The sequence below is a fragment of the Peromyscus californicus genome, unplaced genomic scaffold, assembly GCF_007827085.1.
Source record: "Peromyscus californicus insignis strain IS unplaced genomic scaffold, ASM782708v3 Scaffold_9__1_contigs__length_137607984, whole genome shotgun sequence".
NCBI lineage: Eukaryota > Metazoa > Chordata > Mammalia > Rodentia > Cricetidae > Peromyscus > Peromyscus californicus.
Genome location: NW_026294617.1, coordinates 70,934,990 through 71,007,078, shown reverse-complemented (window position 1 = coordinate 71,007,078; position 72,089 = coordinate 70,934,990). Strand labels below are relative to the sequence as shown.

Here is a 72,089-nt window from a genome sequence, read left to right as displayed (position 1 = left end):
CCACCCCCATGCCAGACGACCTATGTGAAGTGTCCAGCCCCATGCCAGACGACCTGTGTCAAATGTCCAGCTCCCTGCCAGGCTCAGACGTATTATGTCCAGTATCCAGCTCCTAGCCAGACTTACTACACTCAGGCTGCTTCAAGTGGCTCAGGTTCTCAGGGCGGTGTCCCTGACCCATGCTCTGCTCCTTGTTCCATGAGTTACTGCTGTTTGGCTCCCCGGACCTTTGGGGTGAGTCCTCTGAGACGCTGGGTCCAGCGGCCCCAAGGATGGAACACAGGATCTTCTAGCTGCTGTGAGGATTCTGGGTGCTGCAGTTCTGGAGGTTGTGGAAGTTGCGGCTCTGGAGGCTGCGGCTCTGGAGGTTTCGGCTCTGGAGGCTGCGGAGGCTGTGGCTGTGGTTCTGGTGCTGCTGTTTGGGAATTATTCCCATGAGGTCCCGAGGTCCTGCATGCTGTGACAACGGGGATGATTGCTGTTGTTAAATACAAAAAGACAGCCCTGCTTCCAAAATTTACCTCCTGCTATGTCTTCTGACCCCACCCATCACCCTGCCTCTGTCAGTTTCCCTGGTCTTCCTTACTTTGCCCCTTTATCAAGGCATCCTGCCAGAGTTAGCATAACCCCAAAACTGTGGCATGAATAAAGTTCCGAATGCAAGCACAGTGGCTCCTGTTGACTTCTTTGTTTGGTGTTCATGCTTCTCGTTAGAGACCCTCATGCTCCTTTTCTTGCTCCTGATTTTCAGCTACTAGATAAAAAGCTCTAAAAGGACAGCACACGTAGATTAAGCTGGTGAACTCCCAGTCTGGGATCCACACACATTCTAGAACGCTGTGAATAGTTTCTTTGGGGTTAGGGAGTGAGTCTGTAGACTCTGGGTTTGAGGTCTGCTTCTTTCCTTTCTTCTGATTAATCTGCAGGGATTTGGCCACAGGCCCTCAAGGGGGCGTGGCTTTGGTCGTTGTTATGAAACCTTTGACTTTCTCTTCCTGATGCTGGAGGGCTTTCATAATCAAATCCTAGGAGCATCATAGGATAGTACTGCTACTGTGAAAGTAGTTTGATACTGGTGGGTTTTGTGTATTAACATTTTCTCATTTATTAGGGTTTTCTTCTTGAGGACAATGCGTTTAGGCCTTAAGCTGTAGGCAAGTTTTCCCCTGAAGTGGATAGCTGATGTTTAGGTCAGCCCTGACAGTAAGAAAGATCTCTAAGAGGAAGGAGAACTTTGACAAGCATCCTAGTTCTGACACTAGGTTCCCATTTTCATTAGCACTCAGTTATGGGGGATTTTGAATGACTTTTATGTCCAAAGACTCTAAAATGTATGCATGAAAAATAAATCAGTGATGAGTAGTCAAGGAGAGATATCTTAGTTGGTAAAATCTTCTCATGCAAAAGGAGTCCAATCCCCAGAACTCACATAAAAACAGTCTGGCATGTTGGCATGAATGCTGCATGGCAATCCAATAATGGAGAGGTCAGCCAGCTGAGTCTACTCAGTGAGTCCCAGGTCAGTAAATGAGAGACCCTTTGTAAAAAACAACAACAAACAAACCCAAGAAACAGACAAACTATAACAACAACCAAGGTTGACGCCACAACAAGGGACATCTGAGGCTGAATTCTGGCTTCCAAAGGTATCCACAAGCAAACTTGTTCAACATACACACAGACAAGCACATACAAAACACACCAAGGGTAACGTCTAGTCATAAGAACCACACAGGACTAGCATATAGGAGACAATATATTTGGTGAATGCACAAGAGATAGATTAGATAGATAGATAGATAGATAGATAGATAGATAGATAGATAGATAGACAGATAGGGAGAGAGAGAGAAATGGTGGGATATAGCTAGGAAGTTATTTCAGTATTTTTAGTGCCCTGTTGTCTTTGGATGCTTAACGACCCGAAGCTCCTTAAGTCATATAGAATCTCTCCATACAGTCTCAGCAAGCCTGCATTCCAGTTACCGGATGCTCCTCTCAGAGCCAGGAATAGTCTTGCCTAGGATCTTGTGTTCTTCATGCACCATCAAGTGGTACCTGCAACACTGGAAGATAGGGTACTGCTTGCTCTGCAGTTAATGATGTGATGCTTTTCTCTATTGGTTGTTTAACAATTATGTAACTAGCATAAGCAATATTTCTGATATTTTCCTTTTTCTTAATATTTTTAAATTTACATGAATGTATGTGTACCTGGGTGAGTTTATGTACAACATGTGTGTGTAGTGCCCACAGAAGCCAAAAGAAAAATTGGATCTCCAGGAACTGGAACTGCAGGCAGTTGTGAGCCACCATATGGGTGCAAAGAACTGAACCCCGGTCCTCTGCAAGAGCAGTAAGCACTCTTAACTGTTGAGCTATCTCTCAAATTCCCCTTTTCCGTTTCTTGTAGTAGGTAACAGGATTTTTTTCTATAGAACTTGCTGTCTTAAAAAAAGTCTCTGGAACTGGAGTTATGGATGGTTGTGAGCTGCTATTATGTGGTTGCTGGGAACCAAACCTGGGTCCTCTGCAAGAGGAGCAAGTGCTTTTAACCACTGAACCATGGCTTTGGCACCCTCTTTTCTGGTGTTTAGGCTTTACCCACATTTACATTACTATCTATCAATCTGTCCACCCATCTATACATTACAGACCAGGCTAGAATCCATATATGAAAGAGAATTTATAGATTTTTCTGAATTTGGCTCACCTCACTTAATATTGTACTTTCCAGATCCATCCATCCATTTTTCCCTTTAAATTCTGTGGATGTACCGTCTGAATGGAGTGAATGATAAATGTCACTGAGGGTACTGCATCTAAATGTATCCTGTTACTGTTGTCTTCTAATATTCCGTTGTATATCTAGTCAAGTTATCTAACTAGGTCCTTGCTATTGGCCTTTTCCGTAAGCTGTTCTGGCAGGCTTAGACCTTGTATGTAGCCTGGGCTGGCCTTGAACTTAAAGTGAGTGTTGTTTCTCCAGCCCCTCCTTCTTGAGTCCTGAAATCACAAGAGGGGGGCTATGGGTTCCTATATCTCACTTTAAAATCTCTTTCTGTCTCGTCCTCCTCCTTCATTAAAGCCTCTAAGATGTTCTCAAGTTTTACATTGAAATGTAACATACTTTCAGAAAAGTGCATGAATTACCCTTGATCCAAGAAAGTTTTTTTCAGTTTGAGAGTAAAGTCCCTAATCCCCATGAAGACACGAGATGGAATAGAACATAAATTCTTTCCATAACCCACATCTTCAGGAAAGCCCTGCTATGTGTTAGATGGACATATAGAAAAGAAAATGCAGGTTGTTTAGCCTTCCAAGGCACCTGAACTGAGTATTTAGGAGTTCTTCCCAGTGAACCCAACACTGGATCCCTGTTTTATACAGACTTCAGGAGACCAAACAGCCAGAAGCCAGAGCTTGCCTGCTTTCAGGAACACAGACATTCTGGAAAGACTATAGGCAAGACACATGCCATATTCATCAATACAGAGATGCTGAAATCTATTTTGACCCAGGTGATATTTCTATGTTTTTGGAGTTACAGCAGAGTGTGGGGGAGAAAGTGAACAATTCAATATTCTAATAAAGGAATGTGAATACTCATTTACAATGATCACCATGAAGGAGGGTTCCAAGTACTGTGTAATTTAACCTGGTCAGGAGGATGGGATGGGATGTCTCAGAGAAAGTATAGTTTTTCCAGGTGAGACAGGACTCCGCTGGGAGGGAAACTCCTCTCTACAGAGGTGAAGGCATATGTGGGGTTCTGTCCGAGGGGCCTCAGTACATTCAAGGGTCTGACTGACAAAAGAGGAGGACAGGTGGTCAGCAGGAGGGCCTTAGAGCACTGATAAGAACAGCCAGAGTCACCAGAGGGATCTAAGCAACTGCTCTGAGGATGCTAGGGCATAGGTGACGGCATTTGAGATTTTAACTTTATTTCTCCATACTGGAAGAAACTCATAATTGAGTACAAATAAACATATCATAAAGCAATTGCACAAAAACATTAGTTTATCTTGTTCTCTCCTAGACCCAAATGTAACTCTATCATTGTGTCTAGTTGGCACAACTATAAAGGGACAGGTTGGGGTAAGGGGCAATATTAGATGACGCTACGTTCTGGTAGGAGGACCTCTTTAGTTCAGGACTGTGACACTCTTGTTTCTAAAACTGGCAGGGTAGAAATGTAGCCTTCTAAATATTAGGTTTCCTGGAACTTTTAGGCTAATCATGTTGCTACCCTGCATTTGTAACTTAAATTGCCATATTCCATTTCTTATGTAAAATAACTCTGACTTCCTGACTGCTATTCCTGCTACAATATATTCTGGGAACTTAACAATAAGTAGTTTTGAGGGATTCACCAAACCCAGACCATAGAACCAAATCCCTGTGAGGTGGGAAGTGTCTCCTTGGACAGGCCATGCTGCTTCTGTGTGGAATCACATAAGTCACTTCATCACAGATTTCTGGAGTAGAAAAGTCATCTGAGTCGACTCCCAACTCCACTGCCTGGAGTAGGATAGTTTTTATACCCCCATCCCAGGATAATGATTCTATAAAAATCTCTAACAAGTAAAGCTAATGTAGATAGACAGATTCAAAGTTCCCCAAATCAATAAAAACATTATATATATATATATATATATATATATATATATATAATGTATTTATTTCTGAGTCTTACACACACACAAATCTATGGTCAATATTTTAAAGAATCCATAAGAAAAATCCCTCAAATCTGTTTATTCTTAACACCTAGGGGAAAAAGTAAAAAATAATGGTCATCAACAGATAACTGAGGGTCTTCTATATGTCAGTCATTGTGGTGGTCATTATGTGTGTGGCATTCTCTTCCCTGAGCACTGGGAGACTTGATCTAAACTCACTAGCTGTCTGAAGTGAGCAGCAGATGGCTCTTTGGTGAGGTCTACATTTGAATGAGGCCCTGTGACTCTAGGCAGGTAACATGACCTCTGTGTTCAGGGTGACCATGTAACAAAATCGCCTACAATAGCACCTAGAATATCTTAGGAACACAGTAGTTACAGCTTACCTCCCGGGACTTGAACCAATAAATATGGTGCCAGCTTAGAGAGTAAGAGGAGGACAGTCAGCTACAAAAGCATGAAAGCGTTAACACGTTTTGAAATCCTTTGTTATGCAGTAACATATTCGGTGAGAGAATGTTTTTGCTGTAAAGCTGAAGTTTTTGCTGTAAACAATGAAGCTGCATCATTTAACATTGATTGCAACAATCACTTTCCAGCCTCTTTCACTTCTGTTCTTATCCCAACTCTTCCACAAGTTCCTGTTGTAACACTGAATAAATCACATCCATGGACCTACGTTTCTTTTTCTGTAAAATGAGTGATTTTGGGGGAGACAGTCACTCAGGGCCTTTGCAGCTTGAATAGACTGGATTTTAATTCTCTGAATCTTTCTCAAAGATCACAGAGACTATTTTCTTAAGATACTGGAAACAGAACAGAGGTCTGGTTGGTAACTATAAGTATCACTTAAAGGGGAAGGAGCTGTCAAGTTAGTGCTTGGCAAGAAGGGGGAATTGGACCAGGTCATCAGACAGAAATTGGTAAGACTATCTCACCATCAGATGTCATTCCTGTGTCTCCACCCAGCTGATGGCAACTCATGACCTGATTTGCACATCTGCTTGGTGAGACAGATGGGTGTTGAGGTAGGCTGTGGCACAGGGGAAAAGAGGGGGTGGAATAGAATGTTCAGCGCCATGGGCCGAGAAGGGCAGGCAGTGAGTACACATGGGTAGGCAGTGTGTACACGTGCCAGCCTCGTGCCCTGCACACGCGCATCTGCAGGAGACCAATTCCTGTTACCCTACTAGCCTGAGCACTCTGAAGTGAGATCTAGATAGAGAATAGATCCTTATTTGCTTGAAATCACCAAACGCACACATTCAATGACACTCATTATATCCTTGTCAAATAAAATAGTGACTCTTCTTATTTATGTGTCTGTTCTGTGGGGAAGTTGACTCTGATGATCTCAGTGACACCATAAAAGACAGCTTCTGTGGCTTCCTCATACAGGGGGTGAGTGCTGTTGTGAGCCTGCCATGGCACCAAGCACTTCATCACATTCCTGGTCCGCAGCCACAGGACTGAGTGCTGTCTCCACTTCTTGCTCCTTCTTACTTTATTCCCTTCTTGATGATTTCATTACCTGATGCTGCAGAGTGTATCCGTTTCTTTATTGCTTTCCTTTCCTGTTGGGTCCTTGGTGCCTGTTTACCATCTGTGTACTCACACTTAGAACAGTGTCTCAAATGGAACACTCAAAACAAGCAGCACTGCTTACTGAAGAACGGACTTCACATGTTACTCAGGGAGCAGACGCAGTTACCTGGTGAGCTTCTTAAGGCTAAATAACTGGCCTGAAGTCACACCAATAGCTCAGAATTTAAGCCAGCTTTACTTCAGGGCCTTGGTTTTCATCACTGTCTGGCTGTGTACTCTGTTCCAGAAACCGGGGTCTCACATGGAGAACACTTATGCATAGCAGTGGGAATCTGCTTCCTATTAAATAATCAGCATCTTCGTTTTCAGCCTGTCTTCACACTGTGCCTTTTAGTTCTCCAGGGGAGAACTGCAAGTACTGGCAGCGATGCTAACGAAAAACTTCAAGGTAAATTCTGACTTCTACACATTCTGAATTAGAAAGCGACTTTAAATCCATTATCTGACTCAAATAGTAGCCACACACAACAGTAAATGAAATAATAACATCATCAATGCTTTGGGTTCACCGCAGAGGAAACTGGGAGTCTGAGATGGTAATTGCATTCAACCAGATCAGAGGATGGGCACGCGACCAGGCAGGATCCAGGGCAGGAGTAATAGACATGACTCACCCCGAGGTTCCTTCCTCTCCATGTCCTTCTCTCTTTCTCATCCCTCTGTTCTTTGTCTTCCTTCATTTTCATTTTCGTGTTTCAAAGGCTCTGCAGATTAGGCTCTTCTCTTCCAAGACGGATCCCTCAAAGGACAATAGAGTGTGCAGCACCAAGCACCGAGAAGGGCAGGCGTGACGTGAGTGACGTTCTTGGAGATACCTGTGCCCAGTCTCATGTTAGCTCCACGTGGAACTGCCAGAAGACCTGTGAGTAGGGAATCACACCCTGGAGATATACCAAGACCCTTCTAGAAGTCCTAGGCAAAGTTAGACATTATCTTGGTGTCTTGGGTGTTATCTCTGTTATTTGTTCCTGGACCTCTACCACTCAGTTCTCACACCTTTGGAAAGCAATTATAACACTCAAATGTGTAAAACACATATGCTGTGTGCTTCGAGCTGTGTGTGGGGAACATCGAGATAAAGAATGCATGGTTTCTGCCTCTGATGAGTTCAGTGTCTTGGTTAAGCTAGCACAGCAAACAGAAAAGATAAGATATTTAATATAGTAGATAAGACACTATAGGAACACAGAAGAAGGATGCTCAACTTAGATTGAAGAAAGGCTGTATGAAAAGCTTATCATGAAACTCAAGGCAGATATGAGCAGAACTTTAGCAAAAGATGGGTCTCTTACCTAAATAATGTAAATTTTGGAATTATTGAAAGTCTGGGGTGAAGGTGTACCCTTCAGATGTCATTGTTTCTAGGATCAGCAATGAAGTTCATAGGTAGCGGGTGAAGGGAGCACAGCCACAAGTCCATGAAGTTGGTTTCCCATGCCACCTGGTCTCAAACTGATAGCATTTTTTATTGTTATTGTCACATACTACACTTCCCCCCACACACACAACCTGCTGAATCCATTTTTGTTGTTTGTATGTATATGCAGCAAACGAACACCATCACAGGAAACCACAACTGGACATAATGCAGTGATTGATAAATTGTGAGGAATGCAGCTGCAAATGATACATCTGCTTTACATCTGCTGCATTTATGGCTCAAGGAACATTGAAGAACAGAGTCAGAGTATCAGTAAGCCTGCTGAGGAACAGTCCTTTCAGGAACTGGTTGCATAAACAAGTCCAGAACAGTGACTATATCAACAGATATTAATGGGAAAGGAAAAAGTTTCACGGGATCCCACTTCTAGACAAAGAACTACATGCAGATAATTACTGGAAGGAGAATTAGCTTCTCCCAAGGATGAGCCCCCTTACTGGTTGTCCAAAACAGAGCAAAAGAGCTTAATATTTAATTTTAGGCAAAATCACAAATTATATGCAGGTTTCAGATATACTTTATTCTGCATCACATAATTTATAGCCATGCATCCTTTTTTTCACATTCTCTAGTACCAAGGTGTTAAAAATGATGGAGAAAACAATATGAGAATTTCTACAAAAGATGAAAGAAAGTGAAGATATCACCAAGCATTGGAAAATATGCTGAGCTCCATTCAGCAAAAGCCAAGAAAGACAATTCTCTTTGGGAAACGCTGAAAGTTCCAGAAATGTGGCAGTGTGTATAACTTGAATATTATTATTGTTAGCCTTTGAGTGCTGTTTTAGAATAACATTGGCTAAACTCACTGAAAAAGGAGTGTGTGTGTATGTGTGTGTGTGTGTGTGTGTGTGTGTGTGTGTGTGTGTGTGTGTGTGTGTGTGTAAGATCTGGACAAAAAGTCATACAGAATTTTCCTGAGATTCAAGCTCTGCAGACTTGTCAAGGTCTTCATCACGGTACTAGGATTGGTAAAAGAGTTTCCTGGAAGAGACTGGCAAACCTTCTCCTCTGAGGGATGGGGGTGACTCCCTCCCATTTCATTCTCATGCCATTCCAACTGTCTATCCCCTTTCCATCACAGATCAGCAGGCCTGCTCTGTACCTGAGGCTCCCCGGACAGTGCCTCTTGTGCTATGCATGTATACATGGCTTATATAAATGTTTTTATATGTCTACAACCTGAGCTGAGATAAAGAGACCATCTGAAACCAGTGGGCACAGTTTGAAGGTAGGGAAAGTGCAGGCAGAAGGACCTGAGGCAATGAGTCAAGTGTCAGAGTGGAGGGAGTCAGAAAGTTCATGAACACTTCATGGTGAATCGGCGAACCTTCCCAAAGATAAGTCTTGGATATTTGTGTGTTCCCCTATCTATTTGATTTATGTCAGTAAAGGGCCTATCAGTCTTTGTTTATGAAAAATTGCCATGCCTAGCAAATAAGTCTTCCTCCACATAGATTTCAAAGGAAGAAATCTGCAGGAAAGAGGTTAGGTGTGCAATATTCTACTTCGTATAGCTTTGAAGTTAGAATGCCTCTGTTTAAGTTTCAGGATCTGTAGTTCCCATATTCAAAAGCTGAATAATCATAGTTATCATTTTATATATGTCACTGTAAGGGTTAGGTGAAACATAGCATGCAGAGTGTTAGAGAGACCTCTGAATTAATTACTGCTGTCTGGGTTGGAAAACATAAAGGCAAAAAGTTCACCCATCTATTGATCCAGATACAGATGGATGTGGAAGAAAAGCCTAGGACCTATCTCTTTCCTCTATCATATAGATCTCTATCCACCTCCCTCTAGGTCCAGCCTCTCTGTAAAGCAGGGTTCAATAGACCTGTGCTCTCCCCTATTATAAACCTGTATGAGCAAGCCAGGACATATTATTTACTTATTAACATTTTATTCCTCCCAGATGTCTGCTTATGAATGAATAAGTCTGTGGAAAATGAATTTGTATTCTTAATTGCTGGGTGGAGCCACATCTTCATTGAGAAACAGGTGCCTCCATGTGAACTGATAGTAAAATGCTCTGTGTCCCTCCCCACTTCCCTGCTTACTTGCATCTGATACAGATATTCGTGGCTGCAGATATCTTAAGAGAATCACATCTTCTTCCTGATTCAGAGTGAGGTGAAGAGAAGTCTGATGAAGAATGTTAGGTCTCATTGCACCAAGGAAAACAAAATTCTTTAGTTACGATGAGAAGTTCTGTCATAATTGTATTTTAATTTTTTTGTTAATTATGTGTTTGTGTGTTAGGGGTAGGTATGTGCATATGAGTGCAGGAGCCTCAGAAACAAGAGGCATCAAGTCCCTTGGAGCTGGACTTATAGCCAGTTGTGATTTACTCCATGTGGGAGCTGAGAACTCAACTACAGGTTTCTGGCAGAGCAGCAAGCACTCTTAACTGCGGAGCCATCTCTCCAGCCCCATAATTGTATTTTAAAATCATTTTTTGACAGAGTCTCATGCAGTATAAGATGACTGTGAACTTGATCTACAGATGATCTTCCTGCTTCCAGCTCCTGAGTGCTTCGATTGCAGGCAGGTGCTCCCACGACAGGTTTTATGCAGTGTTAGAGATTGAATCCAGTGTTTTAAAATTAAAATTAAAACATGCAACCACCATAAATATCAATCCCATCATAATTTCTATTAGTTATAAGTGTAAAACATGTTTTTTTTAAAGCCCATAAGAATAATTTTCTTCTCTAAATTCATACAACCCATAGAATCACTCATTCAATTCGAAACTCAGGTGTGGTCCATTTGTTTCATGTTAAGGTCACAAATATATATATATATATATATATATATGTCTCCGTCATACCACTTTATATCATAATCTCTTCACTATTTGGTATAATTGCTCTTTGAACTATGCAGAAACTTTTGCCATCTTATTTGCCCCTTTTTTACACACTTAGATATTCATATTTCTGCATACATCTTTGTACATTTTCACCGTGCAGTCTTTATCTACAGACAGTCACACCTTGGTTTCAAGAACAACCTTCTCTGTAATTATTACTTTCTGACTTGTGTTAAGTACTTGTTTGGACTTCTAGATGGAAAGTTTTGTAGATGCATCTTTGAAGATAAGGGTGTTTTCCAGTATCTCCCAATACTGCAAACATCTAATGTGATACTGTAACAGATGCTTTAGAATGAGTCATGCCTCACTCCCATTCTTTTGCTATCATCATAAATATCAGCCAATGGTCTTAATTGAAAGCACCACGAAAAGTAGGACAAAACAACACTCTTATTCACATCAGTTTCCCTCTGAGGTAAGGGAGTCTTGCTGGGCAGAATAGTACTTATTTAAATACCAAAGTATGGGAAATGATAACAATCAGCTGCAGAGTAGTAGCTCTTAGTAACTGTGGAAGCAGCTGCTACCTTGGAGTCCCAGTCACACTTGGGAACCTACACTCAGAGCTTTATCGACAGTGCCATGCTGTTTTTGCAGATGAACAGAATTATAACCACGTTTTTTGGAAAAACGACAAAACTTCATCTTAGGAAAATGTGTGACTTACATTTGCACAGCTTGTCTTGGGGGAAGCAGCAATGACAATTAAGTTTTCTTTATTCCAAAACTGGGAACTTCCCTAGGGCTCTGTTTCTTCCTATTCACATGATGTCTTCATTTATCATGGTATCTCTTTCCCTGCTCTCCCATTCTGTCACTGTTTCAGCTCAAACCTCCCGTCCCCCTATGTTCTCATCCCCCATCCCTTGCCTTCCATTACTCCCCTCACCCCCAATGAGGGGGTGATCTACTCATGTAGATCTCATCTATTTCTCCTTCGTTGGGCAATCCGTGCATCCTTCCTCGGGTCCTCCCTGCTAGCTAGAAAACTGTCCCTTTAAACTAGTATTCTGAAAACTGTCCCTTTAAACTAGTAAACCAGTACACCTTCTCTTCTTTTCATTCAGCTCTTCCCTTTAAAACAATTTTTATTTATTCTGTGAGAATTCCATACGTCCACATAATGTATTCTGATCATATCCACCTCCATTACTTCCTCGTACTTCTTCTAGATAAACCCCACATCCCCGTCCCAACTTCATGTTTTATTAGTTTACTGAATCCAATTAATTCCCAAGTGCACATGGGGATGGGGTTATTCACAGGATCCTGGTCAACCTACCAAGCCACCTCCCCTAGTAGCCACCAGCTGTCAATAGTCCCACAGATAGGAGTGGGAATTACATGCCCTTTCTCCACCTATGCTGGAATGTTAACCAACTTGATCTTGTATTTGCCATATGCAGGTAACTACAGTTGCCGGGAGCTTGTTAGTGTAATGGCCCTATCATGTCCAGAAGACACTGTCTTGAAGCAGTCCTCCACAAACTCCGACTCTTACCAGTTTTCATCCCCTCTTCTGCATGTTCCCTGAGCCTTGCAGGGCAAGATGTGATATAGATGTCCCATTTATGGTTGAACACTCCACAAACATGTGTTCTCTTCACTCTCTCCAGTTGCTAACCTTTTTATTAACTGCTGTCCACTACACAAAGACACTTATCTGATAACTGAGAGCTATACTAACCTATGGGTATACAGATATGCATTTGGAAAGCAATTTGATTCTATTTCATTTTAGCAAAGCAACAACACAATAATAAGTTCACTCCTGGGGCTACAGGTTCTTGGCCAAATTTGTAGTACAAAGCTCGAGTTTTTTTCCCATGGAGCAGGGGCCTAAATCCTATTAGAAAACAGTTGATTATCCCCATAACATTAACATCAACATCACTATTGTGTTTTGCTAAGGTGGTCATTATTATATTTCACAGGGTTAACAGAAAGTCATCATTTCCTTCTTTTCTTTTTTTTTTCTTTAAAAGTTCTTTTTCCATTCTACATACCAACCTCAGTTCCCCCTCCCTCCATTCCTCCCGCTCACCCTTATCTTCCCCCCACCTCACCCCCCCCTCATCCACTCCTGAGAGAGAGTAAGGTCTCCCATGGGGGGAGTCAACAAAGTCTGGCTCATCAGGTTGAGGCAGGACTAAGATCCTCCCCCATATCTAGGCTGAGCAAGGCATCTCTACATAGGGAGTGGGCTCCAAAAAGCAAGTTCATACACTAGGGATAAATCCTGGTCCCACTGCCAGTGATCCCACATACTACCCAAGCCACACAACTGTCACACACATTCAGAGGGCCTAGTTTGATCCCATGCAGGTTCCCCAACTGTCAGTCCAGAGTCAGTGAGCTCCAACTAGCTCAGGTCAGCTGTCTCTGTGGGTTTCCCCATCATGATCTTGACCTCTTTGCTCATAGAATCCCTCCTCCCTCTCTTCAACTGGACTCCAGGAGCTCTACTCCGTGCTTAGCTGTGGATCTCTGCATCTGCTTCCACCAGTTACTGGATGAAGGTTCTATGATGACAATTAGGGTAGTCATTGATCTGATTACGGGGGAAGGCCAGTTCAAGGACCCTCTTCACTACTGCTTGGAGTCTTAGCCGGGTTCACTGGGTTCCTGGGAGAGTCTCACTAACGCAACAGTGCTAATTCTTAAGAAGTTTCAGCTCACTCCTGAAGCAAAAGATGGATATTTGCTTCTTTCCTAGCCCCTCCTTATGACAGCTTCCCTGTGCTCTGTGAAACCAGGTCCATGGCTCTTTGAGCTTTAGCCTCTACATCTCATGGATTCCTTTGGATTCCGACGTTGCCAACCCAGTCTCATTCCTAGAGTGTTATGCATTCAGGTAATTAATCTCAAGAATTACTATCTGGTATTAGTAGAGGCAACACTCCACCTTTCTGGAATTCTGTCTTGCCTCAATGGATTCTGAACCCCAAAGTTTGCTGAGCTATTAGCTGAGTCTCTGTCTCAGTGGTGCGTGAACATCAGCCTTCCTCTTTCTTGATAGCTAATCCTCTTCCTAAGTTTGCTATGTCTAGCACTATACGATATATGTGGAATCCACGGGTGGCTAAAATATATCCTACTTTCAAATGGTTAGAAAGACTGTGAAACCACCGATAGGTAGAGGTGTAAGGAGGCAAACGAAAGATCTAGATCACATGACACACTTACTTGTGAACCATTGCTTGTATATTCATGATCTAAGACTGTGAGTTCCTCATGGCAATCATGTCATCTTTTTGTCATCAATATCTTGCAAAATGATGGGCCTAAGTAATAGAGATATTCCCTATTTACTGAATTAGTAAGTGAATGAATGCTTGCAAGTGGAATGGCTGGCCTGCATAGACTTGGTGAGCAGATACCTGAAGAGTCTCCAACTCAGAAGATTCCTCTTGAACTGCTCACAGAGAGATCCTAGAGTTCCAGAGTAGGGAGTACGAGAAGGGTCATCCTCATTCCAACCTGTGAAAGTGGCTGCTCTGCATACACAGGCTGTGCCTCACCTCTAGGAAGATCGAGGGCCTAGCATAAAAGGGCTCCGATGCCAGGCTCGCCAGTCCTCAGCCTTACCAGGTGCAGAACGTGCTCCTTCAGCTGAACAGGTGAGTGCTTAACAAGGAAGGCTGGGGAGGGAAGGGGGCAGAACTAACTGGAGGGGAGGAGGATAGAAGAAGACTGGGAACTTAAGGAGACCTCCTCCTGGTGTGTGTGGGGGATCAGGGTGAAGGGTTGGTTCTTCAGTCTCATCCTGACCTAGGCCTGGGACATCTCCTGACCTCTCTTGGTCTGACTGATACCTGGAGAAACAAGCACTGGGGCTGTAACTGTTTCAGTTTGGGACAGGAAAGCAAGCAGGAAAATGGCAACGGAAGAGCGCAACAAACCAGGAGAGTTGTGAGAGTTGGGTGTCTGGTGTCTGGGTCTTTAACATCTTCCCCTCCAATCCTCTTCAAGGAGATGTTCTTGGAGAAGAACAGGGTCTCACTGACATGTAAGAAAGAGAAGTCCATCACAGCGAGATTCCTGAGTGCCAAGGAGCTCAGTCTCAGAGCCTAGGGATCCTATATGGAATATGTATTAAGGACTATGTCAGAAGATGGTCGGAACCACTCACTGGTGGAAAGGAAATATGAGAGAGCTTTTTCTGAGCCAAATTTCACTTTGTGTCAGTTCCCCAATTAGAGTTATAGACCTTGTTCATGGAATAGCTTGTATTGGAATCGGCATCTAAGGGAAGGGGATGGTTATATCTACTTGACACCTGTGCTGATGGCTTTTATATTTCTCTTTAGGTTTACAGACATCCTCTAAAAAATGTCCTGCCAGCAAAGCCAACAGCAGTGCCAGCCCCCTCCCAAGTGTGCCCCCAAATGCCCTCCCAAGTGCCAGACACCAAAGTGTCCCCCCAAGTGTCCTCCCAAGTGCCCCCCTGTGTCTTCCTGCTGTAGCCTGGGTTCTGGGGGCTGCTGTGGCTCCAGCTCTGGGGGAGGCTGTGGCTCCAGTTCTGGGGGCTGCTGCAGCTCTGGGGGTGGTGGCTGCTGCCTGAGCCACCACAGGCCCCGCAGATCTCTCCGTCGCCATCGTCACAGCTCTGGATGCTGCAGCAGTGGCGGCAGCAGTGGATGCTGTGGCAGCAGTGGTGGCAGCAGTGGATGCTGTGGCAGCAGTGGTGGCAGCAGTGGCTGCTGTGGCAGCAGTGGTGGCAGCAGTGGATGCTGTGGCAGCAGTGGCAGTAGCCAGCAGTCTGGGGGCTGCTGCTGACCTGTGTCTCGAAGATTGCCGACCAGCAGTAAAAGAGGAGACCATGCTCAGAGGACCTGCTCCTGCCTGCTATTCATCTCATCTCTTCCTGTCTTTCGTGTTCTGGACTCTGAGATGATGAAATTTTATGTGAAGTTTCAAATTGTCCCCCCTAGCCAGCCCCCCTGCTGTGATTCAAAATAAAATCTTTCCTACCAATCTTCATTGGTCTCTTGCTTACTTTCCCCAGCATTCTCCCCAAGGGTAATTGTTGCAACTGGGGTTCAGTAGTGCCCTTTTGGGGATATAAGCCTGCTTCAGTAATGTGAGTGAAGCCATTATGCAAAGTGTGGTTGATGAGCCAAACCATTTTCAAACAGTAGGTAAAGCATAGTATCTTGGCTATAAGTTCCACATTAGCAAATATATCTTTTGATGTTGGTGTGCAGGTAATTAATAAAGGCTGTATGCAAAGGAAACATACCTATGGAAATTTATTTTACAGTAGTAGACTCCATTTGGTGTGGAGAAACAGGAGAGGGGAGGGGCTAGGCATGTAGCTAGAGGCAAGTTACTGTCAGGAACCCAAACTTTCATGTTTGTTTGCTTTTGTTTAAGGTTAAAATTTTTCAAATAAATGAGAAACAGATGGAAGAATCAACAAACTAGAAAATTTAAGAGACTGTATTAGTTACATTTTTGTTGCTTTGAAAAATACCTGAAAAAGTCAGTTAAGGAAGAAAGGGTACATTTGGCTCACAGTTTGTGGCTACAGTCCACCATGATGGGGAAGGGAACTTGAGGTGACTGTTCACACTGCACATGCTATAATGAAGCAAGAAAGAGGATGCTGGGTCTCAGCTCACCTTCTAATCATTCTTGCTGAGGACCCTAGACCATGTAATGACGTCACCCGTATTCAGGGTGGGTCATCCCTCTTCTGTTAAACAGTTAGACATATCCAGGGGTGTGCTTCCATGGTGATCCTAAATTCTAAGTTGACAATAAAGATTAAGCATCGCAGGCCACACTTCCATAGAGCAATGATAGAAGGTCTTGAGCTATAAGAACTGTTTGCTGCAGTTCTAGGTACCTAAGATCCTCCTTATCAGCTCAAAGAGTTTTCTCTGTATAAACTTTTAGTGATTTCAAATTATTTTCAGTAGTCCTTTAAATATATGATTTTGAAACTCTGTTAATTTTCTAAATCAGAAATTATGCTTCATAAGTTTAATTTGACCAGGTTCACACAGCAAGAGCATGGGCTGCTGTCCGTGTCTGCCTCCCCATGTGCTCATCTTCCCATTCTCTTCTCTCCCAGGCACTGCTCTTCCAACCTTCCGCAGCAGGGAAGTGCGTGTTGATGGCTATGCTATGAAGCTGTCATTAGTGATGCTTTGGTGACCCCTGAACCCAATGTAGGTTCCTCCTCGAATGCAATGACTTCACTTCGCTTTCAGAACTTCCTTATCCTGGAAAAGCAGGCTCTCATTTACATGCTTTTCTGTTGTCTGTGTCTCTCCACTCTAACGTACACTTCAAGGGTGAAGGGGGCTTGCTTTCTGGCCCACCGTGGCATCTCCTGCACCTAGAATGTGCTTGCTTTGTGTTGCAAACACAAATTCCAAGTTCACATTCGAGTCTACATCTTGTTCCTGAGTTTCTGATTGATAGTTATAAGATTATTAAGAGATCTCATCAGTCAGGGGTTCTATTTTAACAAAGTTCAAGTTTACAAAACGAGATTCAGCATCTGTCTCCACTCAATAGATCTCTCTCATCCAAGTGAGAGGCATCATTACCTTCCCACTGGAGAAAAGAAAAACATCAAATTGTTCTTCCTCTTGTAACCAGTGTTCACCAAATCCTACTGCTTCCACCTCTCTTGAATTTATCTGCTTTTCTCCTTGTTCTCATTTTTAATGAGTACCAACTTTGGTTTCTTAGCACTGCCTGCTGAACTTGTACTACACTTTTCTAGTCTGTTCTCTATAATGAAACCCTGATAATCTTTGTAATGAAAATCTGAATGCAGCTTTACAACTCTCAGTTGTCCAAGGTAATAACGTCTTTGCGTTCTTTTATTTTGACTCTTATCTGCTCCATGGGAACCCTGGGGTTTATTGCTCTTCCAGGAAACACTTAGATTACTACTGGTTCTTGCTCAGAGACTCAGGGGCCCCAATAGATGTAACTCTGAGAAGTTGGATGGTACAACCTTTAGAGACATAGTTTGAGTGTTATCTGCCTCTTTGTCAAAATGTCCCAGGACACAAGTCAGCAAGTTACTTCAGGAGACCTTTAGTTCTGCAGCCTACTGTCTGTTTGGCTCCCAGTGATGACACACCTCTTTTCCAAAGATATGACTCTAGCCATGCTATTACAATGCTGTATTCGCTTCCAGGGATGCCAGAGTAGGGGCTTCTTTCTGCCATCTCTGTTGCATGCTTTGTGCAATGAGAGTCTACAATGTCCCTAACCCAAATGACCCTCAAGCCACTGTTTAAGAATATTTTTATACCAAATAATTACTATACCCTTTTACACATGTTGTCTTGAGTTTTCGATTGTGTCACTGAAACATTTTCATCAGTGATGTGTATCAATCATAGAGCTATATGTTATTTAGTAAATGAGTGTATGACTTGAAGTAAGTTATTAATTCAACAGTGCTTTAATATTGCCCTTGCAAAGAGGAGAGAAAACCAATTGTCTATGTTCTAGGCTGTTGGGAAGATTGAGTCAATATGTATGAATGATTTTAACATCACATATATGGCAGCTTTATGCCAATTCCACAATTTTCTAACAACCACTGGTTTTTAGTAATTCAATTTAAATCTGACCCTACTCTCAGAGTTAGCATAGACCCCACAGGCTAAGGCTCAGACCTGCTACCTTTCTTCTTACTTCATCTTCCCACTGTAAAGTGGTTCCTGGTGTACTCATTCTTCTGCCTGGATGACTACAAACTTCCTCCGGAGTTCAGACACAATTCACAGAACTCAGGAAAGGGTTCACTCATGATGACGTGTTTGTTATTATTACAACTGTATAATAGTCTAATGGGAGAGATGCTGTGTTAGTCACCTTGTGTCATCATGACAAAATACTTGAGCTATTATAAGGAGGAAGGGTTTATTTTGGCTCAACCTTTTGGAAGTTTCAATCCATTCTTACTTGGGCTTGTATTAAGGCAGTACAGAATAAGAGATTGCATATGGAAGAAGCCCCCATTTCATGGTCAAAGTAATCGGTGAGAGCAAGATAAAAGGTTGGGGCCCAATATCCCTCTCAAGGAATGCTTCCAGGAATTTCCCTTCTTCTCTTTAAGTCTCACACCCTAAAGGTCCCACCACTTCCCCCAAAGAATCTCAGGGTAGGGACCAAGTCTTCAGGAATTCATCCTTTGGGATGAGACTTAGAAAAATTGTGGAAGGTGCATAAAATCATGTATAGAGGGAAGGGAGACAGAAATCTTTTTAGTCCTTTCCATGGAACTCACTCAATTCCCACAAGATTAATATATTTATGAACCTAGAAGCTGGTGAATGATATCCCTTCAGGCTTTTGATGTAGGTCAACTATCTTGGTGAGGCTGAAACTTCCAACTCTCTAATCATGTTCCAACTCCTGCTCCTAAAGGCATTTATACTTCTCATCATCTTTTAAGTATATACTCAGGCATGGTCTAAACTTAGACTCTAAAGGGACTTTCTGTGAATAACAAAGGGTACCCCAGACCTCAAGGAAAATCCAGGGATTTTGGAATTTTTGTGCCAAGGACCAGGGACAAAAATTAAAACAAAAAACCACTGGAATGAATTTATTCCATGGAGTATGGTTCTTTTGCCAATGCCATCGATGTCAAACTATATTCATCATTAATGAGAACAACATTACTGTGATCATGGTCACTCCCAACAATGACCTTCATACATTGAGCAAACCACCCTTAATTCAGTCCTTATTATCCCTTTTCTTTCTAAACACCTGAGATCCTTGCAATAAATTCCACAGTGCTGACACTCAGTTGGATACTACATTACATTCCAATGAAATTTTTGGTTCTATAATTGTTATATACTTGCCCTTCATAATTCTTTATAAAGCTAATTTTTCTTCTTGATTATTTACTATTTTCTTAAGCCCATTCATTAATTGATAGGTAAAATAATGACTTTTGTCTTTCTTTAATCTTAAAATCAGTTTCTCCAGAAACAGAGTTAATGTCTAAGAAGCTGAATGAAGAGGCTTGCTCCTTGGATCATTCTTAAATCTTCTCTGCTTGAACAATTCCTCTCTCATTTTCTTGTCTTAGGTGAATTCTGACCTTACTGTACTTTATCTTTTTTCTTTCATCATCTGATATCCATATACAAAAGCCAAGAATGCCAGCATGTATTTGATCCTGATGGTCTTGCTGGCTTCTTCCTTGCTCTCAGCATCTCATAGGTCCTTATGTTCCTTGTGGTTCCCAGTTATGTGTCCTGTCACAACACTAGTAGCACCCAAGACTTGTCTAATTGGGAAATCAAATAAATACTTACTGACGCTTGAATTCTTCAGCATAAGGAGTTTCCGTATATTTTACTTAGCAGAGTGCTCATTATAAGGTAGGACAATTTACTTTCTGATTAAGTTCTTTTCTTTCTAATTTCATATTTATCATTGAGGTATTTAGACATGCATTTTAACATTATCTGCCATTTTACCTTGTTTAAAAACTAAGTCCAACAGGATCTGTTAACTAAAGTGCATTTGTCAGTATCTCCTTCCATTTTCAGCCCCTACAACCCTTCATAATGCTGACTCTACCATCATCTGACAATGCCTTAGGCTGTCTTCTGGTCACTCCTTGAGTCTTTCTTCCTTGTCAATGACCTTAGCTTCACCCCTCTTCCTGACCTGCTTATTTCCCCTACTCTCTACCCAAATATGATTCCCTTAGGCCTCTGCTCCAAGCTAAGGTAACATTATGAGAACACCAAGATGAGATAACATCCAAAGATCATGCTGCATTGAACCTGTTGTGTGCCCTCCTTCAGGGAATTCCTAAATCTCAAATAACAGTGTCCTGAGACAAATGGCCTCACCTATTGGTCTAAAAAGTCCCAAATCATTCATGCTTTTATTCAATTAATTAATCAGTTCTTTAAGGCTACTAGAGTAAGAATTCCTGAAAGGAAGCTGTGTCTACAAAGGTTAACAGATTAAACTTCAAATTTCTCTGGAGAGTTTAGACAGTTGTAAGCCCCAGAGCTCCCACACAAACCATTGCTTATCCACCTCTGTGTCAGACCTAACACTCTGATTAACAGATAAAACCATTTGAAATTTATTAGCTTAAGGAAATCTATTCTCTACCAATCAAAGGGAGAAGAATATTGTCAGATGAAGTCTGAGGCCTCTCTGCCTGGCTGTAACCTACTTCTAGTATTTCCACCAGTATATTTAAAAAAATTCCTTGATTTATAGCTTTCTTTGTTCTGTTACTACAAAAATTCTGTGAAACTGCTTCCATATTGGAATATGGAAATTGAAACAACCTAAATCCATTTGTCTGGGCTGTGCGTGGTCACTCAAATTCTACTCCAGAAAAATCTAACTCTTATTCCCTCTGTGCTGAGAGCTGTGGGTTTTTTTTTATTTAAATTTTTATTTTGCAATACAATTCAGTTCTACATATCAGCCACGGATTCCCTTGTTCTCCCCCCTCCCGCCCCCTCACCTTCCTCCCAGCCCACCTCCCATTCCCACCTCCTCCAGGGCAAAGCCTCCCCTGTGGACTGAGATCAACCTGGTAGACTCAGTCCAGGTAGGTCCAGTCCCCTCCTCCCAGGCCGAGCCAAGCGATCCTGCATAGGGCATCCAGGCAGTGGGACTGGGTCCTGTGCTCATTGCATGAGTTGACTGTTTGAAACCTGGGTTTTTTGTTGTTGTTGTTGTTGTTGTTGTTTTTTTTTTGTGTGTGTGTGTGTGTCAACACCAGGTGAATAAAGATGAATGTCTTTCAGCAATGATTCTGCTCTAAACAGGTTTCCATTTGGAAAAACAGAAGAGAATACAAGTAGGAATGGCATTGTCCTGGTATAATGGCCTCTTAGGAGTTCACACCTAGGTTATGGTGCCTTGCTATAGCACTTAGCAGAATGTTTTACTGTGAATTGTTTACACATTATGTCCCCAAGGCAGCTTAGCTAATCTTCATGACAAAAGCAACTTGCAAAACCCAGGACCAAAATAGAGAATGCATATTTATTGAATTAGTGAATAAATGTATACATGATTGTGGAATGGCCGACTACAATAGACCTATGAACAGATATCTTGGCATCCCTGTCTTCTAGAATTTCTTTTGGCCTCAAGGGGCTTCCAGAAGGCCCAGTGCTGGGAACAGAGAAGAGTTGGCCTCATTCCAGCTGTGAAAGTGACATATACAGGCTGTGTCTCATTCCTGGGAAGACAACAGGCCCCAAATAAAGGGCTTCAGTGCTAGGCTCCTTGATCTTCAGGCATGTCACTTCTTATTGCTCCTGTTCCTCCATGGAGCCAAGTGAATATTTGACAAGGAAGAGGTGGACAGAATAGGATGTAGAAAGAGGAAGGCATAATTAGAGGCTGAGAGACGTGAAAGATGTTACACCTGAGAAGTCCTGGTTTTCAGAATCAGTCTTTGCTATTTGGCCATTAGAAAACTAATGTTCTAGGATATGACATACAACCACCACCTTGATATCAGAGATTAGAAAGTGAACAAACCATCTGTTCCCTTCCAATAGAAGGCTGGCTTTGAAGTCCATTTAGACAGAATATTCCAGTGTAGGCAACATGGAAGGGAAAGAAGAAAATATTAAGATTTATTTTGTTCCAAATTAATTGTAGAAGGTGGACCATCAGCCAGCTCTTTGGAGAGGGTACTTTTCTATGACGTACAGGAACAAGAGAACAAGACTCCATCCTTGGAGTGGTGAATTGATTTCTTTCCATTTCTCAAGTTGACTGAATTTTGTCCAGCATCTCCTGCCAACAGGATCATCAACAGCATTAGCATCTCTTCAAGTCCCCACAAAGTGTGATCTAAAGCACCCATACCAGTGCTCAGCCAAATGCCTACCCAAGCTCTATCTACTGTGTCTTCAGCTTTGAAACTCACAAAAGCTTCAGGGCCAGTAACTGCTGCCCGGGCTACCTTAGATCCTGTGTTCTCTCCGATATGTCTGGTCCAGAACCTTGACCAATGTTTGTGTGAACCATCGGGGCACTCCCTGATACTGCCATGGCTCTAAGGAGTGATGATGCCCTTTCTGCATGGAGAAGCAGTAGGAAGATGACAGTTTCCTCCTGCCTCCGAACTTTTCCTTCCCTTACATTCCCCCATCTAAGAATCTGGGAGCTGAAAAAAAATCCTTCTCAGAGGGCTCATCTCTATGTTACATATAAACTCTTCTGACCCCATAACCCTGCAACACCACTTGTGACCCCAGGCTCTAAATAACTGTGGCTCAATCTTGCCCCCACCACATGAACACATGCGCACACACACACACATGCAAACCCACACATTCCTCCTTCATATTCCTGACAGGCAGTACTAATCATTGTTCTGATGACATCTTGTCCTGACTCCATTTTGTGTTTACATAAACAGTTCAAGGCCCTCTACCCCACCTCCCAACAGCCACATCTGCCTTGGCAACACATTGAGATTTCCACGAACTTGACTGTGCTCCAGATGTATTAACCAAAATAATTAGTGTTTCTACAAACAATATAAACTAATATAACTGAGGGAGGCATAAGCAAAAAATAATTATGTCTAAGATATTTACTATATTCTGCCAGAAATGAATGTTTCCAAGTTACTCTGACCTTCATCTAACTTTGATGTAAATTATGCTCTTTGTGGTTTTTGCCTTTAAAATGCTGTACCCTGAGCTTCTGCACTAAGGGATTTTGAGGCATGAGCTGGCTCTTCTTCGCTGACTAACAAAGGATTCACACACTTTTAATAGTCTTAATCAGTGTGGTTGTCTGGATATTTCTCTAGTGGATTATTACAGTTCTTCTAGGCAATATGGCCCCATTTGGGTTCTGTACACTCTAGGAAGTAGACTGTGACTCCCCACAAGCCAAAGGCCTAGAGAAACTTAATGAACTCATCATTTAATCTGGAAAAATCAACCTTCTGCAAGCTTCAAGATTGGGGACCAGAAATGACACTGAGATTTATATCAATTGAATAAACAGTCAAGTATTATTACATGTTACTTTTATGTTCTGTGGAATGTAAGCAAGAACAGTAGAACTAACTGTGTTGAGAAATGGGGAGACTGATATACTATTCAGAAAGCTACCTGGATTGAGTATTTGCCATCTGGAACTTCAGCCTGTTACTCTTTCACTTACATCACATGTCACATTATCAGCCTCTGTGATTTCAGTTTCCAAATGATTTTGGCTCATTGGAAACTGTTTGAAAATTATTATTTTCTATTAGGTGAGGTCACGATGCAATAAGCATCTATAATGTTAAGTAATAATGATTTAATGATGCTAACCAGATAATTATATTCATTCAGGGCTGATTCATGGCTTGCCTCTTTGTATGCCTTTTCTGCAACCTATAGGATGGATATTATTTACCTTGTATATGTGATGAAACAAACCAGGGCTTGGAGACAGTAAAGGACTTGTTCTGCCACACAGTTAATTGGCGGGAGTCACAGAAGTAGTTCAGATGTCTGAGCAGGGAGGGCTTGTCACTTCCCTGGCACGTTTCAGCCTCCTACTATGGTTCTTTATTTCTTGAGATTAAATGAGAGGCTGCAGATTGTGCAGCATTAGCACAGGCCCACGGTAAGTTTAATTGATTGAGACAAATGGTCACCCATCTCCCTGGTTCTGCTCTCACTCCCCAAGCCATCCCTCCAGGGTAATCAGAGTCAGACCACATCTCACCGCTACTTAAAACAGTTGAGCACATTCTAAGGTCTTTACATCCACTCACAAAGCAGCCCCTTCCTCCTGTTCTGACATCACTAGATGATTTCAGTTCCATTAAAGTACTGCAATCCCCCAGGACATCTGCTGCTCTTCTGCAGAATTTCTCTTGTGCCTGCAAGTTCTTCTCATTCCTTTCAACCCCTGTAGGCTTTATGTCTCACATTTCCATGTCATAAGAGCCTTTTCTGGTCTCCCTACTCAGGTCAGCTCTTCTGTTTTCCCTGTGGACGCTGGTCTTGGAAACCTTCATTGCTTTGTAGATGAATTCCACCAAATACCAGTCAGGATCACTGGCTATTTAACTTCAGCCATTTTTATAGTATTTTTCTCCACTCAGTCAAATTATATGGAACACTAGAGCTGTATGTGCATGGTTTTATGTCTTTCCTCTGTCGTCAGATCACAGTACCATTCTTTTTACCTACCCAGAGTTGAATACATATTTGCTGGATGAATAAATGCATGGATGGATGAATGAATCAGCATAATTACCCTCATAGCTATCATTCTCCCTGTTTGTGTTGGCCTGGAAATATTTTTTTAACTGTTACAGCCCTATGGAACCACATATATGATGGAATTTAAAAAAATGGAAGAACAACAGAAAGTTGGGTGCATGCAGAGGTGGGAGTAGATCTGGGATTAGTTGAGGGATGAGAGATTATCAAAATATATCACATGAAGTTCTCAAAGAACTAATACAAATAGTATTAAAATAGTTGTAATTTATCTAAAATTTAAGTTCAGATGAACATCTGTATTTTCATTTGCTAGGAAACTCTACCTCAGGTACTAGCTTTTTCTGTGGCCTGGACAAACCCATTTCATGGTGGGAGGCTTATGGTCCCATCCTCTTCCTGGTAGTAAGTGTGAATGTTTTCCTCCATAGAGGAAGGTAAAATCTTTGGAGTCTTTGCCTCAGGATGCTGCAGCTTCTGGGTTCTTGCACTCCAGGCTTTTACTTTGTACTTGTGTCTCCAGAAGAAGTCATCATGCTTGCTGTTTACCTTTAAAAAATAAATACAAATCTGTAATTATTTAAAAGACAAAACCATTTCCCCTCCATTTACCTTTTCATTTTCCTTGTTAGAATATCAGATCCTCGAGGCAAATTCTTTGAGTTGGTGCTCTGAGTATTTGTTGAATGAAGAGATGGTGACCATTCTTAATCTAAGCCCAGAATTAAATGGTGGTTAGTTTGTACTTGTTGAGTGAACTGGACTTAAGAAGATCTGCCAGATAAACTAAGATCTTATCCATTATGTGAGATAATTGCTATTAGCTGTGAAGAAATTTTAAAAGTGACTATCTTCAGGATCACTGAACTGTTGCCTCAGATTATAGATTGGCTTCCAGTGAACATGTCAGATGCTTGGGGGAGATTCACTGGACTCAAGAGAGACTGAATCATAGAAAGGTGGAAGATGGGCATGTGCCTGAGAAGGTGGGTCTCAGGAAGTTTGTGCTATGTTTCAAGAATATGATTTAGGTTTCTCTAGGGCACATGGATATGATTATTTATTATCAATCTTTTTTTATCTGAGTATATGTATGTATACAACATATTTGCATATGTATTCATATATTTTGCATGTAAATATGTATATAATTGTTATTGATATTATAATTTATAGACCGTAAAATCAATCCATTTAAGATATAAAATTCAATGGCTTAGTGTTTTCACAGAACCATGTAATTATTACCACAATATAACTTTAGAGTATTTTAGTTGCTGTGTGGTGAAATACCCAGACAGTGGCCATCCGCAGTTAGGTTCCTTCAAGTCTGCCTTTCTATGGTACATAGCATGTGCTTTCTTGTGATTGACTAATTTCCCCTACCATCAGTGAAGTCCAGCTATGTTACAGAGTGCATAATCTCATTCCTTTTCGTCGTCCATTAATATTCCATTTTATGGGGAAACCACATGAGAACACCCATCCACCAGTTGACATCTATGTGGATTGTTCCTGCCTTTTGCATACTGCAAATTTTGCTGCTGTGACCCCTCCATATACAGGTCTGTGAGGGTACATGTGTTTTTGCTGAACTTAAGTGGGCTTTTCATTTTACTGGAAATGAAACTGATGGTTCATAGAATAACTCTCAGTTAATTATTTGGAGAACTGCTAAACTATTTTCTCAGTGACTATGCCATGAATATCCCACTGAACTTTATTGAAGGTTCCAATTTTTCTGTATCCCCCTAGCACCTGTTATTTTCTGCTTTATGATAGTCATGCCAGTGACTGTGAAATATGTCATTATGGCTTTGGTTTACATTTCCTAAAAGACTAACTATGCTGATTATCTTCCATGCATTTCTTGACCATTTGTATAGCTGCTTTGAAGAAACACTTGTTCAAATTCATTGCTCACATGTAAATTGCATTATTCTTTGTTAATGGGTTCTAAGAATTATTTATATATTCTAGCTGTAAGTTTCTTGTTCAGATATATAATTTACACATTTTAGCTGCAAAATTTATAGCATAAAAAATTCAGTTTTTGATTGTGCATTTAATTCAGTGGTATAGTACCTACTAGAATGTGGAAACCCTAAGTTTGATACCCCGGCACCACAATTCATAATATATAATATGTCATATATATGTATGTAATATGACATGCATATGACAACAAAACAGAAAATCTTTCCATGAAAATGTTTTCAGTTTTTATGAAGTCCACTTTTCCCATGTTTTACTTTTATTCTTTATGTTATTTGATATTATATCTGAGAAAGTAACACCCCACTCAATTCTACAGAGATTTGGCTCCATGTTTTCCTCTAAGAGTTTTTACAATATTGGCTTTAATATGCTATTAGAATGCTGGTCATCTAGTGAAAGAGCTAAACACAACAGCAAAGACACACAGCATTTGTTGGTCCCATGAAGAGAACACTTGGGGGTCCTGAAGTGGTCCACTCTATACTCCACCTAGGATGATGGTGAAAGCAGAACACCAATTGGTAAATATTTAGCACAAAAATTAGAAGTGAATGAAGAATGGGAGAGTGCTCTAGGTAGAGAAAGGTTTCTGAGGAATGACAGCAAATGATGCATCAGCCTACCATAGGACCCATGTGAAGACTTGCATATAGCTTCAGGCTTATTAGAAACAATACATCCTTCTTAATTGCTTTCTAGATTTGGGGGTATTGCTATCCTAGGATTGCTATTTGGTATCATTCACTGAAGCCAAGGATCTGAATGCACATGACTTGTGATGCTGTTTAGATTATATGGCAACTTGACATACCTAGAGTCACCTGAGAAGTGGGAACCTTAACTCAAGAATCATCTCTATCAGATTGACCTTTGGTCATACCTGTGAGGAATTGTTTTGATTGTTGATTGATTTTGGAGGCCCCACTGCGGGTGGTGCTATCCCTGAGCAGGTTTTCTTAGGTTATGTAAGAAAATTATTTAAGCACGAGTTAGCAAGAAAGGCAGCAAGCATCATTTTTCCATGGTTTCTGCCCCGACTTCCCTCAATGATGTATTGTGACCTGGAAGTGTAAAGCCAAATAAACCCTTTCCTCCCCTAAGTTTCTTTTGATCATGTGTTTATCACACAATGAAAATCCAACTAGGACACACACTAATTGTGATGATTGAGAATTTACTATTATTTAAAAATCATTTGATTCAAAGGGGAGTTCAGGGTTGCATATGGCCAAAGTACATGATCTACTTCTATGAAATTGTCTTTATGCAATCCATTATTATATATAATAAATGTATAACAATAAATTTTTATATTAAAAAGTAGTCGATTCAACCCTATATTAGGCTGAGAATATTACTGTTTTGTGAAAGGGATATAGCAAGGCAGTCACCTTTGCAATTAGTTTTTATTCTGCTAATAAAACATGTATATAACTCTATTTAGCTGTGGCAATATTATTAAATGTACAAAATAGAAAAGGTGTTAAATTGGAAGCATACTTTTAGTGTTCACACCCATATCATCCTTTTTTATGTGGTCTCTGATTATCAGTGTCAAACATCATCCCCTGTCTGTAGCCGTCCCTTCACATGTCCATTTGGTGTTCCCTGCTGCTTGCATTGCTGAGCGGGAAACAGAACCAAGAAGTTCTTCTGCTCTGTTAAGTACCATCTCTTTTTTGCATCATTATCCTAGCCCTTGGATGCTCATGTTTCTTCAGCTATTTAGTCATATGTCAGAACCCCGTAATGCTGTGTTTTTACCTTTGCCTCCACCTTAGTTGTTGTGTAGGTTTGGAACAGTTAGAGGTACACAATTGAGCTGATGAAAATGGACTTGGGTCAGAAGGCTCATTCGTACTCTTGTATCAGTCTAAATACCTGGAATTCTTCAAGGATGAATGTCAAAAGACTCGAGAATTTGTGTGAAAATATTGAAAGATAATGAAGGTGACTGATACAATCTCCATTTCCATGCAGAGGCCCAGTGCCCCGCACGATTACAGTGATGGACAAGAAGCTGAAACAGGAAGACCATGCAATGACATTACCATAAAAGAAGAATCTTTAATATGGAGACCCACACTGTTCAATGTGCAGAGAATAAGAGGTGGTCAAGTGCTCAGTTCCAAATGGGACAAGTATATCATATCCCCTCCCACCAAGGCTCAGAGATCTTCTTGGAAGAGGGGGCAGAAAGACTGTAAGAGCCATAGGGAGTAGCTGGCCTCAGGAAAAAATAAAAACAGTATTTGCCAGACACAACAGCACAGTTAGTTGCACACATGAACTCAGAGCAGTTGGGGCTATATGCACAAGATCAGCCAAAACTCCAGCGTGGATTTGGAGAGGCTCATGAAGTCACGCCCCATCTGAGATGCTATTAGCATTTGATAGCTGCTGATCTAGGAGAGCCAGCTTTCTTTAGAGATGTAGGTCCTGAGGGGTTTGCCTTCTCCAGTAAATGGTCCCACACCTGTGCACACACAGGCAGCACCAAGTGAAATCAGTCCGTATCAAAATTTCCTTTTTTAAAACAGAGAGAGAACATGAACTTGGGAAGGAAAAGTGTGTGTGTGTGTGTGGGGGGTGATAGGGAACAATCAGAAGGGAGGGAATGGGGGAAATTTGATCGAAACATATTATATCTTGTATGAATAACACATAAAATGCGTTTAAAGCACATGTCTTTGCAGCATGGAGCAAATCTACCTGGCTCTCAGGATCACTAAGTGGCCACTGAATCCTTTCAAGGATTGACAACCCAGAGTCCCAAAGGGTTGCAAGTCCCAAAAAGAGTCTAGAATGAAACAGAGAGAATCTCTATATATCTCTAGCTCAAGGAACAGATTTGCTTCTGGAGGCTTCTTGCCAGATAAATGTGGCAATGAACTCCTGTTCTGACATTCCCAAGCCTGGGATCTCAAAAATACTACTTTGTTTTTGAGCCTATGTTATCTCAGTTACAAAATAATGATCTGCACCACAAAGAGATTTTTTTTTTAAACCAGTTAATGACTTCTTCCTGGAAATAACCCTTGCTTTTTATTTATTTTTTATTTAAATATTTTTATTTTATAATTAATTTAATTTTACATATCAGCCAAGGGTTCCCCTGTCCTCCCTCCTCCCACCTCCCAGCCTTCCCCCGCAATCCACCCCCCAAAATCTATCTATTGATTGCATCCTCCATCTCTTAGGAACTATTGTTGTTTTCAGTATGGCCTTAATATATTATCATGTGGTGTTTCAGCATGTAATGAAACAAACTAGTCCATAAACTAATACAAGACATGTACACTAGACTTATGTGTATATGTGTTCATTTGAATACATCAAAATGAAATGGTTTAATGTACAAGGGGAAGTGCACCATATGCAATGTCATTGTGTCTGTTTCTTGGATACAAAGTTTTAAAAATCACAACCTGTTTCCTTGTGAAAACTTCAGTTGGTGTGGAAGACAGGAATGTAAATGATCAGAGCACGTGATAATCTCAATGACAGACGTGCTTCAAGTGCTGCCAGAGTGCCAGGTGAATCACGGCTATCGTGGTTCTAGAGTCAGAATCATTACCAAAGACTGCCATTAGAGCTGTCTCAAGCAATGAGCAATAGTTCACATGTAGAAAGAGATGAAAGGATGTTCCAGGAAGAAGAAAAGACACCCACAAAGGCCTGCCAATATGGAATATCAAGGCATGTGAGGAGGGTGAAAACTGCTTTACTTGTGTTTGTTTGTAGTTCTGTGGCATGGAAAGTGAGTGGGAGTTAGTGACGTCGAGAGGGACATGAGCTTAGAAAGGTAGATTAGAGCCAGCTCATGAAGGGGCTCATATTCCCTGCTAAGGAATTTGGATGTTTTTATAGTAGACAATGGAAAATAAACTAAACATAAGAAACTTTTATCTTATTACTTTAGGAAAATAACTCTTATGACTACTTCAAATAAAGCCTGGATGCAGAGAAAATAGTGAGACCATTGTACCACATAGGAGCACAAAATCTTGATGTGTGTGTGTGTGTGTGTGTGTGTGTGTGTGTGTGTGTGTGTGTGTGTACATGCTGCTATGTGTCAGCAGGCACCTGTGGAGGTTAAAAGTTGTTCTTGGGGTGCATTTTCCTGTTGCTTTTCCTTTTGATATAGGGCTTCTCACTGAACCCCAGGCTCATAGTTAGTTAGGCTGGCTGGCCAGTGAGTCCTCAGGGTCCTTCTGTATCTTCTCTTCAGCACTAGGGTTATGGACATGCAATACCACACCTGGCTTTTTATGTGCATGCTAGTCAGAAATCATGTCCTCATGCTTATGTGGCCAACATTGTACCCATTGAACCATCTCCCCTGTCCTGGAACCACTTAGTTTGAAGATGCTGCCAGATAAGGAATGCCCTTTGAAAGAATTCTAAACCTTGTTGGAAAAATATCTAATATGCTACATTTATCTTCAGACAATCGCAGCACTAATTCTAGTTCTTAACCATTGACAACTTGTATGTGTGTTGTACTTGGGTTTAGGTGTTTGTGTGAGTGTGTGTATGTGACAGAGGTCAACATAAGTATCTTCCACAATCACTCTATACCTACATATTTTTTTGAGAGAGGATCTCTCACTCACCCTGGAGCTCATCACTTAAACCAGGCTGTTTGTCTTACAAACCTCAGGAATATCCTGTCTTTGCCTTCCTACTGTTGAGATGAAAGAATCAAACAACAACGCTTAGCTTTTGATATGAGAATGTTGGGAATCAGAACTCTGATCTTATTGCTTGTGTGGGAAGCATGTTACAGAGTGAGCCATTCCCTGGCCTCAGCAATGGCAACTTCTAATTTCTAGGATATACATAGCAGGAGGAAGAATGTCAGGAGTTTAACATTTTTCTTTTAGTCAACGACTAGTGTATGAAACTGTATTATTGAAAACCATATGTCTAACTCTAAATTATAGCTTTCCCCACCACCATTTTCCCTCCACTTCTCACTGTAAGTTCCAAGAAGTCACAAAGCTTATAGTGTTCCTCTTGTTTATCAGCTCATTCTCTAGTGATCTGAGATATGCAAGCCAAGCCTAAGTTCTTGCCCAATCTTCTACTCATCCATCATGAATCTTTTAACAGATTCACCTTAAGTCAGTATACAGACAAACAGGAACACCAGAGCTGTATTTCTCTTCAAAATTACAGATTCCACAAAAAGTTGGTTGGAGGGGACAGATACTAGTATTCAACAGTTCACATCCTGGGGTATTCTCAGTTTTCCTTCTTTGCTATTTTCCAGGCTACTCATATGATTATCCAAGTTAAGGGAACCTTGGCCAAAGTATGTGATTAGAGAAATAACTCACAGCAGAAAGATCACTTGCCTTGTACTGGATCTACCTAGGATTTCATCTCTCCATGGCAGTCATTAGCATATGGAACCCAGAAAGATTTCCTCTGCCTGGGCTTTAGGGTCCTCATCTATAGAAGGGCAGGGTAGGACCTGGAAACTTTTGAAGATTTTGGTTGCTATGACATTCTGAAAGTCTATAATCCTACTGAAGTCTAGGTGCCCTTTGGAAAGAGTGATGGGAATGAGAGCAAAGACTCTGAAGTCCTAGTGAACTGGGCAGACTTCATCTTGGGAGGGACTTCAGAGACGTGATTGGCATGTGCACTGTAGGTCACTAAGAGCTTTTGTCCCAAGGAGGGCCTCTAAGGTGTTATCATTCCCATCATTTCATGAAGAAAATGAAGCACAGAGAATGAAATGACTGTAGTAAGTATTTTATGTTAATTTTCTTGTTTAATTCATTCACACAATAATCTTAAGACTTTTCATACTTACTCTTCTTTCCCACCCATTATTTATTTATGTGTACAAGGGGTGTCTATGTGAGTATTTATGGATATGTGTATGTGGGTGCTTAAGTCTAGACCTGCATGGGAAGGCCGGAAGATGTCAGGTGTATTCTTCCATTACTTATCACATGTTCTTCTAAGGCAAAGTCTCTTCTTAAACCTGGGTCTTCACAGCTGGACTAGGCTAGAAGCCAGCATGTCTGCCCCAGGGATCCTCCTGGCTTGGTTCCCCCCAAAGTTGGAGTTATGGGCTATTACAGGGGATGCCTGCAAGGTTGTTAGGTGACTGCTGGGATCTGAATGCTGGTCCTCAGGATTGCAGAGCAAGTGCTATTAACCACTGAACATCTCTCTAGCCCAATGGTTGCTTTCTTTTTAACCATAAAAAGAACATAAGCAAAATAATATAAGGAGATCTGTACTTTAGATTGCATTGCATATATAGAATGAAGAATGACAAAGCTTTGTAAAATAGGAAATTGTATGCCCTATTTATGGAAGGTAGCTAGCTGTTGTCAGGCTGATGAGAGGCAGGCTTCCTAAGACAGATTGAATTTTAAAAAGAAAACCTGGAGATCTAGAATCTTAATTAAAGTCTCTTTATTTATAAATATTAGTTACTACTTTTAACAAGATGCAGAGAAACATAGAAGATACCCAACTTGTGTTCATGTGGCTCAGGGGACCACCTTGTTTATCCTGTTCTGAACTGCGCTGTCTCCAAAGGCTACTCCATCACATTAAGTGGCTTACACTGCTTTGTAAGGCTGCTCTATAGCATCCTCCAAGCACCTGCTGTGCAGCAGCCTCTATCCTCAGCTTCAGACTGGGTTGGAGCAGATACCCATTGACCCAGCTACATCTGTTGCCTGTGGCATGCTTACTCTTGAGAGGGTGTTGGATATTTTGAAGATCATTCTTGATAAGATGGTTTCATATGAAAGAATTTGCTGTAGTCTCTATGACAACTGTAGAAAGGAGATTGAATTTTATACATTTTACAGAAGGGTAAATTAATATATAGTTCAGTTATTTAGGTCCCCAAGCTGTAAGTCATCAACAGGAGACACTAGATCCAGCTCTGACTCTACCTTTTTGTCATTCTAAAGTTGACTTGAGTTTAGACTTTAGACTTGATTGCTTTAAGTGAAGGGATGCTTCTGTTGTTTCCTCTATCTTGTGAGAATCTGAGGCAAGGAGAAGGTAAAGCATAGAATCATTTTCCAGGAGAGATGATACCTCCACATTTTCTCACCACCTTCACCATTGGGTCCTGCTGGGATGGAGAGAGAATTGACAGAGTAAAGGAGGAGGAAGAAAACAATAACCAGCTTCTTCATAGCCTGGAAGCTTTAGCACTAAGGCAAGACACTCCCAGCTCTGTAGGTGACTAGGTGGACAGCGCACGGGGAGGGAATTGGCTGGTGGAATGTTACCTTGGGCAGATGCCAACCAGCTGTCTCATGGTCTGAGCCAGACCCACGACTCTTTATATAAACACAGTCCTCTGCCCAGATGTCTTAGCCTGGATGACTTTGTGCCTGCTGAGGAGGGTGAGTCTGGAAGCTGGGTCCTGGGATTATGCTGGGGGTGATATTCAGGGGGTTCTCAGACTCAAAAGAATGAGGCATGACTAAAGGAGAAGCTGGGACTGAGGTACATCAGCCTGAGGAGAAAAACTGCATAAGAAGTATAAAACATGTAGAATTTATGAGGAGAGATGGGCTGTAAAGTGTATTTATCTTTGACAGCCCTGGTTTCTTCTCCAGGTACCATTTTCTTTTGTGAAGAAGATACCTTAGTTATTTATTTTGTGTGAGTAAAGACAAATGAGGATGGATCACCCTCTCCAGGGAACACAAACTTAGATGGCACAGCCATGTCTGAATGGAATGGCGGCCTGGCTCACTTGCTTCTCCCACTGAGTCCTTACATCATTTGCAGGACCCATCCACCACCGGGGAATGGCTCCCAGCACTTAGACACCTGCTACAAAAGGAAAATGTCTAGCTCTGTCTTCCAATGAAAGCATTTTTGGTATTTTGGGAGATTGTGAGAGGTGCTATGTTATATGATTCAATTGTCAAATTAGTCTTATGCTGTGCTGGTCACCAGGCTGCTGGAACACAGACAGGTGGCTCCGGGGAAACAAATGAGTGGGAGCTGATGTTTTTTCTTGTTAGCTAAGGGTAACATAGGAATGTATGCCTGAATGTTTTAGGTGTTGCTGTTATGACTTTGCTATGTAGATCCATAAGTCTGCCTCAATGTCCTTACACAAAGCCTTGAATGTGACAAAGGATCTGGCAGTCTCTGGGTTACCTCAGCTTAATTAACTCTATCTTGTATCTCAGAGGGTCTGAGGAGAAAATCTTTTTGAAGCCAGCAGGCTGTTACCCGCCAGATGACTAATAACAGCAACCTGCCTGGGCAAGTGCTCATGTTGATCCCAAGGCTAATGTGTTTTGTATATGAAGCATAAATGGATTTGCATACTTCTGTGAGGGTCTATTTAAATGAACTCACCTAAAAAAGATTGAATGCAAGGCAGCAAATATTAAACTCTGGGCCCGAGAGGTCTGGAATCTGCCCGAATCCTTGACTTTTCAGTGGACTCTGATGTAATGTGAACCTAGATGATGCCTGTGTTTTTGTTTTTATACATGTGTGGGGGAACCCAGGCTTCCATGGGTGTGGAAGCCTCATTTTGGGCTATGCATTGTAAGCAAGCTGTTACCTGTTCTGCCTGTAGGACTGTTTCCACCACCAGACTTTTTAAGTGTGGAGAATCTGCTTGTCATCAGCGCTCTCTGGTGGCGGAAATTGGTATGCCTACCTTTATATCCAGCTGTCCAGAATCCAGGGCAGGTCTCATAGACAATGGTGACTAGCACCGGCTCCAGCTAAGTCGGTATCAGTAAGGATTCTTGGATGAAGGTTGAGGCCATATGAAGACAAGCCAGAGAAGATGACAGACTCCTGGCTCTAGATCCTAGCTCCTCCCTCCCAACTCTCCAGCCTCTTGACCCTGGTTTCTCTACCCTCAGGTCTTGCTCACCCACCTGCATCAGGACCATGTGTGACCAGCAGCAGATCCAGTGTTGTGTGCCGGTACCCCAGTGCTGTGTCAAGGGTTCCGCCTTTGGTCCCTCACAGTTTCCCTATGCCAACAACCAGGTGCTGGTCCAAGCTCCATGTGAGATGCAAGTTCTGGAATATGCTGCACCATGTCCAGTTCAAGTTTCCCAGACTCCGTGCCAGTGCAGTACAACTGAAGTGAAGAGTCAGGCTCCATGCTCCACTAAGACCACCAAGGTTAAATGTCAGGCTCCATGCCAATCAAAGGCCACCCAGGTGAAATGCCAGTCTAAGACCACTGAGGTAAAGTGCCAGGCTCCCTGCCAGACTCAGGTTTCCTGTGTTCAGTGCCAGGCTCCATGCCAGTCTCAGGTTTCCTATGTGCAAGTACCACAACCTCTTCAGACCTACTATGTAGAATGTGCCCCCGTGTATTATACAGAAACTAGTTATGTGGAATATCCGGTTCCGACCTATGTGCCTGATCCAGCTCCTCGGCCTGTCCACACCTATGTAGAATGTCCCTCAGTGGGCCAGGGTCAGGGAAGTTTCTCCAGTCAGTGCCAGTATCAGGGCTCCTACGGTAGCTGCACCTCTCAATCACAGTCACGGGGTTCTTACAGCAACTGTGGTCCACAGCCTCAGTCTCAGGCTTCCAACAGTCGCTGTGTACCCCAATTCCAGTCCGGGCCCTCCTACACCAGCTGTGGCCCCCAGCGCCAGTCACAGGCTTCCTATGGTGGCTGTGCCTCCCAATTCCAGTCTCGAGCATCCTACAGCAACTGCTCCTCCCAGCGACGGTCTGGGGCTCCGTTTAGCACCTGTGCACCTCAATGCCAGGCCCAGGGCTCCTATGGCAGCTTCACATCACAGCAGCGTCGGTCTCAGAGCACCAGCCGATGCCTCCCTCCTCGTCAGCTGCAGCCTACTTATCGAAGCTGCTCTCCACCAAGGCGTTCTGAGCCCTATTACAGCAGCTGCCTGCCATCCCGATGTTCTTCAGGCTCCTACAACTATTGCACCCCACCCCGCCGCTCAGAGCCCATCTATGGTAGCCACTGTCCTCCTCGGGGCCGCCCTTCAGGTTGTTCTCAAAGATGTGGACCCAAGTGCAGGGTAGAGATTTCATCACCTTGCTGCCCCAGGCAGGTTCCCCCGCAGAGGTGTCCTGTCCAGATTCCTCCCATCAGAGGAAGATCCCAGAGCTGTGGCCGGCAACCCTCTTGGGGTGTCTCCTGCCCGGATCTGAGGCCACGTCCAGAATCACAGCCATTCCCAAGGTCTTGCGGGCCACAGCGTCGTGACTGGTCTCCAGCACCATCATGGCAGCGGTGCCCAGTTCCTGCACCACGTCCATGTCCAGAGCCACAGCGTCGTGACCAGTCTCCAGAACCAACATGGCAGCGGTGCCCAGTTCCTGCACCACGACCATGTCCACGTCCAGAGCCATGCCCAAGTCCAGAACCCCGCCCATGTCCTCCTCTGCGGCGATTTTCAGAACCGTGTTTGTATCCAGAACCATGCTCAGCTCCTCAACCAGCACCACGTCCAGTGCCACGCCCACGCCCGGTTCCCTGTGAGAATCCAGAACCACGTCCGTGCCCACAGCCCCGTCCATATCCAGAGCCAATGCCACATCCTGCACGCTGCTCCAGCCCAGAGCCTTGTGGGGAGCCCCTTCGCTGTCCCAGTCCCTGCTCAGGCCCTAATCCAGTTCCCCACCACCAAGAACTAGGTTGTCATGAATCTAACCCATGCCACCTGGATACTGAAGGCCCGAGCCCATACAGCTACAATCAGGGGCAAGAGAGTAACAGCAACTGTAGACCTGATGATGTTTTCCCAGGGCCACAGGATCTAGGTGGCTGTGGAGACCAAGGAAATACCCACGGTGGAGTAAAAGGTGGGGCTTATGCGGGAGCAAAGGGTGCTTATTTTTAAACAAAATGTAGCTCAAATGCCCCTGCTTCAGGTTCTTTAGAATATTTTCCTGTCTCATCTGGTTGACATCTCTCCACAGACATCGAGGTGCTCTCTGCTTCAAAGCTGTTATCCAAACTTCTTGTATGTCATCTCAGGTTCCACACCTGAGTCTCAGACATCATTCCAGCCTTATGTCTCACTCCTCCCGTGCACTCAGCTTTAATTCTAACCAGACCAGCTTGGCCACCAGGGCACTCCTTGGGTGTTCCTCCTGACATTCTCCAGATGCTCTTGCCTCAGCAGAGGCTCCCTTGGTTTGAACAATTTCTCACCTATTTCCCAGCATCCAAAATTGTACATGTCTTTCAATACCTCTTCCTTGAAGACTTTCGTTGTTGTTGTTGTTGTCTGCTCCCACCCATAAGAGCCTATTCTGACTTCCTAGAATTCATTGCCCATAACACCATCCATTTAGCAAGAGTTTGGCAGCACTCCTGAATTAATTTCTCTTTGCAGTTACTGCCTTTTCTGCCCAAATACATTGCAAACCTTCATCTAAGTAGGGTCAGTATATCCTTAAATCTCTGTGCCTATCTTAGGTCAGGTAATAGTTGATCAAGGTTGTGGTTGGCAACTTGAGCCACGTTCTGTCCTGTTGGGAAACTAGGAACTGGGGCAAGAGGAGGATGCATAATAATAAAAACTGGGTATGTTCACAGTTTGAGTCCTGTGTAATGTCTGCTCTTTATTTGATGCCAGCTTGCTGAGATGGTGTCTTTTTAAACCATGATGAAAATACATAAAACAAAATGTATTAACACAGCCATGTCAGAGCATGTAATGGGATTAATTATACTTGCATTGTTGTATTACCATCACCACTATTCATCTATCCTGCAGGACAAACACTCAATACCTCATTTCCTACTTCCCTTTAGCCTCTAAACATTACCATTCCATTGTCTACCTTTTAAAATTTGACACTACGTATGTCACAGGTAGACTCAAATGGTATTTGTACTTTCGTTATTCGCTTAGCATAGTGTTCTCCAGGTTCATCTTTGCTGTAGTATGTGACAGCTATTGAGGCAGCATAATATTACGTGGACTGTAGATACCAATTTAATTTGTTCAGCAATGAATGGCTAAGCACTTGAGTCGCTTCCATCATTTGGCTACAGTCAGTAATGGTCCAACCAACACTGGTATAAAATACTTCTTTGAATGTATGATTTCAATTCTTTTGAGTAGATATCAAGAAATGGAGTTCCTACATCATATGCTAAGACAGATGCTTCTATGTTGCTTTCCACAGTGGTGACATCATCCACAGTCCCACCCCAGCAGCATCGTTCACAGTCCCACCCCAGCAGCAGCATTCACAGTCCCACCCCCAGCAGCAGCATTCACAGTCCCACCCCAGCAGCATCATTCACAGTCCCACCCCCAGCAACATCATCCACATTCCCACCCAGCAGCAGCATCCACAGCCCTAGCCCAGTGTGCAGATCCTAATTTCTCCACATTCTTGTCAACTTTTGTTAGTTTCTGTGCTTTCCTTAAATACCATCCATCCCAATATGATGTGGTATGGATTTCATTGTAATGTATTATTTTGGTCTTAAGTTTATTGTGTCCATTGCCTGAGCATTCCTTAAACTAGCTGAATTAGCTTGGCTTATGGGTTTTCTGTCTCTCCTTCATGACTTTGTCTCCTGATGAATGAGGGAGCAAGGAGGATGACTCCCAAGCTAGGAGTAAGTGTGTTCAGCTCTGCATTTGGTAGTTGCCTGGCTGTAGCACTAGGGCTATAGTCAGAGCCATGATACCTCTGGATCCAGGGATGTAGGCGGGAGGACACATGGAAGCTCTCTGGAGATATGTTTTCTTTTGAATTAAATTATTTTCACTTATTTATCTATTATTTTATTATATAGAAAGCAAAGACTGATCCAGATTCAGAATGAATCAATTGCTTTAAAATCCTATTATGCATGATACTGTGCCCTCTGGGGGGGATGGAATCAAAGGGGCAGAAGATATAGAAGTCTTTTTTTCCTATTCCCTGCAGATGAGGTGAGTGATGTCCCCATGTGGGCCTGGAGGATGAGAATATTGGGGGACAGACTTCCCCCCAGTGTGAGGTGGTATCTGAAGGTCACAGTTATATACAGAGAATGACAAACTCCTCTGAGGAGAATGACAGCAGGGGCAGGTTCTGACATGGTCTTTGGAATGTCTGTTCCAATGACCTCTCCTCACACATCCCGAAAAAAAAACCTCAAAACTACAAGGCCGGAGCTGAGAAGACAGAGTCAAATCTTGGCTCTAAACATGCTGTTCCCTTGTCCCAGGGACCCAGGTCTGCAATGTCAGCTTTGGACATCTAGAGGCTATGCATCAAAACCCTGTGTGGTTTAGAGAAAAACTGGGGCCTTTGTGTGGGGCCCACTCCTTTATGCGCTATGGACAAACATCCATTGTTTACCTGCTAGAGAGACACTGATAAAAGGGACATAACTCCTGTTTGCTATCACGAAACAGCTTAGCAAATGGTTCATGGTGGCACCTGGAGCAGAAATGTCAACATCGTTATGTGTACTTTTCCTAAGGAAACAAACAAACATCTACCCATCCAGGATATGGCACCCATGGCAGGTCAGAGAAATGATTCCGTTTAAATCTAGCTTGGTGAATCAGTAGGCTTAATTAGGGTCACTTACAGGAGCATGAGTGAGGTGTTATATACAGAAGTAGGGGCAACTTATAAGTGCCCGAACAGTTGAAGAAAATGTCTTGCTCAGCAGCCATTAACCAGCTTTATTTATTCAGGAAGGGGTCAGTCCTCCTTTCCCCATGACAGACATTAATGGGCCCAATCTTCTGTGAATCTCATATAGGTAAACACGGCTCCTGAAAGTTCAAAAAGGCAATGGCATGTCATTCCTGGAGGACAGCATTCACAACACTCTCCCCCCTTCCTCCTATTCTTACATCATTTCAGCCCCTCTACTGTAATATTCCCTGAGGTTGGAGGGGATGATTTAGATATCACTTTTATAGGTGCGTGTTCAGCAGTCTTATTTTCATAGTATTTTTTGACCAGTTGTGAGTCTCTGTAGTAACTGGCGCCCACTGCATGCAGAAGTTTACTTGACCAAGGATGACAGCAGTGATATCTATGAATATAAACATAAATGCTTAGAACAATTTGACAGACACATCACATCCATTTAGCAAAACAGTGATAATTGTTTCCCCACTAGGGTCTATGATCTTCCTAGTCATCAGCTTTTGACTGGACTCTCGAGAATCAGGTGTGAGTTCCCTTCTGTAGATTGAGTCTTAAGACCAGTGAGAAAGTAGTCAGTTATACCCATAAAAGTCATGACGGTACAAGTAGAAGCCTCTTGCCTGGCATGTTGGTAGAGTACCATGCAGAATCTCTAGCTGGGTAGGATTGTTGATGGAAATTCTTTCCCAGCAATTTCTGACGCTGTGAAAGCTAGCCAGCAGGTAGGGAAGATGGAAGCTTCCATCTCAACCTCAGCTTCACTTCCCTGTGTCCTGTAACCAAAGTCTGCAATATCTTTATAAATAAAGTCTTATTGTCTAGTTCTAGTGGGCAACCAACAGCCAAATTAATAGCCTGTATTTTGGGGGGGGGTCCTCAGGGGCCACCTTGGTTGATGATTTGTAGGAAGATAGACCACTCCTGATGCTGGGAGTTTAATCTAAATCACTTTGTGACTTCTGGGAGCATCTTTGGGTTACTGCCTCTCAATCAGCTATACCTGCTTATTGAGAGATCCTTGGCCTGGACATGATTTCCAACTGTAGTATATTGTCTTGAAGGCAAGAAATGTACACATGCTTCTTCTGGGGGTGGGGTGGGGGCAATGGTGGTGGTGACAAGGCCTTACTCCTGGGACAAGCTTAGTCTTTTTCACATGCACTGTTATGTCAGAATTCTGGCCTTACACACATCTTATCATATTTGATTTTTGATGACCCAAACAGGACCTTTCCTATCTCATAAAGACCATTTCTTATTATGGGATTCAGCAAAGTCACAGAAACCCCATACCTGGTCCTTGTTGAATCAACCACTTTCTTAACCATTCTGGGAACACAGTCCTACTTGGCCCAGTGAACTGGGCTTCAGACACTGCCTCATTCATGCTCAACTCTCTCAGAGACACAGGTTCTTCCTCTATTGACCCCTAGTACCTGATATCCATAGATACCTCAGCTGGAAATAACCAAGTGTCCTTTATGTTGTCTCAGATTACAAAATCTTTGTCTTATCCAATTTCCACACTTCAGTACTCAGACTGATCCCTTCTCCTCCCATGACCCACAAACTCATGAGCTGTGCTGTTAGAGTCTCCTATTTCTTGCTTCTTTTTAGTTTAAGCAGTTCAGGGGCAGAATATTCTCTGGTTATCAGTCTCCTGTACAGTTCCCTACTATAAACCCTACTTACATGCTGTATTATGGATAGATTTTCCCTTCCTTTATATTAAAAATCAGACATGAGAGGCACAATCTGTAACTTCTACCTTATGCTCTCCCTCTTCACTGTCATATTTTCCACATGGATTCGAATTTTCAAGAAGAGACTTGTGATGGCCAATCTTGGTTGTCAAGTTGAGTGCATCTAGAATCAACTAAAACCCAAGCAACTGGAAACTCCTGTGAGAGATTTTCTTGACAGGATCATTTGAGGTGGAAAGGTCCATCCTAAATCTGGGATCTACCTTCTCATGGACACCCACATAAAATGACATAGAATACGGAAGTTTCTACTTTTTTGTTTGCTTGTCCTTACTCTCCCTGGCAAGTTCATCCATCCTGTTGAATTTCTTTACTGGCACTAGAACCTACTTCTTTGGGATTCCAATGTGGACTGAAGACCAGCCGAGACATCCATCCTTGTGGACTGAACAACTACCCAATAGATTCCTGGCTTTTTCACAGGACTAGGGGGAAACCACTGTTGCACTGGTCAGGCCACAGCCTGTAAGTCACTGTAATAAATCATACATAAATGTGAATGTTCATATTCATTCTATCAGTTCTGTTCCCCTAGAGAACCCTGACTAATACATGGTTATTTAGCATAAATCTAATTTGTATTCTTTTCTTTGTGTTCCCCAGTCCTACCATAAGAAATAGTAAGCCAACACTACCTTTTTCTCCCCCCTCTTTTTCACTTTTCCTGCCAGTTCTAAGCCTAACACAGAGGTTGGTGTCTATCTGTCTTTTTTCTCATTGTTATTCCTCCTTTATCCAGGCAAGCTCTTTCTGGGGCAGCTCAGCTTCAGTTGTATGCCCAGAGCAAGAGCCAGGCAACTGATATGACAGCCTGTCCAATAAGACCCTGTCATATGTGTGCTACTTTCAGGGACTGCAATATATTCTATAGCCCATCTGCTGTTTTGAAGACACCCTTATGCTCATATGGTGGGGCTACATTCATGAAGGAGGCATGTCATTCCATGCCACACAGCTGAAGACAGCCACCCTTCAGATGAGGTGGCATTTAGTTGCATGTGTTTTGCCCATAGCAACACCTAGTGTGATGAGAAGTCATGACCTTCAAATTACACACAGGGAAGGATGGCCATATTGAGATTGCTTCCACAGATGCCCCACTATTAGACAGTTTAGCTTCAGCAGAGGGAGAAACTCCAAGAGCTTCTCCCAAATTGATCTTTATTTCTGTCACTTCCCATGCTGGGCACAAAGTGTTATGTGAACTTTACCTGGAAACAAAAACAAACATTTATTCACTCTAAATAGGGCACCAGCAGCAGATCAAAGATGGTCCCACATACATATAACTTGGTTAGCCAATGAGTTCATTATGATTAGCATGTATGAGGGGTTACTTACAGGAATATGGGCAACTTATGATTGGCTAGAGCACTGAAGAAAATGCCTCTCTCCTAACAATAGTGAATCAATCACAAATCCTCAGAGAGAGTAATATTGACTGCCTATATCCCTGCCTGCCCTCTAGCCAAGCCAAGTTTATTCAGGACTTGTGCATAATCACAGTTGCTGAGAGCTCAAGAGGACACCAGCTATATCATAGTTAGAGTCTGGCATTCCACAAGTGTCAATGAAGTCCTTGTTATAAACTCAAACACATCTTATGAACTTACCAAAGCAGAAACATCAATGGGCTCTGCTCTAACTAGTCCTCCAGTGTTTCTGTTGCCTAGTAACATTTGGTCATCACTGAATCAGTGAAACACCCTGTGCAGGTACACACACACACACACACACACACACACACACACACACACACACACACACTCTATAGGTGGATAGTGTGCATGTGTGTATAAGCACACGTGTCTATGCATAGCCTTACTTACTTTACTATCTATATTCTAATTCTCATAATAGCCCATAAGATGGGAATTATTATTGTGTTATTTTCAAGAGGAAACCTAAGCATGTAGATTTTAAGTGACTTGCCAAAGCCTTTTGAGCAGGCTTGGCCTACAGTCTTTATACTTGTTAACATGGTAACATTAATCTTAGCAACATTGCCATCCTCTTCCAGAGATCTTTCCAATATCGATCACGTTTCTCTTTAACATAGTACTGGAGTTCTCTTGATAAAACAAGCTATTTCAATCAGTTTCACATTTGCTTCTTCTCTTAAAAATCCAGACTGCTGTTTACAGGTTCCCCTCCTACCTCCCTACGACCATTCCCCAGGGACTCTGTGGAACCTTAATGCAGAACTGGCTTTCCTCCCTCCCATTGACCCTCTCAGCTCTCCCTTATAGCTCATCCCCATTCCTTTGGGTCACCCAACAATACCTAGAAACACTCTTCCTGAGATCCCCAGTGGCCACACTGGCCTGGGAATGAGGTAGGCAATTTTCAGTCTCCTTTTGAGCCTCCATTATGATCTGTCCTATCTTATCCACAGCCCTATATCAGCCTGGTTGCAGGTTCCTCTCCTCCTACCTTCCCTCCATTAACTGAGGACTCTAACTCTGGTACTGACCCAGAGTCCCCTTAGCCCTTTCATCCCTGTCTCTCCAGATACATTCCTCGTCTTACTGCAACCTATTTTCAGGAGCCTTTTCTTCCTCAACAACTCCAACAACCTGGGGACCCCACTTGTAGGTGGGAATAGGATCATTTTAGTTCTTTCCCAAAGCCATTTTTTACTTTTTCTCCTAGCCCATCTCTATTCCCCTCTACAAGCCACCACTGACCTGCAGAACCACACTCTACCAGGGAACCCACAACCACCACACTTTCCTAAGATCCAGAGAGGGCAACAAAAACCAAGGAACAGAACACCTACCCAACAAAGACAAGACTATATCAATACCTGGAATCACAATCATCTCTAACCCGGGAGCTTAGACGCTAGCAAAAACACTAACAGCCAAGACAAATATGCCTTCACCAGAACCCAGTAACTGTACTACAGTAGGCATAAACTTCAAAATAAAATAACTACCTTGAATATGTTCAAGGAGCCTAAAGAGGATATGAATAAATCCTTTAATGAAGTCCTTAAAAACAAAAAGAAATAGAGGATGAAACGATGAACACAATTGAAGATCTGAATCACACTCACTTACACACACACATATACACAATGAAATAAAACTGGAAATGAAAAATTTAGGAAGTCAAAAAAAAGCTTCAGAGGTAAACTTCACCAACAGAGTACAATTTATGGAAGACAGAATTTCAGACATTAAACACAAGATAGAAAAAATGGACACCCAAGTTAAAGAAAATACTAAATCTAAAAAAAAAAATCCAGACATGAAGCTTCTAGAAAATTTGGGACACTCTGAAAGGACCAAATTTTATGAATAATAGGAACAGAGAAAAGAAAAGAAACCCAGATAAAAAGGCACAGAAAATATTTTTAACAAAATCATAGGAGAAAATTTCCCACCCTAAAGAATCAGTTACAAAGTACAAAAATTATACAGAGCCCTAAATAGACAGTACAAGAAAAGAAATCCCCATGTCACATAAAAATCAAAACACTAAACATACAGAACAAAAAATATTAAAAGCTGTAAGAGAAAAAGATCAGATAACATACAAAGACAGACCTATTAGAATAACACCTGACTTTTCAATGGAGATTCTAAAAGCTGACAGGCTGGACAGATGTTTCACATTAATAGTACTTTAATTATTCTTCAAAATAAAAACTGAAGGAGAATTTCCTAATTCTTTTTATGAGGACACAATTATCCTGATAACTAAAGCACACAAAAATCCAATAAAAAAGGAAAATTGTAGAACAACATCCCTTATGTACATAGATGCAAAAATTCTCAATAACCATTTGCAAAACAAATACAAGAACAATCAAAAAGGTTATCCAATATGATCAAGTAGACTTCATCTCAGAGAGGCAGGAATGGTTCAATTTATGTACATCAATAAATGTAGCCTACCACATAAGCATACCTAAAGACAAAAACTACAAAAAAAAAAACATTAAATGCAGAAAACACCATTGACAAATTTTTAACATCCCTTCATTATAAAGGTTCTGGAGAAACTAGGGGATACAAGGGACATGCTGAAGAGGCCTAACTTAACATTAGTGCAGCCATGACAGGCTGCAGACTAACAATACTGGGACTAGGCCTCACCATTACAGTAACCAGGAAAAACCACAAACTGTGCCCTGTGGGGGACCAATCAGAATTGAGACAAACAAGTACTAGATGCTCCAGAACATTAAGGACATCTTACATAACTTGTATATAGGTTGCCAATTTCTTTGCAGCAATACCAGTATCAATCACTGTTTGACAAAACTGTTACCTCACTCCTGCCCAATCAGGAGCTCAACCTTCACCTGAATCTGGAATTTCCCCATCAATCCTTGACTCCTTAAAAACCCTGCCATAACTGAGCTCAGGGCTCTCCCTGATCCAACTGCTGTGTCAGAACAGACAGAGAGCCCAAACTCTAGTTTGCAATAAAGGCTCTTTGCTCTTGCATATGAACTCGGATTCTTGGTGGTCTCTGTGGGCTCATGACATGGGCATAACCATACCTCAACATAATAAAGGCAATTTACAACAAGCCCTCAGCTAACATTAACCTAAACAGAGAGAAACTCAGAAGAGTTCTACTAAAATCAGGAACAAAACAAGGATATTCACTCTCTCCATATTTTTTCAGTATACTACTTGAAGTCTTAGCTAGAGCAATAAGACACTGAAAGAGGATCAAGGAGATACAAATAGGAAAAGAAGAATTCAATGTACCTTTCTCTACAGACAACATGATTTTATACATGAAAGACCCTAAAAATTTAGCAGGAAACTTCTACAAGCACTGATAAACACTTTCAGCAAAATAGTAGAGTACAAAGTCAAAATACAAAACCCAGTTAGTGTTTGTACATACAAGTAACAAATGAACTGACAAAGAAATCAAGGAAATGATACTTTTCACAATAGCTTAAAAACAACAACAACAACAAACTTGGGTAACTCTAGCCAAGCAAGTGAAAGGCTTGTATGATGACAACTTTAAGAGATTGTATAACGAAATTGAAAAAGATATCAGAAGACGGAAACAAGCCCATACTTATGGACTGGTAGGATTAATATAATAAAAATAGCCATCCTACCAAAAGCAATCTACAGATTCAAAACAATCTCTATCAAAATCTCAACATAATTCTTTACAGATCTCGAAATGCCAATTTTCAGCTTCATGTGGGAACATACACAAATAAACAAAACAAAAAGAAAACAAGCAAACAAAAAGTCCAAACAGGATAGCTAAAGCAATTCATAATATTCAAAGAACTGCTGGCGGTATTATCATCTCTGATCTCAAGTTGCAATACAGAGCTATAGTAACAAGAATACCGTGATGTTAGCATAAAAACAGACACATTGATCCATGAAATCTAGTTAAAGACCCAGATATAAGTCCAAACACCTATGAATACCTGATTTTCTACAAAGAAGTCAGAAATATATACTGGAAAAAAGACAGCATCTTGAACAAATGGTGCTGGTCAAACTGGATGATTTCATATAGAAAAATGTAAATACTTCCATATTTATTGCCCTGCACAAAGGTCAACTCCAGCTAGATCAAGGACCTCAACATAATACTGGATACTCTGAATCTTACAGAAGAGTAAGTGATTAATAGTCCTGAACTCATTGGCAACAGACAACAATAGCACAGGCACTAAGATCAACAGTTAGTAAATCAGACTTGGTGAAACTGAGATGCTTCTGCATGACAAAGTACACCATCATTCAGACAAAGTGGCAGACTACACAGTGGGAAAAGATCTTTAACAATTACTCACCCAACAGAGGGTTCATATAGAAAATATATAAGGACTGAAAACAACAGCAAAGGTGTTCATCAAGAAAATAAATAACCATAAAACAATTGACAGCTCATGCTGGAAAGGATGTGAGAAGGGGGGACCCTTAGCCATTGTTGGTGAGAGTACAAACTTATAAACCCAGTATGGAAATCAGTGCTCTGATCTGAGAATTGATCTATCTCAAAATCCATGTATACTATTCTTGGACATGTACAAAAAGGACTCTACCTTCCACTGAAGACATACTTGCTCATCCATGTTCATTGTTGCTTCATTCATAACAACTAGAAACTGGAAACAACCTAGATGTCCATCAATGGGTGAACTGATAGTGAAAAAGTGGTACATTTACACAATGGAATATTACTTAGCTATTAAATGCTGGGGAGTGTCTTTCCGTATGCTGTGAATATATGCTGTTCCCATTGGCTAATAAGTAAGCTGCTTTGGCCAAAGCAGCTTAGAGGCAGGTGGGAAATCCAAGGAAAGAGACAGGAAAGAGAAAGGCAGAGTCTAGAGAGAGATGCCAGCTTGCCACTCAAGGAGCAATATGCTAGCAGACTGCTAAAGGCAAGGAACATGTGGCAAAACATAGATCAATAGAAATGGGTTAATTTAAGACATAAGAGCTAGCTAGCAAGAGGTCTGGCATAGACTATACAGTTTGTAAATAATATTAAGCCTCTGAATGATTATATTTATAAGTGGCTGTGGAACTATGGGGACGGGTGGGACTGGAGAAACCTTCCAGCTACAAAAGGTAGAGTGGGGGAGAGACCAGACTGCCATCCTAGGAGCAACATGTAATGGGGTGCAGGTAAAGCTACAAAACATGTGGCGATACATAGATTAATAGCTATGGGTTGAATTAAACTGTAAGAGCTTGCTAGCTAGAGGCCTGCCATAAGCCATACAGTTGATAATATTAAGCCTCTGAATGATTATTTTATAAGTGGTTGAGGGACCGTGGGCTGGGCAGTACCAGAGAAACCTTCTGGCTACATTTGACTGTTCAACATGGAGCAAGAGTTTCCACCTAAAACCTGAGAGGACTTAAAAAGAGATTTTAAAATATTTAATGTATAATTAAGAAATACAGATGAATAATTAGTCATCTATGATAACCACACTTATGGTCATGTTAGGTAAATTTTCTAAGTATACATAGATATATTTCAATTAGGTAGGTAATCTTCAAATACTTCAAAGACCTACAGAATATGGCATTAAAAATGTTTTAAAAACTTAAACTTTCTGGACAGTGAGACATGTCTGCTCCTGGCAACACCGATTTACTTTAAAGAAGATGATGGACATCGAAGACTCTCTATATGGAGTTTGCTTTCCTTGTGGCAAAAGATAGCCATTTGGGCAAGAAACTGTTCTTACCAGGACTGCTTAATAAAATGTTATATTGACTGTACATACAGGACCATGGGAAAATGACCACTAAATTTTGCCAAAACTAGGTGAGATGGTCACTCACATTCCTGCTTTGCAGAGGAGACTTCTAGGTATTCTACATGGCACAGGGAGAAGCAACTGAGAAACACTAACCTGATAGGCTAAAGATGATGCCCCAACATTACTGAGGAACTTTGGGTAACTGTCCAGGCAGCCAGCTGTCTCTGTCATTCTAGATTATTGGAAGTTGCTTACATTGCACTTCCTGTCTACTTAGGTGATATTATATCCTTCTGAGGTTTTTGATGTAGTTGAAAACTAGATGGTTATAATTTTCCTTGGTTCTGCTAAAAGATAAATTAGATATGAAACTTTAGACTCACAAATATAGGATAGATGGTAAAATATTTAATTTTGCCAAATATAAATAGACTAGATATTGTGACTTTAATTCTTGCTTGATAACTCTTTGTCATATATAATTTTACTATATTACAGCTAAAACCTCACTTTTTGATTAGATAGAAAAAGGGGAAGTGCTGGGGGATGTCTTTCTGTAAGCTGTGAATAAATGTTGTTCCCATTGGTTAATAAATAAGTTGCTTTGGCCCATGGGAAATCCATGGTGGGAAATCCAAGGAGAGAGACAGGAAAAAGAAAGGCACAGTCTAGAGAGAGACACCAGCCTGCCACCCAAGGAGCAACATGCCAGCAGACCAGTAAAGCCATGGAACATGTGGCAAAACATAGATTAATAGAAATGGGTTAATTTAAGATATAAGGGCTAGCTAGCAAGAGGCCTACCATAGGCCACACAGTTTGTAAATAATATTAAGCCTCTGAATAATTATTTTATAAGTGGCTGCGGGATTTCAGGGCCGGGGACTGCGGGGCTGGGTGGGACTGAAGAAAACTTTCGACTACAGTTAAGAAAAATTAAATAATGAAATTTTCAGGTAAATGGATAGAGCTAGAAAAAGAATCATCCTGAGTGAGGTAACCCAGACCAAAAGAGGACACATATTGTAGGTTTTCTCTTACATCTGGATCTTTAAGCCTTTGATAGGAGTGCTATAATACATATAACCACAGAAGTTAGGCATTGAGTTAGGGGTAAGGGGTAAGGGAAGGGGGTGTATTAATTATGGTTACTATTTCTGTGATGAAACACCATGACCAAAAGCAAGTTGAAGAGGAAAGTGTTTATTTGCATTATACATGCATATCCTAGGCACTTGTAGGAAGTCAGAGTAGGAACCTGGAGGCAGGAGCTGATGCAAAGACTTACTAGCTTGATCCACATGGAGCTGATGCAACTGCTTACTAGCTTGATCCACATGGCTTGCTCGGCCTGCTTTCTTATAGAACCCAGGACCACCAGTTCAGGGGTGGCCCCACCCACAATGGCCTGGGGTCTCCCACACAAATCGCTTATTGAGTAAATGCCCTACAGACTTGACTATGACCCAATCCTATTGAGGGATTTTTCTCAATTTAGGCTCCCCTACCTCCAATAACTCTAGCTTGTCAAGTTGACATAAAACTAGCCAGCACTGAGGATCTCTCAGTGAATGAGAAATAGGATATATAGTTATGACTGAACAAGGGGGAGACTGGAGCAGGAGGATTAAATAGGGAGAGGATGGAAGAAAGGGTTATGAGAGGGAGTACATAGAGAAGCAACTTACACTAAGGGTCATTTGAAGGGTCATATGACAATCTTCTACTGTAGAAGCTTCTTAAAATATATACACATTTGAAAGAAATCTAAATGGAGTCACCAAGTAATAGGAGAGACAATGCCCTATGCAGACATCTTTCACCATCAAATGAAACATTTGGTGCCAGGAATGGGTAACATCTAGTTGAGTCATTGGTCAAAGAGACCATATGGAAACCTACCATCTCAAGTTATTGCCAAGCCTATTGATGTCTCTCTGCAACTCAGTTATAAGGCCCTGTTGCTGGAGACAATACCTACATATCTCACTGAACACAGAGAAGTCATGCTAATGACTAACTAAGCCTTCATCCCTACTAACTAGTATTCATGGTACTACACTCTACCAGAGGAGAAATGTTAACACCAGCCCAGCTCCAAACTATGAGATTTACAGCAGTGACCTGCCTACATGATATGCTGGCACAATAGTGGCACAAAAATGTTGGAGGAGTAACCAACCACTGTCTGATTGGATGTAAATCCTACCCCATGAAATTGAATCTATGTATGACATTGCTTGGTTAGCCAAGTACCTGAGACTAGATAGGTCATGGACCTAGGGGGAAACCAGATAACATGGTCTGCTAAAGGAGAAAAGCAATCAAATACTCCTAATGGCATTCCAGATCAGTGCCTTGCTCAGCCATCATTGGAGAAGCTTCTTTTTGCAATAGATGTGAACTAACACAGACACCCACAGCTGGACCATGTGCAGAGGGTGAGAAATTTTGGAGCACTCAGTCCTCAATGAGGTGTTTTCATAAAATCCCTCCCGTCAGGACTCAGGGAGCTATGCAGAAGAGGAAGCAGAAAGTTTGTAAGAGCCAGAAGGGATGGATGATGCCAAAGAAACCATGTCTTCCAGACACAAAAGGACTGACACACATATAAACTCACCGAGACTCTAGCAGCGTGCATAGGGCCCACACAAGTTCAAGCCAGATGAGATACCAGGCTTTCTGGGATTCGATGTGGGAAGATGTTAGACAACAGTAGAAAGGAGAAATCTCTGATTACATTGGTAATTCTCCTTGTCTCCTGTCATGTCCAGAAATACTGTCCACAGCAGTCCCCCACTACCTCTGTCCTTTACACACTGTCCCACAGCAGTCCCCCACTACCTCTGCCATTTACACACTGTCCCACAGCAGTCCCCCACTATCTCTGCCATTTACACACAGTCTCACAGCAGTCCCTCACTACCTCTGCCATTTACATACTGTCTCACAGCAATCCCCTGTAGACAGAAGTTTCTGTCCTGCCAGCAGCTCCGAATAAACACACTGAGGCTTATATTAATTATAAATGCTCAACCAATAGCTCAAAGCTTGTTGCTAGCTAACTCTTACATTTAAATTAACCCATATTTCTTATCTATGCTCTGCCATGTACCTTTTCTCAGTACGGCATGTCCATCTTGCTTCGCCCTGCTTCTGCTTGCAACTACCCTGACTCTGCCCTTCTTCTTCCCATCATTCTCAGTTTGGCTCTCCCCTAGCTTTATTGTGTTCAGCTATTGGCCAGTCAGCTTCTTTATTAAACAAATCACAGCTACAAATCTTCACAGTGTACAAAAGGATTACTCCACAGCAGTCCCCCACTACCTCTGCCCTTCCCAGGCTGTCCCACAGCAGTAACCACCACCTCTGCCGTCTATAATCTTTCCACCCTCTCCTCTGTGATGATCTCTAAGACCTGTGGGTGGAAAGTCTGATACAAAGGCTGAGTACTCCACAGTGTCTTAGTCACTGCACTTTAGCCAGTTACATATCTCTTATTGATCACCATTGACTACAAAAGAAGTATCTCTGATGAAGGCTGAAAACTCCTCTAATCTACAAGTATAACAAAAAGTACTGTAAGGATAGTTTGGTTTTATGGAAAGTTTATGTAATTATCCATATGTGGAATCAGATTTTGCTTTCCTCAGCCACTACTTCCCAAATGCTCAGAACCAGGCTGTGTGCATGGATAGGTGATGTGGAGTATGGTTTATGTTAGAGATGCTCTTACTGGTAGACAAGAGCCTAGCTGTAAAATATCTGTCCTTTACCTAGGCATTGCACAGACATTCAGAGGGAGAAATTTCACATTCTACAAATCGTTCTATCAAATAAGTATCCTTGGATACATAAATATGCCTGCCATGCATAGAGAACAGCTTAGCTGTTTATATTAAACTATATGGGCAGTTGATCTAATAACCAAAAGACAGTGTGAATGTGGAAACTTTGTTGCTGAGTGGTGATCAGACTTGGTACATGGCCACAGGCTAGTCTTGTGTTCTGGCATGACTCCATGGTACAGAGGATCCATAATGTGGTGACTGAGATGAACCAGGAACATGGTGGGTAATTGGTGATTTTTGTGTTTTCCATAGTCAGGGACCATCATAAGTTTATTTCTCTAAATATGAGGTTTCCTGATCTGGGAAGTGAAACTAGATGTATAGACTCAGAAGAAGCAGGCTTTGCCTAATCTACCTGTCATGTTCCTCATATTCTGTCATAGGAATCTTAATGTCTTTCCCCTGTTCTCCAGAGTTATGCTCACTAAGACCTTGCATCAACACATCCACTCATGTGACAAATATTTATTGGCATTTGGCTAACTGCCAGAAAGTGATTGATCTTGGAGGTGCAATGGTGAGCAATGTAGACGGCATATGTGATCTGAGCTTCAAAATGGGAGGCATGGGGTGTCCCATGGGAGGAGAATGTCGTGGCCCAAGTGTTCAGGAGGCAATTGCATGTCATAGATGGAAGCTGAGTGTGGTGAACGAGGAAGGAGGAAACTGCTCCAGGAAGGTGTAACAACAGTCATACTGTCAGCATGATTTAAAGACAGGCGGGCCAGGGAGGGAGACATGGCTCCTCATTGGAGAAACATCTTTCCTGATGCCTGATACTGTATGGAGATGTCCTGATGGTTTCAGGACTCAGTTTTCAGTCCTGCCCCAACAACCTTTTTATCAGAAAGTTGAGGATACACTGTAAGAGGAAGTGATCTAGATCCTAGGTGTCTTCCAGTTATGAGAGAGGACTGAGGTGTAAACTGCTGACCCAATGTGGGTTAGAATCATGGAATTGATGTGACAAAAAAAGAAAGATTAAGTTCAATATGAAAACCCAATTTAAGGTTAAGACTAACTGCACTTATTTACGAGTCACTCTGTATACAGTTGCATGAATGAAGAAAGCTTGGTTGATTATAATCTTAGTAAAAGCAAAGGGTGGAATTGCCTGTGCTACATGACAATGGGCCCTTGTTCTTAACAGCTATGCTAAGCCTGATGGAGTTGTTCTTCTTGGCTCTGGCAATGCTTCTTGGGTCCTGTGTTTAGCCTAGGCCAGTGTGCACTAAACATCACATGAAACTGGAATCCTTCCTCATATTTCCAGTAACTTGAAACTGTGTTAGTATTTACTCCACTGAACAGATGGAGAAGTTGACTGATATGTCACTGCTAGAGTCCAAGCTTATGATTATTATGCTCTCAAATTTTGTCTGCTTCCCATGGAAGGAAAGCTACTGTTATATTCTCAAAGGAATAATATATTTATAGTTTCTGTTATTTGAAGTAGCTTCCATTCAGAAAACAAATCAGCCACCAGGTAAAATTTGAGGAATCAAATACAATGAAAATAAACCAGCAATGGAAGATTCTAGTTAGAAATCGGGGTGTGGGGGAAGGAACAATTTGGAAATGGAATGTGTCATTTATCCATGCATATAAATATCAAATTTTATTTTGTGCCACTCATTATTCCTATAATAGGATAGATAATGACAGCCTGGGATAGACAAAACACAGATTCTGGTTATCAAGGAATTGAATTTATAGCACAGAAAAATGCATAGTAAATAGACACATTGTTAAATTATATAACAGATTAAATATACAAGCTGCATTGGAACTAAAGATAATTTAACAATGTAGTCTTGGGGATGATGAGTAAGAAATCATAAAAATGTAAAGACCAAACTAAATGTGTGGGACAGAGGGGCTCACAGGAAGACAGAACTGTGAACCAGAAGCAGTGGGAATGGTGTCCTAGAGTACAGGTTTGAACTCAGCACCATCACTCAAAAAGTTGAGAGGTCTTGGTTTTGGTGATTTTCCTAATACTCAATTCCTGATTTATAAAATGCAGCTAACAAGCTGTACTTTTGGTCTGGATCACAGTGAAGATTAAATGAATATAATTTAAAATATTTCACATATTATCAAACACTAAACATATATTTGCTTCTGGCAGTGAAATATTACCCCTCTGAGGAGAAGAGGAAAGAGGCAATGCTTGGAGAAATGTATGTTGGGTAGGGGAGGCTGGCCACCGAGGGAAGCCAAGTCCTGTCACAAACAGAGCCTGAGTGAGTTAAAGGGATGTAGATATGGGAATTGAGAGAAGCTTCAAGGAGGAAGAATTTAAGGATCGAAAGAACGGAACTAGAGAAGGACAGGGATGAGTGAGTTGGTGTGGAACACAGCTTAGGAAAACTCCAGGTCTAGGAACAATAAAAGATTCATGAGGCAGGAAGTTCATGTGCTTTCCTGAGTGCTCAATGTTAAAGGACAGTGACAGCAGGGTGTGTGGCGGGGCAGCATTGTGAATGTTCATCTGTACTTTGGTCTTGTTTAGCAACTTTGCCATTAGAACGGTTCTCTGGATCAGTTAAAGGAGACAAAATACCACAGTGGAGGCCTTGTGGTCAATTAGGAACACTATTTAATCTTGCAACTGGGTTGGATCCTTAATCAGGCAGGTATCCTGGTTTTACATGGCCTAGAGTTTTGAAAAGGCAGGGCTTAGCAATGTTAATCATCCACTCCCATAGGATTCTTCAGAGGCTTGTTTTGTTCGATTAGTAACCTCAGAGCTGCTTCCAATGTGCATCATCTCATTCCTCTCACAGCAATGCACAGCTTCTCATTTCAGCTCATAGGGTCCAAGCTCTGATACCAAGAATGGCAGAGGGTTTCAGGAGCTTGAGAGGCTGAAGTAATTTCAAGGCATGGCAGATAAACAAACATGGCACACTTTATTTACTGGCACCTAAGCCATTAGAAAAACACATGTGGGCCACACACAGGTAGATACAGACACACACAGGGACCACTGGCACACAGGCCCAAAGACAAACTCTCACTGTTAGGCTGGTGAACTTGAAGGCCTCTACAGAATCTCACAAATGGGGCATTTTTTTTTTTTTTTTTTTTTTTTTTTTTTTTTTTTTTTGGCCAGGAATAGCTGTCTAACAGACTATGTCGTTGTTTATACTTGGGTTCCCCAGACATTCAATGCCAATCATTTTGTGCTGACTCATACCTATCTACCATATTAGTCATCTTGGCCCATGCTAGATACCTGTATCAGCACTATATTGTCTAAATACAAACTGGCCCTATAATAGCCCTCTGATAATACTACTATGGGATGGACTTCTAGTACATGACACAGTATTTAGGAGAATCTCTGATTCCAAAGATGACAGCTGTAATGACCAAATATGTCTCCAAGTTGTTCAGTACTGTCTTCCGGGGACAGAGGAAAGTTACAGGATCCATTTTCCCCTCTTCTACCATTGAACACCACTAAATTAAAGAAACTCAGGTCTTTGCCTCAGGACATTCCCAATGCAAAAGAGTCAACTCTTGGCCTTTCTTCTTTCCCATCCAAACCTCCAGCCATTAAAAATAAAAAGGCTCTAAAATGTAAACAGCATAGCATTAAATACAAATAAGTAGTTACAGAGTTAGGAATCCACAGAAAGCATTTGTTTTTAACCCAAGGGAGCTTCAGGCTTATCATAGAATGATAGATTATTTTATAGTAGATTATTATACATGCTTATATTGATTATATTCATGATCCAGCTATATAACTCTTGAGCATATAGACAAAGTAACTGTGTATTGTAATGCAGAGATAGCTTGTTCATCCATGTTCATTGCTGCTCTATTCACAATCTCCAAGAAATGGAAAAAACCCTAGATGTCTATCATTTGATAAATGGATAATAAAGATGTGGTAAATTTACACAATTAAATATTATTCAACTGTTAAAAAAATAAAATACTGAAATTCACAGGTAAATGGGTGGAGCTAGAAAACACTATACTGAATGAGATAACCCAAACTTAGAAAGGCAAATGTCACATGTCTTCTTCATATGTGAAAGCTAGCTTGAAATCTTTTTTCTTTAAAATTGTCTTTACATAATTAAAATATAATTACACAATGTTCTCCCTTTCCTTTCCTCCCATAAAACTCTCCTATGTGCTCCCTCACTCTCAAATTGATTGCTTCTTTTTAAATTATTTTTACACACACACACACACACACACACACACACACACACACACACACACACACGTATATGTACTGGGACTGGGTTTCCAGCATTCCATTGATCTTTGCACTGTGTCTAGTTGTGGTTTTCAGCAATGGTCTCCATTTGCTACAGAAAGAAGCTGCTTTGATGAAGGATGATTGCTACAATAATCTGTGGGTGTAAGGATAAGATTTAGAATTTAGTTAAGGAATTTTGCTGCTCTAACAGATTGGCAGTAGTAGGTTCAACTGAATCATTTTATAAAAACAGTTTTTATGAGCGCCATGTTTTTCACTCCTGCCCCTTCATCTTCCCTCCAACTCTTCCTTCCTCTCCCAAATTCATGATCTCTTTTAAAAAATCATATCATTATTATATGTACACACACACACACACACACTACTGAATCAATTTAGCTTTGCTTATATCTGCATGTGTCCAGGACTGACCACTTGGGATTAGACCTGAGAGCAACGGAGGTCCTTCTCTCAACAGCCCCTGACCACCTTTATCTCTGGGGGAGACCAAGTGGAATTCCCCTTGTCCCCACTGGCCTGTCAGCTGGTGTCATCATGGTGGTGTTCTTATTCAGGAAATCATATTATAGAGAGTTCCTGGGTACATTTTCCCTGTCATTTCCAGGGGACTTTCTGTGCTTCTGGCTCATAGAATCTTTCAGCCTTCTTTCCATAATTTTCCCAGAGCCTTAGGTTTAGCAATTACATTGCAAAAGTATCCGTTGGAGATAGGCATCCTGTAGTTATACATTTTCTGCAATTCCACCAGTTGTGTATCTTTAATGGGCTCTGTCTGTTGTACAAAGAAGCTTCTTTGATGAAAAATGAGAACTACACTTCTCTGTGGATAAGTATTTAGAAAACAGTTATACATTATATTGGTTTAGGAACTTGGCAGTAGTAGGTTCTCCTCTTGGGTCTATGACTTCTCCAGACACAGGTAGTTTACAGGCCTGAGCATGAATTTCCTCCTACTAAGTGGGCCTTATGTCCAATTAGATAGTTATTGGTTACCGACAAGATAAAAAAGTCACTATTTCACCACAGTTGATATCTTGTCAGTCTAGTCACTGTACAGCTGGGTAAGACAACCAGTTGTTCCTCTACCTTGGCAGTATACATAGAAACTTCTGAGACTATTAAAACTACTCCTCTGGGAAGAGGCTTCCAGGTGGGCTCCAGCTTGATTCCTCCAAGCCCTGTGTACAAAGTGCATCATGCCTTCAGGAACAGGGTCTTATCTTCAAATTCTGGAAGGCAACTAAAGGCAATGGTAATAGCCTACATTGCTTTGAGGGATGGTCTCTTAGACTCCCCTGACTGACAACTCAAGAAAACATTTCACATATGTGGTACTGAGGCGTTTTTTAGGGAGTCCATGGGCTCTTGGAAGAAGCATTATCACTGTAACTGTTTTACATTATCATGTAACTGTTTTACAAATACACACACACACACACACACACACACACACACACACACACCTCAAAAGTGCATTTTCACATGAAGCCACTAGAATCAAAGGTTTAGATGAATAATTACTTTTATCTAGCATGGACAGAAAGAAGGAATTGGGAGGACCAGAATATTTAAGTATGAGCACATTACCAGGGTGGAGGAAAACACTGGAATGAAGGGTGAAGAGGCCTCCTGGAATGGCTCATCCATATCTTCTCTAAGCATTCCATATCAAGCAAACACATTCCTAGGAGGGAGCAGGCAGCCTGAGCCCAGTGCACAGTGGCAGGTGAGGGACATCCAGTCATGACTTGTCACCGCCACGTGGGCCTTAGAAGGCCATCCTCCATGCCCAAGCCCTGTCTCACATGCTGAGGGAAGAACTTAAGAGCAGGATAAAAAGGCTGGTGGCCACAATACTTCCATCCACTCACCTCTTGAAGTGTCTACAGAGCCTGTGCTGTGTGTCACCCGGTAAGTGTCCAGAGAACAGGAGCAGGTGCTTCTCCAGAAGGTCAGAGCAGGAGGGAGGCCATGTATGCTGCAAGAAGCATTAAATTGTGATGAGAGAGAAGTAGGGGAGTGGTATTTCAAAGCAGAGAACGAGGTGTAATTGGAGAGGATTTAGAGATGTGTGCTACATTTTCGAAGAAACTCAATTACATTCTGTTGTTTGGTGTGTCTCTCTGGTTTTGTGGAAAGTGGGTTACTAGATTATGTAGGGGGCACTGGGATGCAGTCTTGAAAGTCAGCCATGCTCATTTTGGGGAAAGATGCACTGAGGACCCTGATATTAGGGGAAGAAAGGAGAGCTGCCTGGTTAGTCAGCAGGAAGATTGCTGTGGGGAGCCTTGGGTGGGGAGCCAGCAGGTCTGAAAACACCCCAAGAGGCTGCCTGGGGACCATCTCAGGGCCAACAGCTGTACTTCTCTTTAGTTTCTTCATGTATAAATTGATGGTTACAAATTGACCTCAAGGACCTTTGCACTTATAGTTTGCTATATTTGTGCCAAATCAAGTATTTCTGAAATTTCTCCAGAGGGAATGTTTTTGCTCTTTTCTAAAAGAGCTTTTCAACTTGAAACTGTTTTGAGTATTTTCAAAATTTTGGCTGATGTGATGGAGTGAGTTTACTGACTGGACACTCAGGAGATTGTAGTGATGAACTCTCTTGGTATATTAGGAAACTGTTGCTTAACACATTCTAAATGGAGTTTGGCATGTGGTGCTGAAACACAGTGCTCAGTAAACAATGAAGACAATCAAAACCTCAGACATGCTCTTCCTGTGTCTGATGGCAAGACTCACGAGGGAACTAGAAATGAAACTTAAAAGACAAGAGTAGACAAGGTGGTCTTGGGACTCGGGTCTAACTTGTGTGTGACTCTCCCACAGCTCCTGAGCACTCACCAACCAAGATGTCCTGCCAGCAGAACCAGCAACAGTGTCAGCCCCCTCCCAAGTGCACCCCCAAGTGCCCTCCCAAGTGCCAGACACCAAAGTGTCCCCCTAAATGCCCTCCTAAGTGCCCCCCTGTGTCTTCCTGCTGTAGCCTGGGATCTGGGGGCTGCTGTGGCTCCAGCTCTGGGGGCTGCTGTGGCTCCAGTTCTGGGGGCTGCTGCAGCTCTGGGGGTGGTGGCTGCTGCCTGAGCCACCACAGGCCCCGCAGATCTCTCCGTCGCCGTCGTCACAGCTCTGGATGCTGCAGCAGTGGCGGCAGCAGTGGATGCTGTGGCAGCAGTGGTGGCAGCAGTGGCTGCTGTGGCAGCAGTGGCGGCAGCAGTGGCTGCTGTGGCAGCAGTGGTGGCAGTAGCCAGCAGTCTGGGGGCTGCTGCTGACTTTGGCTGTGAGGACACCTGAAGAGCTGTGCAAGAGGAAGCTGTGTTCAGAAGACCTAGCCCCACTTGCTGTCCTGCCCTTCTCCTCCTGTCCTGCACGTCCAGATCACTACAATACTGAGGTCTAACTGTGGAGGTTCTAAATTTGTTCCTGGGTTGCTCCCTCCCTTCTGTATTGCACAGGAATAAAGCCTTCCCCCACGATCCTCACCAGACTCTTCTTTGTTTTGCATCCCCAGAGGTCTCCCTTGGCAACTATGCATCAGCAATGTACTGACAGCATGTTGTGAGCCCAGATGCCAAAGGCCGGGCTCTCTCCTTACTTGGGAAATCCTGTGTCAGGGAAACCTATGTTTTAGCATGGGTGAGTTCCTCTAGGGAGGATAAGCAACCACACAATACTCACCTTGGAGATGAAAATGTGTCTCTTTGTTGTTCTTTTTCCAGTCCCCAACCCAGCCTAAGACACTTTTATGGGGACTAGCAGATCCTTTATGGCCCAGGACTCCTTAAGTATGGGGTCCTTGTGAACTTCTCTTGTCTTTTCCTTTTGGCTCTCTGATGAATCCTTGACTCAGTGTCATGCAATAGTGGCTGGGTATGATTTATTTTTCTCCCTCTTTCATGAGAATGCCTCCTTCTCAAACAGGGAATTCCCCACAATTCCCATCTGTTTTGGAGTCCAGGATCTTAACATATCTGAACAATACAGGAAGCTCCTGATGCCCTCTGTGAACACCCTTCCCTGCTTCAGACTCTGGTTACTGGAAGGAGGATCCCCAGGGTGCTCTGTTTCCAGAGAATGGTCCAGAGGGTTGGGATAGGACACCCATCTGCTCATTCCCTGAAGACTACTCCTTGTCCTGTTCTCTGCATTCTGACTGTGAATTGTTACAAGGGCTGCCCCTGACTGGGTAGTTCCAAACAAGCAGGCTCATGAGCCACAAGGCCCTCAACGCACACCATCTAGTACTTAAAATGTCTGTGAAGACGAGACCCTGTCCAGTCTACTCTTCAAAAATCAAACAGAGGCCAGAGGGGTTTAGAGTTGTCAAGATATCTGCCATGGCTGACCTATGCTGTCATAATATCTGTCATGGCTGACCTACGGCAGCTCTTCCCTGTGGTGGCAGTTGCGGAAGCACAATTAAGGACCTTAATAAATCCTTTAGATTCTTTTCCTGTTCCTTGCTTCTTCGAAACCCAAGGATAACACTTCACTTCTACAGATCCGAACAGATAAGGAGGGTTGTTTTAAAGTCCTTTTGACTTTCAGTCCAGTAAAGTGCAATTCCTTCAAGTGAAAAAACTAGATCTTACTCCCGAAAAAAACCAAAAAAACAAAAAACAAAAAAAACAAAAAACAAGAACAGAGGCAAAGGGAGTGAACAGATTACTCAAAAAGACACCCATTGTGTGAAGTAATATTAAATATGTTAACTGGGGTATCATGTGTTAGTGGAGCTGCTTAATAAATAAAAATTTAAAAATTATATAATATATTCTGGTGACACTTTCTCCTCTCCAACTCCTCCTGGAAGGGTGGGCAGAAAAGATCCAAATAATAAATAAATAAGACACAAAAAGCTAAGTTTTAAAAAGTAAAATTAAAAGGGAAAACAATATATTACATAAAAATAATTTCCAGTAAAGAATGAAATTTGAGGTAATCAAAAAGCAGGACCCAGGCTGGACAAACTATGTTCACTTCACAAAAGAAACAGAACAAATATTTATGAAAATTCTGGTGAACCCATTTCTATTTAGATAAAATTTCCAATAAATCCAAATAATAAAAACAAAGCAAAAATAGAAGTGTCAAAACACCCACTATAAAATAATCAGTAAATGCTGATTTCTGTAAAATAATAGAAAAGCATCAGTGAACAGATAGAAAAATGTCTCCCTACACTCAAGGGCTGAATTTTCTGAATGGTTTTCAATGAGTAGCATTTCAGGCATTTCATACAAAGTATACATTAGTTTTGCAAGCATTACCTTCACTGAAAATGGTAAAATCAGATTTTAAAATTATTTAATGATAATTCACAAAAATTAAAGTTTTAAATGAGACTATCTTGGTTTGAATTTTTTTAGGTTACACTAAGATATTTGTAAATTGTCATGGGACATTTATACTCAAAATTTATATTTATTACATGAGTAAATTTTCACTCATTAACCAAATACAACATAAGCAGTTTCATATACTCAATGTCCATCTTCTCCATCTCATTAAAATATAATGTCTTTTCCATGGTAGGTATTTAAAAGTGTGTGCTATAGTTTACATATCCTGATCCTAAACCTTGTGTTCTTGATGAACCTGATGCACACTTGTTTTCCTATTATGGAATCACTTATAAAATATTATATTTATCTGTATGCTATAGTTACCTTCCAACCACACTTCTAGGCATTTCAGCATTTCTAGGACTACTTATGATCATTCCAATTGTCTTGCAGTTTTCATCATTATAAGTTCCCTATATCTTGTCCACATATAGGATACCTTCTCTAGGCAGTATGGTGAGGAATTAAATCCTGAGTTCTGGACATGCACCCATTTAACTTTGCAATGTGGTATATACTGTAGTATAATTTACACACCATTAATGTAAAGGAGTTAGTTGCCTGTTGCTCCACATCCTAGGAACTTTTTCTAACATTAGATGCTTATGTGATTATATTGTTTATAACTCTCTCATTATTGCTGTATTATTTGTTTGCTGCAATAAAAGTTGTTTATAATATGCATTATTATACATGTACTTTGTTGCTACTAAAAATGCATCTTTAAGTCTTTCCTTTTACTAACACTTTTAATTATACAAACCAATTTATTTCATCATGACATTTCCTCACATGTATAGAACAATCTTGATCATATTCACCCTGCAATAAGATCCTGTATTTTTGCTCCCCCATTGCTCTCCCTCTAGTCATCAATTATTTTTTTCATCATTTTTTTTTCTTTTCAAATGATGTAAGAATATTGGCTGAGCTAACTATTTCTAGTTTGCTACTGGGGTGTTTTTATAGCTTTTATACATCCCTGGCATTCTTTTCGTGCCTTAGATGAAAGTCCCAGATATTCCAACACTGCAAAAGAGTACTCTCATTTTATGTTTTAATTCTTGTGCACACAAGGCAATATGTGTTGAATAATTTATCACATGTCATGCAGGATTATTGTGTCAATCTATTTTCACACTAGTGAAGCATAGATGTCTAATTCCATAATTTTTTCCATGACTTTGGTGGTGTTTATCAATTTCAAATGATGCTTATTTATCAACAACCATGAGACACAATGTGATATTTTGGTTCATATATGTTTAAAATAAAAATAAAAAAGATAAAAATTTTTTTTAAAAGTCCTGACATGACATTATGAGACAAGGAACCTCCAAAGAGTCATTGAGTTTGTTTTTTGTTGGCCGTCTACTGCTGGGCATGCAGTCTACCCTTTAGAGTAGTTTGTTTCCCCAGTGGGACCTAGAGAAAATTAAATTTCCATTTGCAAGTGGTTATCAATAGGAGACAGTTTCACAGTTAGGAATGGGGGCATGTGTCTACTCCTTCAAGCTCTAGGACTCTGGTGCAGACCTGTGCAGGTCCTGCGCATGCAGCCTCAGTCTCTGTGAGGAGTTCATAATTTCTTCAATCCTGTTGACTTAGAGGGTCATGTTTCCTTGGTGCCCTCCATCTCCTCTGGCTTTTATATTCTTCCCACCACCTCTTCTTTAAGATTTCCTGAGCCCTGAGGGAAGGGATTTGATGGAGACATCCTGTTGTAGGGCTCAGTGTTCCAACACCACTCTCACTCTCTGTATATTATATGGCTGTGGGTTGCTGTATTTGTTCCCATCTGCTGCAGGGAACCTCTCATGATGGCTTAGTGGGACACTGATCTATGAGTATAGCAGAATGTCATTAGGAGCCATTTTATTGCTATGCTTTTTACCTTTTAGAACACTAGAACACTCGTATTTAGTTCTATCCTAGATCCCTGGGATAATACTAGTCTTAGGTTCTTGGTCCCCGAAACAGTGTCAGGTATGGGTTCCATCTTGTGGAGTGGACCTTAAGTCAAATCAGACTATTCCTGTGAGCTTTGTGCCACCATTGCCCTATCGTATCTTGCAGGCAGGACATCATTGTAGATCAAAGCACTGTGGCTGGGTTGGGATTTATGTTTCTCCTTTGATAGCATGTAGAATGCCTTCTTGTACTTAAAGAAGCTTACACGTAGGGGTGAAGATTCTATGTAGGCATTCAGCTCAACCTCTCCATGTTCAATGAGTCGTGTAGGTGTTGTCTTCAGTAACGGGGCCTTTGTGGAGAGAAACACACAATCTTGGCTGGTTTGTTTGGGGATTTCTGTGGACCTCTTTGGCCAACAACTCAATTAGATGTAACCCATTACCCATACTAGAAGCTTCATTTGGTTACAAGAGATAGCTCGTTGGGGCACTGCTTCTCCCATTGTTTTGTGATTTCATTTAGATTGCCTTTGTATGTGTATATATTTTAGGAAGCTTCTACTGTTTTAGTTTCTATATTACCCCTCAAATGGCCTTTAATTTTAGCTATCTTCCCCCTCCCATATTCCCTTCTCCCTCCTGCTCCTCTTCCCTTCTCACTTGACCCTTCTATTCCAGACCCTCCCATTAAATCAGTAACTATCTGTTCTATTTCTCTTTCCTAGGGAGATATATCTATCCTCCCAAGTCCCTTACTCCATATCTAACTTCTGTGGTTCTATCAATTATAGCTTGATTATCATTCATTTAACAGCTAATATCCACATATAAGTGAATACATAACATATTTGTCTTTCTGTTTTGTGGTTACCTCATACAGGATTGGGTTTTTTTTTCTATTTTTTACCCATGAATCTCATGATTTCCTTTTTTAATAGCTGAGTAATATTCCATTGTGTAAATGTACCACATTTTCTTTATTCATTCATCTGTTGAGTGACACTTAGGTTGCTTCCAATTTCTGACTATTATGAATAGATCAGCAATGAATATGGTTGAGCAAGTGTCTCTGTGGTAGGATGAAACATCTTTTAAGGTATATGTCCAAGGGTAGTATAGATGGATCTTGAGGGAGATTGATTCTCATCTTCCTGAGGAACCACCAAACTGATTTCCATTGTGGCTGTATAAGTTTGAAGTACCACCATAATGAACCAGTGTTCCCCTTACTCCACATCCTCACCAGCATGAACCAGCCATTTGTTTTATTGATCTTAGCCATTCTGATGGGTGTAAGATGAAATCTCAAAGTAGTTTTGATTTGCATTTCCTTGATGACTAAGGATGTTGAACATTTCTTTCGGTGTTTTTCAGCTATTCAAGTTTCCTCTTCTTTAGGGAATTCTTTGTTTAGATCTGTACCCCATTTAGTACCCCATTTCTAAGTTAGGTTATCTGTTTCCCTTTTTGGCAGACATGTAAGGAGGTTTCTTTTTTAACATAATATTTTTATTGATTCTTTGGGATTTTCACATCATGCACCGAAATCACACGCAGTACCTAGTCCTTCCATGTACACCCCTTAACCCTTGTGATCTCCCCTACCAAAAAAAAATAAAAAATTAAAACAAACAAATAAACAAAAACAAATCCAATTTGTGTTATTCATATCTTGATGTTTAGTTTTTTTGAGTTCTCAAGTAGGCTAACTATAGATCTTTATCTCTTCCTTTCTCTCCCAAATCTAATCCCCCAGTCTTAAATCTATATCTGTAACAGACCACCTACTGTGACTTCCTTTTCCTCTCTGTCCCAATCTCCAGTGGATCCAGCAGACCTTCTCCTCAAACCTTCCCCCTCTCACACTCCTTATCCCATTATCCCAGCACCCAACACCAGGATGCGCGCCCTAGGAACTGGCCATTCCAACAGGCCTGGGAAACAAGTAGGGGAGCTTCAGATTTTTCACTCTCCCTCTTTCCACTCCCCCTCCCCCAGCCCCCAGCCAGTTTTATCCTGGCTCTGTAGCAGACTACCTGCTGTGGCCTCTCCGCATTCCACAGACTTTCAGGGAATTAAGCAGATCCTGGTGGAGCACTTTGCTTTCCTCCCTCCTGTGGACTCTATCAACATCCTCCTAACCAATCCTCATTCCTGAGTGTCAGCTCTCAATACCTACAAACATGTTTTACCTAAACCAAGCAGGATCCCGGAAAAATTCTCTACCAGGCAACACACAGCCACCATACATTCCTAAGAACCAGAGAAGGCAACAAAAATCAAGGAGCAAAGAGTCCATCTAACAAGACAAGACCAGATATCAGGGCCTAGAATTACAACCATTCCAAATCCAAATGTCCAGATGGCAGCATAAAGATACAATTAATACGCCAGGACAATATGTCTCCACTAGAGTTCAGCCACTCTACCACAGTAGGCCCTGAGAATTGCAACATAGCTGAAGCATGAGAAAAAGACCTAAAATAGCCTTTATGAATATCATAGATGTCCTTAAGGAGATAATGAATAAATCTCTTAAATAAATATATGAAAACACCAATAATGGAAGAAAATGAATAAAACAGTTTAAGATCTGAAAGTGGAAATAGAGTCAATAAAGAAATCCCAAACTGAGGGAAATCTGGAAACGAAAAATTTAGAAACTTGAACAGGAACCTTAAAGATAAGTCCTACCATCAGAATACAAGAGAAGAAAGAAAGAGTCTCAGGCACTGAAGACATGATAAAAGAAATGGATATGTCAGTTTTAGAAAATGTTAAAGCTAAAAAACTCCTGGTACAAAACATCCAGGAAGTCTGGGACACGATGTATAACAATATAAGAATAGTGGAAGGAGAAGAAACTCAGGTCAGAGACACAGAAAATGTTTTCAAAAAATCATAGAAGAAAATTTCCCTAACATAAAGATACCTATCAAGGTATAAGAAGCATATAGAACATTAAATAAGCCAGACCAGAAGAGAAATATCCCTCAGCACATAATAATCAAGAAGATTTTCCCCTTGTCACACAATAATTAAAATACTAAATATACAGAACAAAGAAGGAACATTAAAAGTTACAAGGGATTAAGACCAAGTAACATATAAAGGCAGACCTATTAACATAACACCTGACTTCTCAATGGAGACTCTAAAAGCCAGAAGGGGCTGGAAAGATGTTCTACAAACTCTGAAGGACCACAAATGTCAGACCAGACTGCTACTATACCAAGGAAAACTTTCAATCACAATAGATGGAGAAAATAAGACATCCCACGATAAAACCAAATTTAAACAATATCTATGCTGTGGAATAATCCTTCTGTGCACTGTGAATATGTATTATCTCATTGGTTAATAAAAAGATGACAGGCCAGTAGTGGGCGAGAAGTTAGGCAGGAAAGCCAAAATGAGAACAATGGGAAGAAGGAGAGTAGAATCTGAGTTGTTAGCCAGCCGCCCAGGAAAACAGTCATGCTAGAGGACAGGTAAAGCCACGAGCCACATGGCACTACATAGATTAATAGAAATTGGTTAATTTAAATGTAAGAGTTAGCTAGTAACAAGCCTGAGTGATTGGCCAAGCATTTATAAGTAATATAAGTCTCAGTGTGATAATTTGGGAATGGCTCCTGAGACAGAAATCTCTGCTTACATATCTTTCCACAAATCCAGTCCTACAAAAGGTACTAGAAGAAAAGTTCCAACCTAAAAAGGTCAACCATGCCCAAGAGAACACAAGGAGTAAGTAATCCCAGAGCAGCAAACAAAAAGAGGGGAAACATATACACATACACACACACACACTACCACCACCACTGCCACTGCTACCACCACGACCACTACTACCACCACCACTGCAAAATAGCAGGAATCAACAAAAATTGTTCATTGATATCACTGAACATCACTGGACTCAATTCCCCATAAAAAGAAACAGACTAATAGAATGGATGTGAAAACAGGATCCATTCTTTTTCTGCATCCAAAAAAAAAAAAAAAAAACACATTTTAACATCAAGGACAGACATCACCTCAGGATAGAAGGATGGAAAAGATATTCCAAACAAATGGACCTAAGAAACAAGTTGATGTAGCCATTTTAAATCTGACAAAATAGACTTCAAACCAAAACTATTCAGAAGAGATAGGGAAGGACACTACTTATTCATCAAAGGAAAAATCCACTAAAAGGATATTGTAATTCTTAACACCTATGCGCCCAATACAAGGGCACCCAAGTCCATAAGATAAATATTACTAGCTTAAATCACATATTGACCCTCACACCTTGATAGAGAGAGACTTCAAAACCTCACTCTCACAAATAGACAGCTCATCCAGACAAAAATTAATCAGAGAAATGCTGGAGCTAACTCATAGTTATAAACCAAATGGACCTAACAGATATCTACAGAGCATTTCACTCAAACACAAAAGACTATACCTCCTTCTCAGCAACTCATAGGACTTTCTCCAAAATTGACCACATGCTTGAACACAAAACAAGTTTTATCAAATATACAAAAAAACTGAAATAATACCATGTACCTATATGACTGCCACTGGAAATAAAGCTGGATATCAACAACAACAGAAAGCTTACAGACTCATGGAAACTGAACAACTCACTACTTAATGAAAAATTGGTTAAGAGATTAAAGACTTTCTAGTATTGGATGAAAATGAATACAGCGGAGGCGCTGTCATGACATCATCACCATGTGACCTCTTTTTGGAGACGAGTACACGGCATTGAGTTGTTGAAATGGCAGGTGAAGAAATGAATGAAGACTATCCGGTAGAAATTCATGAATCTTTATCAGACCGGGAGAGCTCCATGGTTGCTGTGGATGACATGCTGAAGACCATGATGCCTGTCTCTAGAAACGAGTTGTTGCAGAAGTTGGACCCACTGGAGCAAGCAAAGGTGGATTTAGTGTTTGCATACAAATTAAACTCAATGTTTTGGGTTTATTTGGCAACCCAAGGAGTTAATCTGAAGGAACATCTAGTGAAGCAAGAATTGGAAAGAATCAGAGTTTACATGAACAGAGTCAAAGAAATAACAGACAAGAAAAAGGCTGCCAAGCTGGACAGAAGTGCTGCCTCAAGATTTGTCAAAAACGTGCTCTGGGAACCAAAACAGAAAAACACACCAAATGTTGCTAATAAAGGAAAAAGTAAGCATTAACCTTTTGGTTTTGATGGATGTTTCCAAAAAGTACATTGTGTTTATCAGTTTACAAAATAGGTAGTTATGTGGCAAAGTGAGGTTTAAATGGATTCTTTTTGAATTCATATATACATTTACACATTAAATTTGTGATACTGAATCTTTTTTTTTTGCTGAGAAAGATTAAGTTGTCTTTATTTATTTTCATATAAATCATCGTGTTTTTAATACTGTAAGATATTCTGTAAGCAATTGTGAAATTCAAATGTTCTTTGTAAACATTTGTAGTGTTTTAAATGAATAATGATATTATGAAGTATGCTGTCTGTAGACTGGAGTTGTCAGGAATCTGTTTCCACTAATGGTGATAAATGCAACGACTTAAATACCCACTTTCTTTTCTGTTTAGTTAGTTCAACATGTTTCTGTGATTTTTGAAGTAATTGCTTTCTTGATATTCAAAGTGCAAAACTGAAACCTTAAGGCTGCACTTTAATTCTTCATGTTCCACTTAAAATAAAATATTCTCATTACCACTGGGAAAAAAATGAATACACAGTATACCTGTACATATGGGACACAATGAAAATAGTCCTAGTAGGCAAGTTCATCGCACTAAGTGCCTACATTTTAAAAAATGGAGATATCTCATACTAATATCTTAACAAAACACCTGAAAGTTCTAGAACAAAAATAAATAATGTCCAGAAGGAGTAGAAAATACAAAATAATCAAACTCAGGGTTAAAATAAGAAGAAAGAGGAGAAAAAATAAACCAATACAAAGAATTAATGAAATAAGTAGTTTCTTCTTTGGGAAAGCCAATTAACTTGACAAATACTTATCTAAATTAACTAAAAGACAGAGAGAGAAAAATCAAAATAGACAAAACTAGAGATGAAAAGGGGGACACAGCAACAGACATTGAGGAAATTCAGAGATTCATAAGAGCGTGCTTTAACAACATGTCCTCCACCAAACTGGAAAGTCTTTAAAAATGGATAATTTTCTCTATGTATACCATTTACCAAAGCTAAGTCAAAATCTGATAAGCAGTTTAAGCAGACCTATAACCCCCAGTGCAGGGTTCTACCAGAATTTCAAAGAAGAGCTAATTCTAGTACTCCCCAGATTATTCTACAAAACAGAAACAGAAGGAACATTGTTCAAATTCTTTTATGAGGCTGCAGTTACCCTGATATCAAAACCACATAGAGACCCAATAAAGAAAGAATTACAGACCAATTTCCCTTATAAACATAGATGTGAAAATTCAAATAAAATACTTGTAAACTGAACCTAAGAACACATCGAAAAGATCATCTACCATGACTAAGCAGGCTTCATCAGAGAGATGCATGGGTGGTTCAATATACAAAAATTGATAATCATAATCCACCACAAAAAGAAACTGAAAGACAAAAACCACATGATCATCTTGTTAGATGTAGAGAAGGCCTTTGACAAAATCTAGCATCCTTTCTTGATAAAAGTCTTAGAGGGAATAGGAATTCAATGGGCATACCTCAATATAATAAAGACAGCGAGGCCATAGCCAACATCAACTTAAATAGAAACTCAAAGCAATTCCACTGAAATTAGGAGAAGACAGGTTTTCCACTCTCTCTATACCTATTCAATATAGTACTTGAAGTCTTAGCAAGAACAATAAGACAGCTGAATGACATCAAGGATACAAATTGGAAAGGAAGAAGTCAAAGTATCTTTATTTGCAGACGATATTATAGTATACAAAAGTTACCTGAAAAATTCCACCAGGAAACTCCCACAGCTGATAAACACTTTCAGCAAAGTAGTTGTATATATCCCTCCTATAGAAAAATGACAAATGGTCTGAGAAAGAAATCATAGAAACAACACTTTTCACCGTAGCTTCAAATAATTCAAAATATCTTGGGGTGTCTCTTACCAAGTAAGTAAAAGACTTATATGATAAAAGTTTCAAGACATTGAAGAAAGAAATTGAAGAAGATATCAGAATATGGAAAGCTCTCCTGTACTCATGGATCTGTCGGATTAATGTAGTAAAAATGGCCATCTTACCAAAAGGTAGGATGAATCTGGGATGAATTTACAGATTCAATGCA

At 41.3% G+C, this 72,089-nt stretch overlaps 5 protein-coding genes and 1 long non-coding RNA gene across 6 annotated transcripts in view; 5 read left to right on the top strand and 1 right to left on the bottom strand.

Moving 5' to 3' along the window:
- The window catches only part of CUNH1orf68 (chromosome unknown C1orf68 homolog), a 2,402-nt gene extending 1,781 nt beyond the window's left edge, over positions 1-621 (top strand). Inside the window, exon 1 of the mRNA XM_052731426.1 lies at positions 1-621. This exon is cut by the window's left edge and continues 1,781 nt beyond it. Coding sequence (XP_052587386.1) covers positions 1-438 — 438 coding nt within the window. The 3' untranslated portion in view covers positions 439-621.
- Positions 622-14,923: 14,302 nt separating this feature from the next.
- LOC128106110 (late cornified envelope protein 1C-like) lies at positions 14,924-15,400 on the top strand. Its single transcript, XM_052731427.1, has one exon. The coding sequence runs from the start codon at positions 14,939-14,941 to the stop codon at positions 15,383-15,385; it is 447 nt and encodes a 148-aa protein (XP_052587387.1). The 5' UTR covers positions 14,924-14,938; the 3' UTR covers positions 15,386-15,400.
- A 19,842-nt stretch (positions 15,401-35,242) lies between these two features.
- Kprp (keratinocyte proline rich protein) lies at positions 35,243-39,011 on the top strand. The gene has a single exon (XM_052731424.1). It carries the CDS (start codon positions 35,740-35,742, stop codon positions 37,681-37,683), a length of 1,944 nt encoding a protein of 647 aa, XP_052587384.1. The 5' UTR covers positions 35,243-35,739; the 3' UTR covers positions 37,684-39,011.
- A 1,454-nt stretch (positions 39,012-40,465) lies between these two features.
- On the bottom strand, positions 40,466-52,626 carry LOC128106131 (uncharacterized). The gene is made up of 4 exons (XR_008216605.1): positions 52,560-52,626; positions 52,065-52,126; positions 40,660-40,844; positions 40,466-40,578 (listed from the first exon to the last, which is right to left on the bottom strand). It is a non-coding gene; the product is annotated as an uncharacterized LOC128106131 (long non-coding RNA).
- A 7,770-nt stretch (positions 52,627-60,396) lies between these two features.
- On the top strand, positions 60,397-60,816 carry LOC128106609 (late cornified envelope protein 1C-like). Its single transcript, XM_052732185.1, has one exon. The coding sequence runs from the start codon at positions 60,397-60,399 to the stop codon at positions 60,814-60,816; it is 420 nt and encodes a 139-aa protein (XP_052588145.1).
- An 8,757-nt stretch (positions 60,817-69,573) lies between these two features.
- On the top strand, positions 69,574-69,999 carry LOC128106112 (nuclear nucleic acid-binding protein C1D-like). The gene has a single exon (XM_052731428.1). The coding sequence runs from the start codon at positions 69,574-69,576 to the stop codon at positions 69,997-69,999; it is 426 nt and encodes a 141-aa protein (XP_052587388.1).
- The last annotated feature ends 2,090 nt before the right edge of the window (positions 70,000-72,089 follow it).

Bases quoted from the DNA above. Each gene is read 5' to 3' on its own strand.
- LOC128106110 (XM_052731427.1), top strand. From the start codon at position 14,939: ATGTCCTGCCAGCAAAGCCAACAGCAGTGCCAGCCCCCTCCCAAGTGT.
- Kprp (XM_052731424.1), top strand. From the start codon at position 35,740: ATGTGTGACCAGCAGCAGATCCAGTGTTGTGTGCCGGTACCCCAGTGC.
- LOC128106609 (XM_052732185.1), top strand. From the start codon at position 60,397: ATGTCCTGCCAGCAGAACCAGCAACAGTGTCAGCCCCCTCCCAAGTGC.
- LOC128106112 (XM_052731428.1), top strand. From the start codon at position 69,574: ATGGCAGGTGAAGAAATGAATGAAGACTATCCGGTAGAAATTCATGAA.